The following is a 72,089-nucleotide window of genomic DNA, read 5'->3' as shown; positions in this document are numbered from 1 at the left end:
ACCTAGGCACGATGCGTCTGCAGGAGTGTAGGGGTTTTGCATGGTTATACTAGCTAAGTTTTGCAGTCTACTGTTGGCAATAAGAAGCTAGTTGTAGCATGAAACATAGCTAGGTTAAATAACTGTTCATGCTAAATGAGAATGTAACTTAAGTTCTACTGCTTCTACCTAGTGGCTATCTATTGCAAAAAGACTTCTAGCAGTAAGGTTGGAGGCCTCCCAGTAGACTCTAACCTGGACGTATGAAAGACGGATCACTAGGTAAACTACTTGGTGGTTAACAGTGGGCGTACTTTGTAGGAATAAGGCCTCTATTGCGAGGCTTGGTGGTCTCAAAGCCTATGGTTAGGCTGGGAGAGGCGGTGCTTGACCCCCTCAACCTTTAGCCATTGCCCAGCCCCAGAGGTAATCTGTCCGGAGCCTGGCAACGACATGTTGGAGGCGTAGTCAAAGGCTGGTCGGGAGAGGCGGTCCTCGACTGCCTTGGCGATGGCGTGTTCCCGACTCAGTTCCTGTTACTGGATGTGGTACCATTGGTAGTAGGGTTGGTAGTGACAGTTCAGGGTTGAGGGGCTGGGGATTTGCCCGGGAGTTAGCCCTAGGCCTCGAAACCCTGCGTCGTCCTTCGCCCACTCCTTCTGTGGCCAGTTATTCTGCTTGCCTTTCGAGGTATTCCTCCTCGAAGGTCATGAGCCACGCCTTGGTCCATGCAGGATGCACCCGTGTGCCTCCGGGGGCACAGGAGCTTGGAGTTGTCGTTGGGGTCGCTGCCGAAGGCCTGCGGTTTCCCCAGGGTCTCCTTCCCCTTTGGGAGACCATCGAGGCTGCCCGGTGAACCAGCTTTTGGAGCCGAAGTGGTTCTGACTAAGCCTCCCTGGATGAGGTGGGCTTGGGGTTCCCTGTGCGCGGTTGGCGTTGCAAGGGTGGCGTCGGAGGTGCTGGAGGGGTCCGTGCACCCCGGAGCCCTCCATCTCCTAGGAACCCTATTTTGCCTGAGGGGCCCAAGGAGGGCGCTGGGTGGACAGACTTTCCAAAAATGTTGGCTCGCTCGGGGTATCCCAGGTGTTGTCGAAGGGGGTTGGGGACCAAACCCAGGTGGGAGCACTCCTGGGTTGGACCTGCTCAGAACCATTGGAAGGCGGCCTGCTTGGCTGTGGCTTCGACCGCGTCTCTCCTGAGGCGGTGAGGTCTTCATCGTGCAGAGGCTGGAAGGCCTCCTCGCTGTCTGGAGTTCCTGTACCAACCCAGGGTTCTGTGTTGGCCAAGGTCGGAGGAACACTGTCCCACACGGCAGCGGGGCTGGAGCATGCATACGGTGCTAGGGCTGGGACAGCCATGCATATGGTTGAATGTTTGCAACGGTGGGTATGGCGGTTTTAGCTAGCCCTTTGGTGGTTTTCCTGGTGGATTCCTACTTCTCTTAGCACTTCTATGTTCAAGTCCCCACGGACAGTGCGCTGTTGGAGCAAGAGTTCATCTTGCCCCAGCAAGTACGGTGAGAGTTTCTTCTAAGGAGGTGACTCAAGCTTGGAGACGAAGTTTAAGAGGAAGGAACACCACGAATGTATTGATGATAGGAAAAAGAGATCGCTCTGGGAGGAGTATCACAGCATGACTTGGTGTATTTTCACTTCTGTGTCATTTTCGCTATCTTGCCCGTCACCCCTGCCCAGATGACCATGGCCCCCTATTTATAGGGCCGTACGTAGCTTGGCGTACAAGTTATCATAATTTACAAATATCTGGGTTCTAACCGATTTACTTGGCCTTATCCCGGATAGCTACTTTCTACCCTATCTGGGGGATGAATATCCACCGTGGTAACTATCGTGGTGCCTGCCCGCTGGAGTGTGGTGAGCCGGTTGCCAATTGTGACCTGGCACTGCACTGTCAGGGGTGTCAACATAGCCTCCATTACACCGGGGTGTGAGAGCGGCGTCCATCAGCCTAGGCTTTTAATGTTGGTCACTTTCTTGCAGGCAAAGCAGGACTGGTACTCCGATTCTGGCAGATCTTTTCAAAGGCCTATTGACTCACCTTGTAGCCTTCAGGAAGGCGGGGCCCGAGTAGCCCGAGGTGGGGGCCTCGGGAGGCATGGAACCTTGAGGTGAAAGCTTCAAAAAGCAGGACTTCGGAAGGCCAGGGCTCTAGGAGGCCAAAGCTTCGGGGGACCGAGGCTTCGGGCGGTCGGGTTTTGGGGAGGCTAAGCCTACGGGAGGCCGAGCCGGTTAAGCCAAGTGAAGGCTTCGCAGATACAAAGAGGTACCATGAAGGGATCTGATGACTTCAGAGACCGAGCCTTTAACTGAGGGTCCGGAGATCAAGGCTCCGGAGGGACCTGGATGGTGATCTGCAATCATTATCCTCAGGCTGGTTTATTTTCACCCCAACAAATTAGCTTCTTTAATTTTGTTGAGAAGGGTGGATATTGTAACACCCTGATTTTCAAATTTTACAACTTTTTAAAAATTTTCTAAGATTATTGCATACCTTCACCAGTAGAATAGGTTTAAAACTCATAAACAATCAATCAATATAGGTTATTATTTCTTGTGCATTAGATGTTGAGTTTGCCTAGGAGCCATGTCAATGCATTAGAGTTCTTTTTATTTTTCTTTCTATTTGGTGTTTTGAGTGACAAAGATTTTGAAAAGGTTTTTACAAAACTTTATAGTAAACTAGTTAAGGATCTTAATGGTTGGAATTCAAAATCTTTGAATTCATCATCTATTCAATCCTTGATCATAGCTGATCTTTCTCTAGTTCAATTCAAATCTTATCCAAATCCTTATTTAAAGCCAATCCCTCCTCTTTCTCAAACTCTACCCAAATCCAAATTCAAATTCGTTATCTACTCCTATTCTTGTTCAATCATTTTTCATTTCTCTTAAATTGACTCTAAGCTCAATTCAAATTCAAACTCTATTCAAATTTCTCTGAAAAAGTTTTTTTCTAAAACTCTAGATATTCCTAAGGTGCCATTGGACTCAATCCTACCCAAGCCCAAGCCCTTGCCGGCACAAAAGTCATCTAGAAGGCCCAACACAAAGGATCCATGAAATCTACAAATTTTCGCGGAGTCCTGGATAGCCGCATCTTCCCATGAAGTTTCGGAGTTCAAAACATCCTCAAATGCAAATCTTGATAATACCAAAGTTGTAAGTCTCGTCGAGAGCTTTGATTTTAACCTATGGAAGCCCCTTTTTGGATAATGGAGCTAGGAGTTATGGTCCCTAAAATCAGTGCTGCGCAGATAAGTCTGAGTTGAAATAGTTTATGTTGGAGTGCATTTTTGAAAATTAAGATGACATTTTCAGAAGTTCGAATGAATACAAAAGTTGTAGGTATTTTCAAGTACTATAATTTAGAGTCTAGAAACTTCCAATTTGGAGTATCGATGGTGAAGATATCATCGTCGGCATAGAGAGCTACGAAAAAGGAAATCTTAACCGACTCGAACTCGAACTCAAGTCGTGTTCAGCTTGAACTCCACCTCAACCAGCCGCCCCTAGCCCTATAAATAGGAGTTGCACGCCCTCTCCTATCCCTATTCCACGCCCACAAACCCTAGACGCTGTTGCTGTCCTGTCCTTGCGCCGCCGTTCGCCGGAGCCGCCGCCGCCCGTGATGCGCTACCTCGTCGTCTCTGTGAATCCTCCTTCCTCGATTATCGAAGCAAGGTGAGGACCCCTTGCTTCAATACTAAGTCCCTAGCCAAGACCTAGCCCCAGCCAAAGCCTGATCTACGCCACCACAATCATCATCGTCGCGAACAGCCGCACCATCACCTATTGGCATCAACATTCTCGGCTGACCAAAGGTCAAATCACCAAGCTCTTTCACTAGTGGATGACCTATAATGTTCCCCATGCCCTCACCAATTAGATCAGCTAATAGAGTAGCCAAACCACCGGAATCAAAGTTGACATGCCTAGTGTTTGGTTTCTGGACATGTTCTATGTGCACTGGATTTCATTCGCGTTCCCCGTCAATCCAAAAACCGTATGGATGCACCAACCATGTCACGGCATGTCCCATTGAGTCTACTATGTGACCCTAGGAGCCCATCCCCGTTTGTGCAGCGACATGACCGAAACATAATTGCCAAACACAATATGTCGCAACTGTCACCCATCTCATCTCCGTTGGTCGTTCTTCCTCTCAGGGGATGATAAACCAAAACCCATGCTGTAGCATTGTGTTCCCAGAAAGTATGAACGTTTCTATTCAAATGGTTTCTCAAATTTCAAAGCCAATCTCCTGGAACGCGAACATCTTCGTTGCTGCGTCTGTTCACGGTCACCACCAAACCTAGCAGCAGTCATCGCTATTTTGTCGCTACCTTGGATGACCCCTTCCAAAACCAACCATACCGCTGAGTTAGTATTTTCGCGTTCTAAGCTATGCTTCCCTCATTTCACGGAAACGCCATCAAAGCCCAACATCGATGTTAGTGGCCTCGTGTCTGATCGCCATCTTTGACGAAACCCGAACTACCATCACTACACAAACTTACCAGTAGTATCCTTAACCTAGAAGCGTAACCCCGGCCATTTGATCATGGGTGGTTGAGACTAGAACTCAACGTACCTCTTCTTTAACAAGTTGATGCTTGCATAACGTGCCAAGCCAGCACCACATTGTTCTCCTTAGTCTAGTCAGCCCTATACTTCTTGAACCTTGGATACTGACGTTGTCAAGCCAGGCACAATGATTTCACAATAAACTCTTTTTCCATAGGAAGATAAATTCATTGAACTAGTCTTTCCTTTTAAGCCTAATCCATCTTCCGAAAGCCCATTCTCTTTCACCTTAACTCCGATTTAGATGATTCTTGTATTTAAATATTTCTAAAATCATACCTATCCAACCATAGTGTTTTTAAATTATTTTGATGATATTTGGTATGTTATTCTTAGTGTTTGCTTTGTGTTGTTTGTTGGTAGTTCCTGCGATTAGTCGATAGCGTTCTGGAATAGTTCAAGGGCCTTCAAGACCAAGATTTCGATAACACTGAGCAGCATTGGGTAAAATGTAAGTGTCCTTGATCATCTTGAACCTATGTTTTAAATATTTTATTTTACAAAATTGCATACAATATCTATCAACTTGATGGGTAATCACTTATGTTAGGGTTTACCTAGTTCTTCCTTTAGATTCCTTGAAGCCTAAGTGGTAGTTGATATGAGTTTTTTGGATAGATTTGCTTAGCAATGCTTTTGGAATGTTGGAAAGTGTCATATACATATTTAGTGGATATATGCAATGGTGATGATGAACTTGTTAGTAACATGAAACCCTAGGACTTGGGCAAAGAGGTTGTTTCATTATGGTGATTTATGTGATGGGCTTGTGGATACGTTCCAAAAAATTTGTTGGTTATGTTCCCTGTTGGTTTGATAATGGTGGTGAGCTTGTGGATCTGTTCCGAGCAGAGATGTTAGGTTTCGTTGATTATTTCCTTGTTGGATAGTCTTTACCCAAGTGTCACATATAAGGATTGGTTCGTGGAGCGACAACCCAAGAAATACCGTTCAAACACGAGGCCGATATGGGTAAGGCTTAGCATATCGATGAGACACCTGGTTGACATTTGTTGGAGTACCAGGACCTAATTGATGGACCATGCTTCATAGTGATTCTCCTGGCGGCACACCACTGGCATGTGTTAAGTGTTTCGCAAACACGCAACATAGAAATCACGAATCGTGGCTAAAAGTTAGACAACCTCTGCAGAGTGTAAAACTGTTATAATAGCCGTTCCTACAGTTATGAGAGACTTGAATCCTAACATGATTAGTGGGTTGTGGTTATGCGTTTGGTTGTGGTTTTGGTTATAGTACAGGGAGTACTAGACGGTTATGGTATGCAAGGTGGGGAGCCTTGTATGCTGGGTATTGCACTGTATGGGTTACATTCACTTAATAATTGTTAATACTTTTTGAGTCCAAATATCTTTTCATTACGCATTTATCGAAATATACCATGTGTTAGCCTATTCTTATTGTAAGCCTACATATCATTATCTTTTCTACACTTGCTGAGCATGTCATGTGCTCATACTTGCTATTTTTCCTATGCCATGCAACATGTGTGGTGCTGCTCAATGAGTGAAGATGTTGAAGATTATCAAGGCGAGGTCGTGATATCCTAGGCGCGTGTCTCCCGTTCAGTTGCCTGCGGTGTTGTTGGGCATCAGTGCTTCTGTTCCGCTACAGATATCGACATAGAAGACAATATATGTCAATTGCTGTAAGAGTTTAACGTTTATTTTATAAAAGTATTGTTTTTGTTACTTCACCTATGATATACTTATGTGTGTTGAACCTCCTGGCCACACATAAGCCGCATCTAGTTTTGTCCGTTAAAACCGGGTGTGACAGATTTGAGCTCAATGTTAGCAAGATAACTTTATTCGACCATTTGGGGTCCAAAGTCTTTGAGTTTGACGCTTTCGGGAGCAACTGTAAGATAAGGGCATCATCCCTTTTGACTCAAGGCATCGGTAACTACATTTTCCTTACTGGGATGGTAGTGAACATCTAACCTGTAGTCTTTGAACAGTTCAAGCCATCTTCTTTGTCATGCTGAGGTCATCTTGAGTGAAGATGTACCTGAAGCTTTTATGATCGGTATAGATTTTGCAATTATTTCCTAGGAGATAGTGGCACTAGATCTTTAAAGGATGCACACCACTCGACCTTCTTGCATAAGAACACACCCGAGACCAATACGGAAGGCTTCACAATAGATGTCGAAGCTCTTATGGATATCGGGCGGAGCTAGAACATGATCGGTCGCAAGATGGGATTTCATGGTTTCGAAGGCCTCTTCCATTCCCTGGATCACTCAAATTTGGTTTCTTTCTTCAATAGCTCGGTCATTGGCTTGGAAATCATGGATAAATCTTCGATGAATCAATGATAATATCCCACAAGTCCAAGAAAACTCCAAACACCAGAGACGCTTCGCGGCTGCGCCCACCTAAGAACATCCTGCACTTTACTTGGATCAACAGCAACACCACTCTCGGAAAGTACATGACCAAGAAAAGAAACTTCCTAGAACCAAAACGCACATTTACTCAACTTGGCATAAAGGTGCCGATCTCGAAGTCATTGAAGAACAATTTGAAGATGTTCAGCATGTTCTTCTTCAGTCTTGGAATAGATGAGAATATCATCAACGAAGATCACAACAAACACATTGAGCTCTTCCATGAATACCGAGTTCATCAAATACATGAAATAGGACAGAGCATTAGTAAGGCCAAAGGACATGATGGTACACTCATAAAGTCCATAACGAGTAGAGAAAGCCATTTTAGGAATATCTTCGGCTCGAATTTTGATTTGGTAACCCAACCTTAGGTCAATCTTGGAGAAGAATTGGGCACCAGTCAATTGGTTAAACAAGATATCAATTATGGGGAGAGGGTACTTGTTCTTGATCATGATTGCATTCAGCGGTCGATGTTGCACACACATTCGGAGACTCTGATCCTTTTCTTAACGAAAAGGGCCAGACATCACTAGGGTGAGGAGCTCGGTCTAATGAAGCCTTTCTCTAATAACTCCTTAATTTGCTTCTTCAATTCTGCCAGCTCATTTGGAGGCATTCGGTACTGCTGTTTGGAGATGGGTGCTGTCCCAGGTTGGAGTTCAATGACAAACTCGATGTCTTGGTACGGTGGCATTCTGAGCAATTCTTCCGAGAACACATTGGGGCACTTGCTCACAACCAGAATGGAAGTGATGTCGGATGGGGAAACAACTTCTAGGGAATAAAGGGAAGAATCATTCTCCTGAAGACGGAGAGTGCCTCGGGCATTTGAAGGACTTGTGAAATAAATTGACCTCGATGCACAATGGATAGTTGCATCATTCCTAGTTAACCAATTCATACCCAAGATGACATCTAATCCTTTTGTGTCAATCACAAGGAGATTTGCACTGAAATTGACCCATTGATAAGGAGATTGGCATTTCAAACTACTTGATTGGTGTATATAGCTCACCACTACGTGCTCTTATGATATATGGTATAGCCATGAGTTTCATTGGAAACTGGTGAGATTGTGCATAGCTCCTCTTAAACAATGAATGAGGAGCACCATAATCTAATAAAAATGTGGTGGGGTGAGAATCGATGGAAATGGTACCCAACAGGGTTGTGGTGTCCTCATTAGCTTCTTTCTGCAGTGGTGTAGTTGACACGACCTCACTTTGGGTCTTGGACTATTTGCATTCCAGGACGATGCTTTCTAGGGGTTTTGGGGCGTTCACCACATCACCCTTCTTGGGGAAACGACAGTTATGGGTGATATGACCTTCACGTCTGCAGTTGTAGTAGGGGCCACGAATACCGATACTTAGATTGCTTCCTTGAATTATGGTAGATAGTTGATGCTGCCCTTGAGGAGGAGGATATGGTCTACGAATCATCCACATCCGCTGTGGGGGAGCCAAAGTTGCAGTTCATGGAGGAGGGAGTCCAGAGCGGGGGCATTGAGAGTGCCCACTCGCTAATGTTAGTATGACCCCCTTGTGCTTCTTTTCCTCTCGGTGATGCTTCACTACATGCTCCACTGTGATTTCCTTGATCACTAACTTGTTAAAGTCAGCAAACTCAAGAACTTCAACCTTCTCTGTCATCTTGGTGGTAAGTCCACTGAAGAACCTCTCCTGCTTCTTCTCGTCGGTGTTCACTTCCTCAGTTGCATAGTGGGCTAGATAGTTAAATTCCTGCCCATACTCCATCACAATTTTATTTCCTTGTTTGAGGTCAATAAAGGCACACTTCTTGAAATCCAACACACCTCTTAGGATATTATAGGCATGGAAAGTTTCATGGAACTCCACCCATGTGAAACGATAGTTATCTGTGTGCATAGCAATTTGGTTGGTCCACCAAGCACCTACAGCTCCTTGAAGTTGATGTGCAGTGTAAAGAGCCTTCTCAAGGTCCCCATATCTAAGGAGAGCATGTATATTCTCAAATGTGTGAACCCAATGTTCGAAGAAAGTCGAAGTAGTCGTCCTACAGAGCAGCCCGATGGTCACCATGGGGAGCGGTGTTCTGAACATGATCTTGAAGGAGAAGGGTTTGGTCTTGATAGTTATGCTGGATCCACATCAACACATTGGTCAAAGTCAGAGGAGGAGGTGGTGTAGGTGGTACTTGCCCTCCAGAACCCTCCAGGTTGTAATTCCCAGCTCCAATGCTGGTTCCATCCTGTCGTTAGGCAAAGTAGCAACGACAAGGGCGAAATAAAAGATGGATGATAGACTTCAATTTAGAATATCAGAATAGGTTGGATCAAGGTATGAGATGCTCATGAGAACATCCTACAACAGAGGAGAATGCATGTTCAAAAGACAAGGTGCGGCATGGATGTGCACGTAACCTAGCTTACTACTCACAACACGGTCTGCACAAGCATCAAGGGTTAGGCTACGAGATTGGCAGTCTGACATCAGGCATTAGCCTTTCCATCACATTCCACATGCATTACATGATTCAGCAGCAAAATAAACATGATCCAACATCCATGGTCATTCTCTTAATATGTTTACAAATACATTAAACTTAGGGGCATAATATAGCTAATTAATTGTCCTATTATCCGTGAATAAAAGCTACACCCTATTACATTGTTCTTAGCTCCACTTTCCTAGAACCACTTGCCATACGGAGCTCTAGCAAAGTCCTCAAGAAATTCATCCAAAAGATGAGCTTGAGGAGATCCCGTGTCATTGGATGCACTTAGGTGCGTAAGATGGTGTAGATCAACTAACAACATTTCCCGCATGACACTTGAACTACAAAACTGGGGCACTTGCAATCCATTTGACGCTCTCGCACCATGACCATGGGGACCAGGTACCCATGCATCTAGCACCATAGGAAAGCGATGAGACTAAGGTGCCCTCTCATACGGCGTTATATGGCCTTCTCCATTCAACACCTCATAGTTCACCAATCCGGAGCACACCTGCAATTCCATTTCATGTTGAAGTTGATTGTAGCTCCTTCATGTCTCCTACAATTCAGCCATGACACAACGGTATGATTGTTTCAAGGAACAAACCAACTCTACCATGTGGTGCTCACTTAGTCGGGCTGTGTCCGGAACATCCTCAAAGATGTTGACGTTGTTGTCTCCATGAAAAGGAAATGGATGAATAGCCACCCATTCAGTATGGGTAACTCACCGCGAAGGGCGGCCATCGCCTTATACGCTACAACTTGAATTGCCATCTCTTTTGAAGTTTTAGTTCCTTTAAAATAGGGAGGGTTAGCCCTTCCTTCAATAGTACACTCTCAGATGTCCAAGGTCGCCAAGTAGTTCACCAAGTCGGGTCCAATTCCTCGAGCATACACTGTATACTCCGGCGCAAAGGTGAAATTCACGCGCCAAAGCATCTCGCGGCGGAGTGCTGGGAAACCTTCCATACCCTCAGCACGACTAGCCATCATCATGGTAAAAGTGTCCATCCTTAAGTAATGAAAGAACAAGGACATTTAGAAATCCATTTAATTATTTATGGCATGAAGCAATAAGGGAAGACGTAGCTCTAGGATAAGGGAAGCAATAAATTAACCAATCAATAAAACTTTTCCTTCAAGTAACGGTTTGTAGTAGGCTTGCCTAATTTTATCTACCCTCCCATTAGGAAACCTAGGGTCACTCAGTTGAACCTGGCTCTGATGCCACGCTTGTGAGAGCCATCCAAATCGCATTCGGCTTAATCAAATGTGCTGACTGGCTATGAAGATGAGAGCTAGCACATGCCTGACAATGAATGTGCACTGCTAAGACACATCTAAACTACCCATCGCACCACCATTCGATTAAGATGAGTGCAATTCTGGTATTCATGGTACATGCCTGCCAGGATCACACATGTACCTTTACAATAAATTCATCATAATAATGTACAAGAAGTGTAAAATTATATTACAACATGGTTTGACATAAGTTATCAGAGTAAAAGCAGCCGTGTCATGTTGTCCATAAGCTTGACATAAAGCAAAGACTAGAAACTATATTATAGAAGGTTCGTCTCTAGTACAATGTTCATGTAAATACGCACCAGAAAATATGTACAACAAAACAACAAAAGTAGCCGATGATGCTTTTTCCCTTAAGCATCACCAGGGTTAGTCTTGTGTTGCTGGCTTTACTCTTGACCATCACCGGCATTGGTGTGGTAAAAGTAACCAAACACCGGCTCATTCTCACCTACAACAAAAACTCAACAATAATGCCATGAGTACGAACATACTTGCAAGACTTACACATATGGTTATATATTCTTGACTAGAAGGATAATGCATTTGGATGGTGGCAAGGAAACTAAGCCATAAGCTGTCATGTTTGCTCAAATGCAATTTTCATCATCTTAATGTGTATGCACCTAAGTATGAAGACTTAGGTAACTCAACTGACATGACCCTATTCTTTCCCAAATCTTACCCATATCTTAATGAGTAACCTTAACCTAGTGATCAACCGAGGGGATCACATCAACCTTTGCATATCACACTCACGCCCGATGAGCATGACCAACATCTCAAGAACAACACGTGACTCTATGACGAAATGTTAGGACACCAAGCATGCTAATGACCGAGAACGCGGTAATTCGAATTGATCTTGCAACCCTGTAGGGGGGTACAACTTTACCCACACGACATGTGTCCATCCTCTTGGCCCTTGTGAGGATACCCAGTTTTTGCCAGAGCTACATCAAACCAGCTCGTGCCTACACTACTGAGGATACCCAGTTTTTGCCAGAGCTCTTTCCCCATTCAACACCCCTAGGGTCCTCACCATCCCAATATAAACTTCTCCATCTCATCATTTTTCTCTACACACTGCAAGGCCACTGCTAGTCAATGCATACAACATACGATTTTTAGCTCATTCATCCCATACACGAATATGTGGTAAGTACGGTATGTGTTGGGCATAGGCAAACATTGGTACAGTCCTTAATCAACTCAAGTGGGGCTACAACATCCGAGACTCCTTTTTCATCTTTCTCTACCACCTGTTCAAGTCTCATAACCAACAAACTTACCACATTAACTTAACCTAAATCTCAGAGTTTGTATCACAATACTACAACTCGTGAACGATGGTGACATCTACCGCTCGACTTCTACCGATATGCTAAGCATAGCTAAGCATTTATAGATCCCTAGACTTGATTCTAATTGTTACCCATGGTTACAAGGAACTAATAATATCAATCACAAGGAAGGTAATGCCACAAGATAGGATATATCCATTTGCTTCTTCAATTTCATTGGCTCATTTGGAGGCATTCGGTATGGCTGTTTAGAGATGGTGCTATCCTAGGTTGGAGTTCAATGACAAAATCGATGTCCCGGTCCGGCGGCATTTCGTGCAATTTTTCTGGGAACACTTCAGGGTACTTGCTCACAACTGGAATGGAAGTGAGGTCAGATGGGGAAACAACTTCTAAGGAATAACAGGAAGAATCATTCTATCTCGAGACGGAGAGTGACTTAGACATTTGAAGGACTTGTGAAAGAAATTGACCTCGATGCACAGTGGATAGTTGCATCTTTCCTAGTTAACCAATTCACACCCATGATGACATCTAATCCTTTTGTGCCAATCACAAGGAGATTTGCATTGAAATTGAACCCATTGATAAGGAGATTGGCATTTCGAACTACTGGGTTGGTGTATAGCTCACCACTAGGTGCTCTTACGATATACGGTATAGCCATGAGTTCCATTGGAAACCGGTGAGATTGTGCATAGCTCCTCTTAATAAATGAATGAGAAGCACCAGAATCAAATAAAATTATGGTGGGGTGAGAATCGATGGAAATCATACCCAACAAGATTGTGGTGTCCTCACCAGCTTCTTTGTGGTGGTGTAGTTGACACAACCATGCTTTGGGTCTTGGACAATATGCTTTCTGGGACGATGCTGTCTAGGAGGTGGGGGGGGGGGGGTTTGGGGAGTTCACCACACTGCCCATCTTGGGGAAATGACAGTTGCGGGCAACATGACCTTTAGATTCGTAGTTGTAGCAGGGGGCACGAATATCGATACTCGGATTACTTCCTTGACTTCCAATAGACCGCTAAGGTTGCCCTTGAGGAGGATACGGTCGATGAATCATTCACATTGGCTACGGAGGAGCTGAAATTGCAGCTCGTGGAGGAGGGGGCCCAGAGCGGGGGCATTGAAAGCTACCACTTGTTGATGCTAGTATGACTCTCTTCTGCTTCTTCTCCTCTTAGTGGCATTTCACTATATGCTCCACTGTGATTGGCTTGCTCACTAACTTGTTAAAGTTAGCAAACTCGAGAACTACAACCTTCTCTTTCATCTTGGTGGTATGTCCACTGAAGAACCTCTCCTGCTTCTTGTCGTTGGTGTTCATTTCGTCAGTTGCATATTGGGCTAGATAATTAAATTACTGCCCCTACTCCATCACAATTTTGTTTCCTTGCTTGAGGTCGAGAAAGGCATGCTTCTTGATATCCAACACACCTCTTGGTATGTGATAGGCATGGAAAACTTCACAGAACTCTACCCATCTGAAATGATAGTTATCTAGGTGCATAGCAATTTGTTTGGTCCACTCAAGCACCTATCACTTGTTGGAGTTGGTGTGTGGTGTAAAGATCCTTCTCTTGGTCCCCGCTCCTAGTAAGAGCGAGTTTCTGCTCAATTGTGTGAAGCCAATGATCCACATCCAGTGGACCAACCTAGTCACTGAGCACGCACATGCATCATGACATCATGTTTAATGCTTTTAGTTTTTGTTTTAAGTGTTCAAAAATATTTTGGAAATGTTACTTCGTTAATCAATGTGATTTCCCACAATATACGTATGAGTGAGAATTGTTTAGAAATAGTTTAAGAAGCCTAAAAACCATTTATGAAGGAAAATGAAAAGAATTGGTAGAAATAGGGAAAAGAAAGAGAACCTTTTACATATGGGTCCAGCATGTGGTCCGACTAGGATTACCTGTGGTCTGACCACCAAGACTCAGATGCGCCCACGTAAAGCTTCCATCGACTACCTTTCTTTCTCTCTCCCTCATTTCCTTCTTCCACCCAAAACAAAGAGAGAGAGAGAGAGAGAGAGAGAGAGAGAGAGAGAGAGAGAGGAGTACTCCACCTTGACCACCACGACGGCCAGAGATCGATGGAGGTAAACTTCCCCAGTGTTGGGGGTCGTTATTAAGGACCCCCGACGGCCCCTTAGCTTAATTAGCTCAGCCTTCCAAAGCCCCGGCCTTCCGGAGCTCGGCCTCCCGAAGCCTCCCCCTTCCGAAGCCCCGGCCCTCCAAGGCCCTGCCTCTCGAAGGCCCGGTCCCCGATGCTTCAGCGTCCCGCTGCCCGGACAGCTTCCCGGAGGTTACTGGGTGAGTCATTAGTCCTCAGGAAAGATCTGCCACAAAGCAAAAACCAGTCGTACTTTGCCTGTGAGGAAGTGACCGATATTAAATACCTAGGCTAGTGGACACCGCTCTGACACCCCAGCACGATGGCACCTATCCTGACACCCTTGGCAGTGCGACGCCGGGCCGCAATTGGCGACTGGCTCGCCCCCTTCAGGGGGCAGGCATCATGATAATTACCACGGTGGATATTTACCTCCCAACAGGATAGATGGTAGTCTTCCGAGATAAGGCTCAGTAATTTGACCGGATCCCGGATATTTATACATTATGATAACTTGTACGTCAAGCTATGCATGACCCTATAAAATAGGAGGCCATGGTCCTCTGGGCAAGGGACGGACACAGAACACGCATCACAGCAAATCTGTGATTCTCCCCCCAGATCATTCCATTTTTCCTACCATCAATATACTCGTGGTGTTCCTTCCTCTCAAACTTCTTCTCCAAGCTTGAGTCTCCTCCTTAGAAGAAACTCTCACCGTACTTACTGGGGCAAGACGAAATCTTGGTCCAACAACGCGCCGTCCGTAGGGATTCAAACACAGAAGTGCTAAGGTAGGATGCCACCCAAGAAAAAGACCACCAAGGCCGCATCGACAGCGGTCGACCCCCCTGTCACGCCTTCACAGCAGTCCAGCCGGCTATACGCTGCTGGCACCAACAACGACCCCCTAGCCAGGGGGAACGGGAACCTTACGCCACCACTGACCCAACCACAACTACAACTGCAGGCGACACAGAAGGACTACCCCAGGGACTCAGCAACAACAAGGCGAGGCCCCCGCTACACCCCTAGGGGTTGCGACCAGCACTACCGCCGGAAACAACGCTCTGCCCGAGCAGCATTCACGCTTGGCGGTACTCCTGGCACAGATGGAGGAGGAACTACGAACAACCCTACGGGCCGAGCAGGAAGCTGCCCACACCTTCGCCGCCACTCCCGGGACGACCGGCGCATTTTCGACCCAAGCTCTACGAACAGGCAAGCCCCTCGGCGCGAGGACATGACCCGTTCGATCCCTGGAGACACGGGGCCGGTGTCGTGAGGACCCCCTGCAGGACCACGACTCTCCCCTACGGGCCAACCTGCAAGCCATACCCTTTCCCGAGGGTTTTCGGACCTTGAAGTTGCCCAAGTTTAAAGGCAATTCAGACCCCGACGAGTTTGCCCAATTCTACGCCCTAGCCATAGAGGCCAGTGGAGGCAGACCGGCCATCATGGATAAATGCTTCCCCCTCGTCCTAGAAGGGGTGGCCATACGCTTGTTCTGGGCGCTGGACCCCGGCACCATTCACACTTGGTACCAACTATGAGACCTCTTCCGCAGCAACTTCCAGGGCACCTTCATCGAACCAGTAACCTCCGGCAGCCTGTTCACTATCAGGCAGGGGACAAATGAAACCCTCTAGGACTACTTCCGAACGTTCTCCCATACCAAATCTAGATTAGGGGCATATCGGACTCTTCGATCATCGATGCCTAGGGCTGGGCCGAAGGCCCCCTGTATGATCGACTAAACCGACGCCCAATACACATGGTAGAAATCCTCATGAGCAAGTTTGAGGAATATGCGCAAGCAGAGGAGGAAAAGCTCCGCCAGAGGTACTCACAAGCTGGATCGTCACACGCCCCAACTCCCCTGATAAAAAGGAGCTTCGAGTAGGCCCTTACCGCTGGGATCCCAAAGGGGGTGGCAGCGGTAACGCCGAAACGTCAGCAATATCAGCCCAAGCTGCGGGGCTCTGAACCAAAGCCACCCAAGGGGACGCGGCCGAGGACGCTCCGGAGGCCTCCTGGAGTGAAGTCATGCCCCAAACCCGTGTTCCGAGGAAGAATCCTGGTGCACTCTATACGGCGCGGGACGAGGGCACAATACCGATAACTGTCAAACCCTCACCACCTTCCGAGAGGAGTACCTCAGGAGGTAGGCAGCCCTCAATGGTGGGGCCCCCAAGGGGCAGTCCGAAGATCGCAGGCCATCAGCCAACCGACGGGTAGACCACCTGGCCCTACAAAATCCTTCACATTTGGCCCTACCTTCACCACCCCAGTCATCCCTAGAACCGCACAGTGACGAAGGAGCACGAGGCAAGCGGATCGTCCTAGCCATTACCAACGGAGGGAGCTCCGGAGGCACTTCGAAACGACAGCGGCGAGACTACAACCACGGGGTGCACCACATCAGAGCAACTAGCATCCATCGACAGGCCCCTGATTGAGCCAACACCCCCGTAACATTCACCGTCGATGACTCCGAAGGGGTAAAATTTCCCCACTCCAATGCCTTGGTCCTCTCAGCCAATATCACCGAAGTCGAGGTCTGAAGAATACTGGTAGACGGAGGCAGCTCAGAGGATCTCCTGTTCATGCATGGCCTCGACCAGCTCCGAATTCCGCGAAGCCGGCTCTCACCAAGCAGCAGACCCCTCCAGGGATTCAATGGAACCCTCCTCAGTGCCGTAAGACAGATAGAACTCCCGATCATCTTCGGCAAGGGCTCTGCATCATGATCCGAGGTTATCACCTTCAACATCATGGACGTACCATACGCCTACAATGCCATCCTAGGATGGGGGAACCTGAACAGATTTGTAGCTGTACCCCATCACAATTACCTCTACCTGAAAATACCTAGACCCCGGGGGCTAATAACCATCCACGGCAACCAAGACCTGGCTAGATGCATTGAGTATGGGCACCCCGCTCTGCTCCCCAGTCACCATATCCACACTATGACATGGGAGGACTCGAAAGATCCTCCGTCGGTGCACCGCAGGCACTGCTGCCCTCCAAGGCCACAGCCAGAAGGGGACATAAAGCTAGTCGCCAAACACCAAGACCAACCCGACCAGACCTTCCAAATAGGGGCAGACCTCGCCTCCGGGCAAGAAACCAACATTGCCAACCTACAAGAAACATTCAACAGCCTCCGAGCCACTAGCGTGTGGCTAAACCTGGAAAAATGCGTAGTTGGTGCTAGAGGTGGAAAAATGCTAGGGTATCTTGTCTCCCGAAGAGGCATCGAGGCCAACCCTGGCAAGATTCGTGCTATCGTAGAAATACCATCTCCCACCAATCCTAAAGAAGTATAGCGCCTGGCTGGCCGCCTCGTAGCCCTCAGTCGCTTCCTCACGAAATCCGCTGAGCACAACCTCCCTTTCTTTAAAACGCTAAAGGGCTCCAAGCCGTTTAGCTGGATACCGGACTGCCAGTTAGCATTCGAGGCCCTAAAAGCTCACCTTTCCCACCTCTAAACACTCACGATGCCCCTCCCCGCCGAAGGACTACTCCTGTACCTATCCGTCTCCGCATCTACCGTCAGCGCCGCCCTGGTACGAGAGGAAAAAAGTTACAATCGCCCTACTCAAAGGGTTGTATACTACATCTCAGAGGCCTTAGCCGGGGCCAAGACACATTACACTAAGCTCAAAAAATAGCCTACGCCCTGCTGATGGCCTAGCGCAAGCTCCGGCACTACTTCGTTGCCTACGACATCACTGTCCCAACCTCGTACCTGTTGGGCGACATGTTTCGCAACCGAGAGGTGACGGGACACATCGGCAAGTGGGCGGTAGAGTTAGTCCCCTTCGTCGTAAGGTTTGTAGCCCGCACCACCATAAAATCCAAAATCTTGGCAGACTTCATGCCAAATGGACATCGGCAACAACCGAACCCAACACCACGCCCACCCAAGACATCTGGACCATCTACACTGATGGAGCATACTGCTCCACAAGCGCCGGAGCTGGTGCGGTCCTCATCTCCCCCACAGGCCAGCAGGTCCAATACATCACTCGCCTAGATTTCAAGATGACCAACAACATAGCCGAATACGAGGTCGTCCTCCTAGGCCTTCGAAAGGCCCGAGCCTTAGGAGCAGCCAGAGTCATCATCTGAACCGACTCTCAGATCATCGCCGGTCACGTCAACAAGGACTTCCAAGTCTGCCATCCAGACATGGTAACACACCTCGAGGCCATTCGCAAAGCCGAGGACCGAGGAACACTTCCGCGGCGTATCCATACGAAGCATACCGCGGGTGGACAACAATCAGGCAGACACCTTAGCAAAAGCTGCAGCCACGGGCAAAAACCAACCAATAGGCACCTTCCTCGAGACACTGCACTAGCCAGCCGCCAGAACCCTTGATGAGACAGCCGTCGCCATCCTCCCCATCCAAACTGCGGATTGGAGATGATGAGGACATCACCTCTTTAGTTCCAGCCACATCACCTGCTGTTTCCACAACTCCAGAAATGATACAAGGACCGATGACTCGAGCTCGTGCACGTGAACTGAACTACGTGATTCTCCTAAGGAATGAAGGTCCAGAACATGGCAACAAATAAAGGGGTGCTGCGCCACCAATCCTTTGGGCTGGGCCCAAGTAATAAAGTCATGTTTTAGGCAGTTTAGGAAATTTTAGAAGGAGATTTCTCCCTGCCTTTGCTGCTGGCCGAAATCTCCTCCCCCTCCTCCTATTTAGTCCAGGTCAAGCCTCCCTTATGAGGTGGGTTTTCTTTTGTGTAAGTTTAGCCATTGTGCAAACATTGATCTTCAGTTGTGTCCAGCGACCACCTGTAAGACAGCAATTGCGAACCCCATATTCGAGTGATTTCAGTTTGCCTACATCTTGTTCTTGTTTGTTCTTCGATTGCTTGCAGGAATTGAACCTCGTGTTCAGGTTGATCTCGCTATTCTAGCAAGGTCAATAACCATTTGGAGTTAATTCTGCGATTGCTAAGGCGCCCACGACCTGTTCGTTCGTAGTCGGATCGCGAGAGTCACCACCACTCAATCGATATTTATCCTCTCACCGAAAGATCGGGCATTCCAGGCGTATCAAGTGGTATCAGATTTCAGGTTGCTCGGTGAGATCGTTCCCCTACCTTTGTCATGCAATTTACGTTCCTATCATCCACATAAAAGCCAAAAAAAGGATAGGTTAGTCTTGCTGTCCAAAACCGTTGTGCCATTGCATCTTTCTTTCAGTATTTTTGCTTTGTTGAATTTGTGTTCTATCATCGTTCTGTGTTGCTGGTCGCACAACACCTCTGTATTTCTCGCTTTGCACCACGATACAACCCTTGTTTTCCCACGCAACAACCTACACATCCCAGCCATACCCGCTTGGAAAGCTCTCTCCGAAATGGATAGTTTCTACTCATATTTCTATGCCCAGGTGTCTTTCCTTTTTAAACGGCTTTAGCAAGGAAAGTTCCAGCGCCTGTTTTTCTTCCAAGAACCAGCGTTACCAAGGCAAAAGGCAAGGTGCACAACTCAAAAAGGAAAGAAAAAGCTGCACCTAGTTGTCAAAAAAAAAGGGGGTCATGCAATAGGAAAGTTTTCTGCCATATCAGAACGCTGTTGGGTCGTGCTGTAATTTCCTCTTGTTGTCTCAACCATAGAAGGCAAGAGCCATTTCCAGGGTTTGCTGATCCATTGAAATAGGAAGGAAAGTACCCGGTTGATCCATGCGCGCAGGCTTCTTTTAATTACCTTTTTACCCCTGTGCGCCACAACCACAAAAAAAAATTGTGCCCAGTACACTCCCAGGACCTAGCATAGGCTACACTCGTGCTTCCTGATAGCCTTCGTTGCACCAAAAAAAACCATTTCGTCGTTCGAGCCTAGCTGTTGCATACTAGGGGCTGTTTGCATTGAACGTCGTTTTCATATGCATGTGCCTCACATCGTGTGAACTTTTCTGCCCCCCCCCCCTAACAGCAGCTTTGAGTAGTCAGCTAGGGTCTCTCCTAGTACTTGGTGTGAGATTTATTCGTTGCTTGCATCAAGTCACATTATTCGTTGCGCAACCAAGCTAATACGTTTCTCACCTTGTTTATACCAGCAGCATTGCAGCATATTTTGAACACTTATTCAACTTGCATGTGCTGAATTGATTGTGCTCATCCTTGCTACAAAGTGAAACCTTCCTATAGCTACACAAATTTCTACAACGAACGGCTTTGTGTCACCTGGCAATCGCTCCATCCAATCTTCACTGGTTGACGCCGCTGGTTGCAGGTCACCCCTGTCAGCTTGGTAAGAATTGGTAAGAATTTGATAATGGCTTTAGCGTGTGTAACCTAAACAGCACCACACCCTGAAGTTGTAGGACATACACTTGTGTTCCTTGCTCTCTTGTTTTGTTGTGCTAACAATGACAGGTCCTTCGGATACTTCAGACAACAGGATGGCGCATTCTCCTCGAACAAAGGGCATCATACAACACTTTGAGTGGCAAATGAGGCTGCAGGTAGAAGGACTTGACGAGGACATCCGAACAACAAATGAGCGTCTGGGCCAGCTTGAGAGCTCCCAGCTTGCAACAGGTGCAACGCTCAATGAGATGAAGACCGCCCAGGCCACCACCAACACTAATCTGGCCAACATCATGACACGCCTTCAGGACCTGTCACAACAGCTTGCTAATGTTGTACAGGGCCAAGCTGCCCATAGTGAGATTGACGAACAGGACGATGCTGATTACGCTGGTGACACCGAGCATGAAGAGCTTCCCAACAACCACAATGCTCGGGATCATCGGCGGCGGCGTGCAAATCAGCAAGGTATGCGTCAAAACCAGCACCGACGTGAGGTACGTAATCAGGATGATTCTTTTGCTAAAGTTAAATTCACTATACCTGCGTTCAATGGCAAATATGATCCTGATGCTTATCTTAACTGGGAGCTCGCTGTTGATCAAAAGTTTGCATGCCATGCTTTTCCTGCAAATAACCAAGTTAGGGCTGCTACTAGTGAGTTTATAGATTTTGCATCTATTTGGTGGAGAGAACATTGTGGTAAGCATTTCAATAACATCCCCACAACTTGGGAAGCTTTAAAATTGCTTATGCGACATAGATTTGTTCCCTCCTACTATGCTCATGACATGCTTAATAAACTACAACGCTTACGTCAAGGTACCAATTCTGTTGAAGAGTACTATCAGGAGCTGCAAAATTGGTATGTTGCATTGTGGCTTAGTTGAGAATGACGATGCAGCTATGGCGCGGTTTTTGGGGGGGCTGAATTGTGAAATTCAGGATGTTCTTGATTGCAAGGAGTACAATAATATTACTCGTTTGTTCCATCTTGCTTGTAAAGCTGAACGTGAAGTGCAGGGACGTCAAACGAGGACACGAGCTAACTATTCTGCAGGTCGCACCAACTCTTGGAAACCAGCCACTACGGCTGCGTCGTCCTCCCCTTCGGCTGCACCATCTCCATCCAGCAGCAAACAACAAACCGTGGCTTTAGCACCTCATGTACAAACCAAAGCTGCACACAGCAGTTCAACACCAAGTGCTTCGGTTGCTTCTATCGGACGCACTAAGGAGATACAATGCCACCGCTGCAAGGGCTATGGACACGTCATCCGTGACTGTCCAAACAAGCGTGTGCTGATCATACATGAGGATGGTGAGTATTCTTCAGCTAGTGATTTGGATGATGCCACATATGCCATGCTTGCCACTGACGTTGCAGGACACGAAGATACATTTGCTCATGAAGAACATGTTGCTGCTGATGATGCCGACAAGTATTTGAGCCTGGTAGTGCAGCGTGTACTTAGTACTCAGCTTGCACCACAAGAACAAAACCAGCGCCATACTTTGTTTCACACCAAAGACAATGTTCAAGAGCGATCAGTTCGAATCATCATCGATGGCGGAAGCTGCAACAACTTGGCAAGCACAGATCTGGTGGAAAAGCTTGCTCTCTCAACTCGACCACATCCAATGGCTCAACCAAGGTGGTAAGATGAAGGTAACACGTTCAGTAAGGATCCACTTTGCTATGGGTTCGTATCATGATTATGTTGATTGTGATGTTGTTCCTATGCAAGCATGCTCCTTGTTGCTAGGTAGACCTTGGCAATATGATACAGATTGTGTGCATAATGGTCGCACTAACCAGTACTCACTCCTCTTTAAGGGAAAGAAAATTGTTTTGCATCCAATGACCCCTGAACAAATTGTGCGAGATGAACTTGCTAGGGCGAGTAGAGAGCGTAAACAAAGTGAGAATCAGATTGTAGCACAAGAAATAAAACTGAATGGTCCTGTTTTGCTTGCTACTCAAGCTCATTTCGATGAGTGGGACGCTAGTGCCTCTACTTGCTATGCTCTCATATGCACACAGGTGCTGTTTTCGATTGACGAGGCACCATCTTTTGTGCCTCCTGCTGTCACTAATCTTTTGCAGGAATACTCCGACGTTTTTCCGAAGGATTTACCTGCAGGTCTCCCACCTCTCCGTGGCATTGAACATCAGATTGACCTTATTCCGGGAGCTTCATTGCCCAACCGTGCGCCATATCGCACCAACCCCGACAAGACGAAAGAAATTCAACGCCAAGTACAAGAATTACTTGATAAGGGGTACATCCGTGAATCTCTTAGCCCATGTGCTGTTCCTGTCCTGTTAGTGCCCAAGAAAGATGGCTCATGGCGTATGTGTGTTGATTGTCGCGCCATTAACAATATCACAGTACGATATCGTCACCCTATCCCTAGGTTAGATGATATGCTTGATGAACTAAGTGGCGCTGTTGTGTTCTCTAAGATTGATTTGCGTAGTGGGTACCATCAGATTCGCATGAAATTGGGGGATGAATGGAAAACAGCTTTCAAAACTAAGTTCGGTTTATATGAGTGGTTAGTCATGCCTTTTGGATTAACTAACGCACCCAGCACTTTCATTAGACTAATGAATGAAGTTTTGCGTGCTTTCATAGGCAAATTTGTGGTTGTCTATTTTGATGATATACTGATTTACAGCAACTCTTTGGAGGAACATATTGATCATTTACGTGCTGTTTTTGATGCTTTGCGAAGTGCATGTCTTTTTGGGAACTTGGATAAGTGTAGCTTTTGCACAGCCCGTGTATCTTTTCTTGGCTATGTTGTTACAGCACATGGTATTGAAGTGGACAGCGCCAAGATCGAAGCAATCCAGAGCTGGCCAACTCCTTCCAAGGTGACGCAGATTCGGAGTTTCCTCGGGCTTGCTGGATTCTATCGCAGATTCGTTCGTGATTTCAGCACCATCGCCGCCCTGTTGAACGAACTCACGAAGAAAGGTGTTTCATTCTCTTGGGGTCCAGCACAAGACGAGGCCTTCCTGACTTTGAAAGATAAGTTAACCCATGCACCTTTGCTTCAGCTTCCTGATTTCACCAAGATGTTTGAGCTAGAATGTGATGCTAGTGGAATTGGGCTAGGAGGTGTGTTGCTGCAAGAGGGCAAACCAGTTGCTTATTTCAGTGAGAAATTAAGTGGCCCTAGTTTGAACTATTCCACTTATGATAAAGAGCTACTTGCGTTAGTTCGAACGCTTGCGACTTGGCAGCATTATTTGTGGCCTAGAGAATTCATTATTCATTCTGATCATGAATCTTTGAAGCATATTCGAAACCAATCAAATCTGAATCGTCAGCATGCTAAATGGGTAGAATTTATTGAGTCTTTTCCCTATGTCATCAAACACAAGAAAGGGAAAGAAAATGTGATTGCTGATGCGCTGTCTCGCCGATACACCATGCTCTCTCAGCTTGATTTTAAGATTTTTGGGCTAGAAACTCTGAAGGAGCAGTATGCACTCGATCCTGATTTCAGTGACGTGTTACTGAATTGCAAGAATGGGAGACCGTGTGGCAAGTTCTTCATGGACGATGGATTTTTATTTCGTGCTAACAAGCTGTGCATTCCAACAAGTTCTGTTCGTCTTTTGTTGTTACAGGAAGCGCATGGAGATGGACTCATGGGACATTTTGGCATCAAGAAGACCCTCACATTCTTGCTGATCATTTCTTTTGGCCAAAGATGCGACGTGATGTGGAGAGGTTTGTTGCTTGCTGCTCGACATGTCAACGAGCTAAGTCGCGACTCAATCCCCATGGTTTGTACATGCCTCTCCCTGTTCCTTCTATTCCTTGGGAGGATATTTTGATGGACTTTGTCTTAGGATTACCTCGAACCAAGAAGGGAAGAGACAACATCTTTGTCGTTGTTGACAGATTTTCTAAAATGGCTCACTTCATACCATGTCACAAGAGCGATGATGCTACTCACATTGCTGATTTATTCTTCCGTGAAATTGTTCGCTTGCATGGTATGCCCAATACAATAGTTTCAGATCATGATACAAAATTTCTTAGTCATTTTTGGAGAACTTTGTGGAACAAATTGGGGACTAAATTGCTGTTCAGTACTACATGTCATCCCCAAACCGATGGTCAAACTGAGGTTGTTAATCAAACTTTGTCTACCATGCTTAGGGCTACTCTAAAGAAGAATCTAAAAATGTGGGAGGAATGTTTGCCTCATATTGAGTTTGCTTACAATCGTTCTGTCCATTCCTCCACAAAGATGTGCCCTTTCCAAATTGTCTATGGTTTTATTCCTCGTGCACCAATTGATTTGATCTCTGTTTCGTCCTCCGAGGATATGAATTTTGATGCTAACCAACGTGCAGATCTGATATTGAAAATACATGAGCAAACCAAGGAGAATATTGAGTGTATGAATGCAAAGAACAAAATTGCAGGTAGTAAAGGACGACAACAACCTTTCAACCTGGTGACTTGGTTTGGTTACACTTGAGGAAGGATCGTTTCCCTGCTTTGCGCAAGTCCAAATTGATGCCGCGTGCTGATGGGCCATTCAAGATACTTGAAAAAATAAATGACAATGCATATAAACTTGACCTTCCTGTAGACTATGGTGATTCTTCTAGTTTCAATGTTGCAGATTTGAAGCCATATGAAGGTGAGGAAGAGCAGCTTCCGTGGAGGACGACTTCGATTCAAGAAGGGGAGGATGATGAGGACATCACCTCTTTAGTTCCAGCCACATCACCTGCTGTTTCCACAACTCCAGAAATGATACAAGGACCGATGACTTGAGCTCGTGCACGTGAACTGAACTACGTGATTCTCCTAAGGAATGAAGGTCCAGAACATGGCAACAAATAAAGGGGTGCTGCGCCACCAATCCTTTGGGCTGGGCCCAAGTAATAAAGTCATGTTTTAGGCAGTTTAGGAAATTTTAGAAGGAGATTTCTCCCTGCCTTTGCTGCTGGCCGAAATCTCCTCCCCCTCCTCCTATTTAGTCCAGGTCAAGCCTCCCTTATGAGGTGGGTTTTCTTTTGTGTAAGTTTAGCCATTGTGCAAACATTGATCTTCAGTTGTGTCCAGCGACCACCTGTAAGACAGCAATTGAGAACCCCATATTCGAGTGATTTCAGTTTGCCTACATCTTGTTCTTGTTTGTTCTTTGATTGCTTGCAGGAATTGAACCTCGTGTTCAGGTTGATCTCGCTATTCCAGCAAGGTCAATAACCATTTGGAGTTGGTTCTGCGATTGCTAAGGCACCCACGACCTGTTCGTTCGTAGTCGGATCGCGAGAGTCACCACCACTCAATCGATATTTATCCTCTCACCGAAAGATCGGGCATTCCAGGCGTATCAAGAGAGCCCGCCTCCTATCGTTCCTGAGAGGAACAGTAGAACGTACGACCCAATTGCACTCCGCCGCATCCAACATCGCACCAGGGGCTACCACCTCATAAATAACACCCTTTACAAGACAGGTATCTGCGCCCCCTCCTTCGATGCATCACTAAACAAGAAGGAGCCACCCTCCTCGGAGAAATATATGAAGGCCTGTGCAGCAGTCATCTGGCGCCTCGTGCTCTAGCCGGTAAGGCACTCCGCCTGGGGCTCCATTGGCCTACGATCATGTCCAACACAGAAGAACTCGTTCGCACCTGCCAAGGATGCCAATGGATGGGACGACGAAGCCACTGACCTCCAACTCCTTTGCAACCAAACGCCCCTGTCTGGCCCCTGGCTCATTGGGGTATGGACCTCATCGGTCCATTTCCCCACGCCAAAGGAAACCTCAAGTACGCAGCGGTTGCATTGGAATATTTTTCCAAATGGGTCGAGGCCGAACCGCTCACTGCGATCACATCAAAAAATGTCCAGAAGTTCTTCTAGAAGAACATAATCTGCCACTTCGGCGTCCCACGACAGCTCACAATGGACAACGGCACACAATTTGACTCCGGGCCTTTTAGACAGTTCACCAACGATCTCAGCATCGAATTATGCTTCGCAGCAGTTCGACACCCTCCATCCAATGGAGCCGTCGAAAGGGCCAATAGCAACATCCTCTCTGGTCTAAATCGACACCTCGTCAGCTTAGCTTGAGGCTTGTGGGTCGATGAATTACCCAAGGTTTTATGGTCCCTCCGCACCACTGTCACGCAGACCACCGGGTTCACACCCTTCCGCCTCCTTTACGGAGACAAAGCCATGACCCCCACCGAGGTCAAGGCCTGCTCACTCAGGGTAGAATTCCCACAAACTGATGGAGAAAGGGAGCTTTCCCTTGACCTTACCGAAGGCACGTGGCTCCACGCCCTTCAGAACCTAGATCACTACATTAAAAAAACTAAGGCTTGGTATGATCCAAGGATTGGGACACGAAACTTCAAACCCGGCGAACTCGTGCTTCGACACGCCCTAGCCCCAAGAAAGCTACGCAACAAATGGGAAGGCCCATACCTGGTCCTTGAGTCTAACAGACTCAGCTCCTACCAACTGGCCGATGCAGAGGGGACCCCCCTCGAACACAGTTGGAATGCAGAGACCCTCCACAAGTATTATGTATAAAGAACCCCAACCTCAACACCCAAAAAAACCCAGCATCTTGGAGGCATAAGCCTCCGTGCTGGACAGGCATTCCATCCGCCATCTTTAAGGTCTTGCCAACCTACGTGGCGCATAGGCAAATACCGCTCCAGCATCTTGAAGCCAAAAGCCTCCGTGATGGACAGACATTCCATCCGCCATCTTTAAGGTCTCGCTAACCTACGTGGCGGATATGCAAAGACTGCTCCAGCATCTTGAAGGCATAAGCCTCCGTGCTGGACAAGAATTCCGTGTGCCATCTTTAAGGTCTAGCTAACCTACATGGCGGATAGGCAAAGACCGCTCCAGCATCTTGAAGACAAAGTCTCCATGCTGGACAGGCATTCTGTCCTTCATCATTTGGGCCTAGCAAACCTAAAATGCTGGATAGGCAAATACCGCTCCAGCATCTTGAAGGTAGTGCCTTCATACCGAACAGGCATAACACCCACCGTCATTTCTAAGGCCAGGTCGCCCTAGGCATGGCGAGAGGATAAAAACCCCAACAAAACAGAGTCTATCACCTGACCCTTCCGACGCCCCTCGAAGTCTCGCACCCCGTGGCCACCACACAACCACAGGATGCAAAGGGGCGGGGACATGGGGCACAGGCGAAACGTCGATGCAATCAATCATCAAAAAGGGAGAGGAAAAAGAACATACATAACTCTTTTTATACAGTTAATCGCTGTACATCGAATCTATGCCCAGCAAACTGGCTAGCCTACTACGCCCCCTATACCACTATGGGAAGACGAGGGTGCCCGACCACCACGCCTCCCTGACACACCACGGGACCTGGAGAGTCGTCCACGACAACTACGCACGGGAGGTCGACGCGAGCTACTCCACCAAAGGGGATGCTGCCCAAAACAGAGACTCGACTCCGGGAAGATGAAAAATCCACCGGGAAGGGATACGAGTCGAAGGCTGAGAAGTCCAGCTCTTCCCCTGCCTCGCCGGCGAGGCCTCCGCGGCTTGTGCCTCTTCCACCTTCATCTCACCCAAGGTAGACTCGAGAATTTCCGAAGGCACCCTTCCGTCAGAACCCCGGGGAAGGACGAAGCGCCATAAGAAGTGTGAGCTGGCAACCTCCCGGGCTATTCGGGCCGCACACTAGTCATCTCTCGTGGTAAAGCATACATCCAGAGTGGACACCGGGGGATCCTCCGGCTCGACCTTACAGGGCATAACAAAGTGACTCCACTGATGAACGAACGGAGTAGCCCCCGACGCACTAGACGCACTCGATCCCTCCTCGAAGGCACTATCCAAGGTACGGACGAGGCCTTCTCCGGCCTCGGGCCGCTGTACCTATACACGCAGAGTAGACTCCAGTTAAAACTCAGAGGCTCAAACATCTCAAAAACAACACAGGTAAAACACAGGAAGACAGGCGCGGTTACTATCAAATAAAGGAAAGATTATATACATAAGCAGAAGGAGGCGGTCAACATACTAGAACTCAGCCCCCCTCCCTGGGAAAGAAAAGAAAACAAAGACAGCCACGATAGAGCTACACCTCCGGGGCATCCACGCTTGGCTCCGGAGGGAAAACAACGCCAGACGAAGCTCCCCCAGAGGGCCACGAAGCACCCTTAGACTCCGAGTGAAGCACCAGGCCTCCCAACGAAGAACTCGGGCGAAGGGCCCCCGAGGCACTCGGAGCCCTCTGACCGGCCATGAAGGGTAACATCACGCTCTGGCCATGTTATCCATACGCTGCGACGGAAGCTCTCCAAGGCTGCACCAATTTCCACTGGAGGTGCCTATGGCTGGAAGGCCTAGACCATGGAGTCTGGCACCTGCCGCTCCATTGCTTCGAATGGGCCAACCCCCGCCTAGTGCAGCATGGTCAGCTGAAGTGCAGCAGCCACACGAGCGTTGGACCTCGCATAGGCCTCCGTTGCCCTAACCATGACCTTCGCAGCAGACCGAAGCCAAAAGAGCGGCATGACCGACGCCTCCGAGTCGGAGGATAGTGGCGGACATCAGGCTCCTAGGTCGCTCAAGGCATCAGAGGTAATCTGGGCCACCTTCGACGCTAGCGCCGTTAACTGCTGGCACCTCCAATGCCCGAACCTCCTCCAGCTCTCACCACATATTTACCAACGCCGCCCAAAGGGTGTTAGCGTCACTCTCGACGGACACACGGGCCGTGTTGGCCGCATCGGCAACCTTCCGCTCCTCAGCCTCTGCAAGCTCACAAAGCACCATTTCCTCATGAAGACGGCCCTCCGCGTACACTGCCCATTTTTGGGCCTCTTCCAAAGCCTGGCGTCCGCCACCTCCCAGTGCCCTCGTCAAAACTACTTGCTGCAAAGCACCACAAAAAGATGGAAAAGGACAAGATAAGCTACCCAGGACCCAACACCGGAACCGGCGATCATAACTAACACTACCGACCTGAAGGGCTGCCACCGACAATCGCGCCTCCAGCTCCTCCAGGGGATGCTGGACCAACGCACTCTCGACCTCCCCACTCTGAAGTAGAGAGGAGGCTGCAGTGAAAGCCCTTGACACCTCCGGGCGCAGTGCGAATTCGTTCGGGGTTAGGATCTCGAGGCCAGGGCCCCCCTCAACCGCTCTGAAGGGACTCCTAGCAGAGGGCACGGTGCCTCGGGCACCAGCCGCCGCGGGTGGGCCACCAGCTGACTCCGGGGCCACACGGGAAAGAAGCCACGTACCCCAAGACGGCCCTCGGAGACCCCTCCGGAGGAGTCCGCGATCTCTGCTAGGCCTCAGAGGCCCCAAGGGGTGGAGTCAAGGTTGCATCCACCTCGAAGGTTGCTACAACAAAAAAGAAATATGAATTAAGATCCCAGCGCACGACCAAAAGGGTATGACTAACAAAGCAAACCACACTTGGTTCCCCTGAACCTCGTACAAGAGGACCCATAGCATCCTCAGCATCCGAGTTGATGAGACTGAAGTCAAAGTCCATGGAGGCCACGCCTCGCTGTTGGCTCTGGCCGTGACCTACAATATCCAAGGAGGCCTGGTCCTTTCCCTGGTCATCACCGCCACCCTAGCCCTCGCCTTCGGACTGATCGCTCACACTCCCAACCCGCCTCAGGAGCTTTTTGCGAACTAGGGGCGCCTCAGACGACTCGGACATCGAACCAGTATGCAAGCCTCCGGATGTTGAGGGCCACTGGGCCTGGAGCGTCCTTGTACGAACGGGGCCCGCACGTGCTTGTTTTCAAGCAGCCCTAGGATCTGGAGGATCCCACCATGCCAGAGCCCCCACGCCAAGGTAAAAACAAACACGATTGTACCGCTCCCAACTCCGTGCCCAAGCCACCCGTCTCTCCCGCTCTGCGATAGTAGGGGAGGCCAGGATCACCTCCGTGATCTCCGCCGCACGCTCCTGCAGGAGGCAGCTCCCTGAAAGAAAAAAAGACGGCTCACATCAGCAGATCGACAACCCAACTACAAAAGGAACTCACTAGCGCTGACGGGCGAACTGGAATACACCTTCGGTCACTCTTACGCACCTCGCTCAAAAACGCAGTTCCAGCCCGTTTGGAGGGGCCGAACACGCAACATGGTGAACTCCTCCACGAGGTCACGCATGCTCATCTTCTCGGCCACCCTCCGGAGAAGGGCCAGCTGTGAGGCAAACTGGTTGTCCGTAATCCCCGTCTTCAGCTCCGGAACATACGTGATATCCCAGTTCATGGAGCGAAGGGGTGATGCAAGGCCAAAGCTGTAGTAAAACCACCGCTGCAACCAGCCGGTATACCACTGGCCTTCGCCGGGAAGGCATCGTGTTACTGTTGTTGTATCTGGAAGTTGATACTCCCAAAACTGAGGGGCCTCTTTGTCCCCTCGACCTTGATCAACTTTGGCTGGCATCTGGCAAAGTAGAGGGCCGTGAAGAAATCCGCCCTCCCTTCACACCCCTCCGCCTGCATGGCCCACTCAAAGGTGGCCAGGCGGGCAATGGCATTGGCGTGGAGCTGCGGGAGCTCCACGTAGAAGTGGCAGAACACCTCTTCAAGCAATGGCACTGAAGGAAAACCCAGGCCTGCCTCGAAGAAGGCTTCAAACACCACGACCTCATGGGCCAGAGGCTTCGGGACCTCCTCGCCCAACAAAGTCCAAGCAACGGCTCGGGAGGGGATCTTCCCCTCCCTAACCATTTGGTCGAGCTCCTCGTCACCGGCGATAGACAATCCCAGTGTGGTGGTTTGCCGGGAGTGGCTTTTGCTAGCGCGCCGGAGCTCCACTCCCGGAGGCGGCCCCATTAGCAACGGGGAAGCCGATGACACCTTAGGGTCCCCCACCACGGCTACTCCGGCAATCTCCCCCCCCCCCCCCCCCGCCCGAGTTTCGGCTTCACTCGGGGTACTCAGGTCGGCCATATGAACCGCAAGAGGATGGCGAAAGGCACTAAACTATGAGAGAGAGGGGAGTAGAGATCAAGGAACAACTCACGCAAGGCAAGAGGCACCGAAGAAAGAGGCAGATGAGAACGAGGATTCGGCAAAAGGGTTGCTCTGGGCAATCCCCCTCCTGCTACAAATAGGGGGCAACTTGCCCCCTCCAGGCAGTGGGCGCACGCACCGTCCTTTTGCCTGCCAGGCCGAAATAATGGGGGAGCAAAATCGACTCCCCTGCCCCCCAATGACAAGACCACACGCGTCCCACACTCTGCCATATAGGGTAGGACTACACCTCTCCCCAGGGCGCATTCAATGCCCCCTGTCACCAATGTCATCCAACACGCTGTTCCGTCACCCGGGTTAAAGCGTCCCGGGCAAACAAAGTGATTCTCGAACCACGAGCCATCAACCACAATCCAGGGACCACCGGGGGCCCTGCTCCAAAAGAACCGCGGGCCTGACCGCTCCGCTGGCCGCCCTCACAAGGGGCTACTGTTGGGGGTCGTTATTAAGGACCCCCGATGGCCCCTTGGCTTAATTAGCTCAGCCTCCCAAAGGTTGAGCCTATTCCCACCTTTCGAAGCCCTGGACTTCCGGAGCTCAACCTCACGAAGGTCCGGTCTCCGAGGCTTCGGCCTCCCGAAGCCCCAGTCCTCCGGGGCCCAGCCTCCTGAAGGCCCGGTCCAGCTTCCCGGAGGTTACTGGGTGAGTCATCAGTCCTCAGGGAAGATCTGCCAAAAAGCAAGAACCAGTCATACTTTGCCTGCGTGGAAGTGACCGACATTAAATGGCTAGGCTAGCAACACCGCTCTAACACCCCAACTCGATGGCACCTATCCTGACACGCCTAGCGGTGCGGCAACCAGCTCGCCCCGTTCAGGGGGTAGGCACCATGATAATTACTACGGTGGATATGTACCTCCCGACAGGATAGAAGGTAATCTTCTGGGATAAGGCTCAGTAATTTGGTCGGATCTCAGATATTTGTACATTATGATAACTTGTATGTTAAGCTATGCATGGCCCTATAAATAGGAGGCCATAGTCCTCTGGGCAAGGGATGGATACAGAACACGCATCACAATAAACCTGTGATTCTCCTCATAGATTGATCCATTTTTTCTACTATCAATATACTCATGGTGTTCCTTCCTCTCAAACTTCGTCTCCAAGCTTGAGTCTTCTCCTTAGAAGAAACTCTCGCCGTATTTGCTGGGGCAAGATGAACTCTTGCTCCAACACCAAGCTTCCCTGAGCTTCTCCCCACCATTTTCCTCACTGGAGAAGCTTTCCACATGGTCTTCTTTCACCTCAGGTCCAAACACCACCCTAGAGCTCGATCTTCGAATCGAAGCTTCTCTGGAGACGGCCAACCCCATCATCCCCAAGCTCAAATTGATCACCATTAGTTTAGACCTCAGCTCCACCTTAGGCATGGATGTCATCCATGGGATCCTCAAGTTTGGCCCTGTGCATGTCGCCCAAATAACCAAAAATAAACTCCCCTAGCCTTGTACAGTGTTTTGGTACCACTCTTAGTCAAAGGCATCACCGTAGCCTTCACTGACGACCGCACTGAGATGTTGCTGGCCAAGCCTAGTGGTCTGACCTCGACCTAGGCCAGTCTAACCATCGGGATGTGACTTGGCCAGCTAGAATCAAGTTTAGAATCCATAGTCAGGGGTTAGACCAGCACTGTGGTCGGTCTAACTGCCATGAGTCTAGTCTGAGTACCAAGTTTACTCAGTACCATTTTCTTCTCTGTTCAACCACCATGGTTTGACTACCACCCATCCCGGTCTGATCGCCAGCAACTTAGAACCCCTAGAGTTTAGGTTGTCTCATACGGTGTTTAAACCTTTTTCTATCCCAATCGGTTAAGCGTTCTTTTGCAAATGTTTTCATAGCATGTCACATTGCATCATAATGCATATCTCTTAGCTCATTCTATTATTCATTTGATGTGTTATTCCATTGATTAGAGAGTGATGTGTCAACGGTTCAAAAAGTCAAGACCGACATCAAATCAGAGGTGTATGTGAATGAAGCACCGGAAAACCAAGGCAAGCATCTATCATATTGTACCCTTATTTTTCAATGGTCATGTGTATAAACTTACTACTATTGTATGGGTGAGTTGCATTAAGTTTCGAGTTATGAAGGTCAAGTTGGGTTGATCCTATATTGTTGTACTACCTCCTTGTGATTGATGTTTCGTATCCTTGTAACCACGGGTAACGAATAGAATCAAGTCTAGTCATCAATAAATGCTTAGCTATGCTTAGTGTATCGATAGAAGTCGAGCAATGGATGTCGTCATCATTCACGAGATATAGAACATGTAATACAAACTCTACAATGATGGTTCAGTCAAAGTGGTAAGTGTGTTTGTTACGAGACTTGAGCAGGTGGTAGGGACAGATGAGAAAGGAGTCTCATATATGTAGTCCCACTTGAGTTGATTAAGGACCGTACTGATGTTTGCTTGTGCCCAACACTTACCATACTTACCGCAAATTTGTGTATGGGACAGATAAGTTGAATATCCTATGTGTGTGCATCGATTAACTACAGCCCTATGGTGTGTTGAGAAAAATGATGATATGGAGAAGTTTATTTTTTGGATGGCGAGGACCCTAGGAGTGTCCAATGGAGAATAGTCTCAGCGGAAACTAGGTATCCTGGGCAGCATAGGCATGAGCCGGTCTAATGTAGCACATAAGAGAAATGTTTTCATGAGGGCTGAGAGGATGAACTTGTGTCATGTGGATAAATATGTACCCCCTGCAAGGTTGTAAGAACAATTTGAATTGTCATTCTCTCGATCATGAGGAACCTTGGAGTCCTGACATTCTGTTGTAAAGTCACATGATGTCCTTGATATGTTGGTCATGCTCATTTGGGATGAACATGAGAGGGAAAGTTTGATGTGATCCTTTTGGGTGATTACTTGGTTAAGGTTATTCATTAAGATATAGGTAGAATTTGGGAAAAAGAGGGCCATGTCAGTTGAGTCACCTAAGTCTTCATACTTAGTGGTGGAGCAAGAGTTCGTCTTGCCCTAACAAGTACGACGAGAGTTTCTTCTAAGGAGGAGACTCAAGCTTGGGGATGAAGTTTGAGAGGAAGGAACACTACAAATATATTGATGATAGAAAAATGTATCACTCTGGGAGGAGTATCACAGCGTTCACTGCCTTACGTGTTTTTTCCCTTGTGCCCCCCCGGTGCCCAGAGAACCATGGCCTCTTATTTATAGGGCCATGCATAGCTTGGCGTACAAATTATCATAATATACAAATGTCTAGGATCTGACCAAATTACTAGGTCTTATCCCGGATAACTATCTTCTATCCTATCGGGGAGATAAATATCCACCGTGGTAATTATCGTGGTGCCTACCCCCTGAGAGCCGGTCGCCAATTGCGGTCCAGCGCTGCACTGTCAAGGGTGTTAGGATAGCCCTCATCACGCCGTGGTGTCAGAGTGGCGTCCATTAGCCTAGGCCTTTAATGTCAGTCACTTCCTTGTAGGCAAAGCACGACCAGTGCTCCCTTTTCGGCAGATCTTTCACAAGGCCTACTTACTCACCCCGCTGCCTTCAGGAAGGCGACCCAATCAACCCAAGGTGGGGGCCTCAGGAGGCATAGAACAGGGAGGTGAAGGCTTTGGGAAGCGGGACCCTAGAGGGACAGGGCTTCGGGAGGCCAAAGCTTCGGAGGACTAAGGCTTCGGGAGGTCGTGTTTTGGAAGGCCTCAGGAGGTTGAGCCGGTGGAGCCAAGGGATTGCTTCGTAGGTGCGAAGGGGTAGTGTGAAAGGATCTGATGATATCGGAGATCGAGCTTTTACCGGAGGGTTCAAAGATCAAGGCTCCGGAGGGACCTTGATGGTTATCTTCAACAGTTATCCTCAGGCTGGTTTATTTCCCCCCAACAGTACCCCCTCATTCTCGGGCCCCGATGTTTCAGAGGGGGGAGAGGATGTAGAGGAAAAATCAACATCAGCCTGGTATAGTATCAAGGACGCGTGATGACGATTCTCTGTCTTTTGATGTCGCTAGAGTAGAGGTTTTGTGTGGGTTTCGAGAATCCCACACGTTCGCCTGGCGGGACAAGACATGCCACTGCCGCATTCTAACTGGATAATGCGAGGGGTCGTTAGGGCCTTGTGCCCGCGATCCTGCCATGTGCCGAAAGGGGTTTGGGTTATTAATGTGACGGGACGTCCATGCGAGAAAACGATGCATTCGTTGTGGAGTGCTGCCACGTGTTGGAGGGAAACCAGATATGGCCATGGCCCCCTCCCCAGGTGTTTAATAGGAGGACACGGCGACATTCGTCCCGCTTCATCTTCTGGACCTACGTAGCTGCGTGGCACAGGTATAAAGCCTGGGTTACCTAGTTGGAGTCTCCACAGCCCCATGAGCAAGCAGTTAACCTTGACTTGAGTATGGCATCGTCTTCCTCCGCATCCTCCTAGGAGACATCGATGATCTCGACGGCTCCTTCGGGAGCTGTTTCGGTTGTCGATAGAGGCGCCGGAGGCGAAACTGCTTCCACCTCTGCAGGGGAGGCGGTTGTCCGCCACTCTGGCCCAACCTTTTGCCGGGGGGGCATACCTATCGAGATCATTGATATCTCCGATGACAACCAGAAGATCGACTGGGATCTCCTACGAATGGAGAGTGAGCCGGCGTCTATGCGCCCGATGGCAAAGCAGGAGGAGGCGGGGAAGGCGAGGGAGAAGGCCTCGCTGGTGACGTCCTCGGACTCCTCAGCGTCCTCAGACAGCTCGGGAGCCAGCTGTATCGGCTTTCGCAACAGCAGGCCTCAGATGAGGCACATAAGCCGTATCATGCCTGGCCCCTGCCGGGACCTGTAGGAGGTGAAGGCGGTCAGTGGGATGACGTCCTTGGTGATGCCGTGATAAATCCATGTCACGGCTGAACTTAGTCACCTTGTACTCTTTCTCGCCTTGTTTTGCTCCGTAGGGATCTATCTTCTTCGTGGCAATTTCTGTATGGTTGTTTTAGTTTGTATCCCCTGGATGTACTGGTTGTTTAATAATAACATGGATCTTTAGGAACGGTGATGTCTCCTTCCATATCGGAATGCGAGAGGACCTTTCGAATGGGTGGCCTCATGCGTGCGTGATTTCATGCCTCCAAACCGTACTTCGTCATCCCTATCGAAGGCGATGGCTAGTTTTCTGACAATCGATGGATACGTAGGGTAACTAAGGAGAACCGGGTAGAGTTGTGGCGACCTCGTCATCCCTGGTTACTGCATACTCCTTGGGCCTAGGGCTGGTAGGGCCTCCTTCCTAATTTGTTCCAGATTTCCGACTCAGCGAAGTCCCTCTGGAACCTTTGGAGATGAACTCCGGAGGTGGTACTTGACCCTTCGAGTTCTTTAGCAATTGTCTGGGTTGATGGCGATGATGTTTCGGAGGTGGTCCGTTACCCTCCCCGGTAATTAGCTGCTGCCCGGCTCCCGAGGTATTCCGTCCGAAGCCTAGCGACGGCGCATCGGAGGCGAAGCCGAAGGTTAGGCGGAAGAGGCGGTCTGCGACCCCCTGGCCCTTAGCCACTGCCCAGCTCCGGAGGTATTCCGTCCGAAGCCTGGCGACGGCTCTTCGGAGGTGACACCGAAGGCCAGATGGAAGAGGAGGTCCGCGACCCCCTTGGCCCTTAGCGGCTGCCCGGCTTCGGAGGTCTTCCGTCCGGAGCCTAGCGATGGCGTATCGGAGGTGACACTGAAGGCCAAGCGGAAGAGGTGGTCCACGACCCCTTCATCCTTTAGCCGCTGCCTGGCTCCAGAGATATTCTGTCTGGAGCTTGGCGATGGCACGTCGTAGGCGAAGCCAAAGGCTAGGCAAAAGAGGCGGTCCATGACCCTCTCGGCCCTTAGCCATTGCCTGGCTCTGGAGGTATTCTGTCCAAAGCCTGGCACGACACGTCGGAGGCAAGGCCGAAGGCTAGGCAGAAGAGGTGGTCTGCGACCCCCTCGGCCCCTAGCTGCTACCCGGCTCCTAGCCGCTGCCCGGATCTGGAGGTATTCCATCCGAAACCTGGAGACGGCGCGTCAGAGGCGAGGCCGAAGGCCAGGTGGAAGAGGCGGTCCGTGACCCCCTTAGGCTTTAGTCGTTGCCTGGCTCCAGAGGTATTCCGTCCGGAGCCTGGCGATGGCGTGTCAGAGGCAAAGCCAAAGGCCAGGCGAAAGAGGTGATCTGCGACCCCCTCGGCCCTTAGCCACTGCCCGGCTCCAGAGGTATTCTTTGCAGAGCCTAGCGACGGCAGGTCGGAGGCGAGGCCGAAGGCCAGGAGGAAGAGGCAATCCGCGACGCCCTGGGCCCCTAGCCGCTGCTCGGCTTTGCGGTCTCTACAATGGATAGTCGGGGGTTCCACTATGTTTCCCGTGCCATGAGGCGTGAGCTTTTATTAAATGTTAGTATAACCATCATAAAATAACATGTAAAAGGTGTTTCCAAAGGAGATGATAGGGTAGTGTTGTTACCTTTTACCATACATGTTTGAGTCACGTGATCATACCTTCCCCTGTAGGGAGGGGGATCTTTATGCCTCATTGATCTGTGTATGGTGCTCTTTGGAGACCAGCGGGTTTCGTACCCCTTCGGCACAGAGGCATTAGCCTTCAAGATGCCGGGTACCTTTCCCGTTAGGTCTTTTTAGAATCTTTTTGCCCGGTGGAGTTTTTGTAGAAACATCTCCATCGTGGGGGTTTTTCGAAGTCTATCCATGGTGCGGAGGTTTTGTAAGGCGCTCTGTTGTGAGGAGGTTTGAAAAAGCTCTCCGTTTTTATCAGAGGTTTGGTAAAGTTCTCCATTTTTACTGGAGGTTTTTGGTAGAGTTCACCGTTTTTACCGGAGGTTTGATAAAGCTCTCCTTTTTTACCGGAGGTTTTGGTAAAGTTCTCTATTTTTACCAGAGGTTTGTTAAAGCTCTTCATTTTTACCGGAGGTTTTGGTGAAGATCTCCATTTTTACTAGTGGTTTTGGTAAAGCTCTCCGTTCTTACCGAACGGTTTTGTAAGGTTTTCCGTTTTTGTTGGAGGTTTGGTAAAGCTCTCCGTTTTTACCGGAGATTTTGGTAAAGTTCTTCTTTTTACCGGAGGTTTTGGTAAAGCTCTCCGTTTTTACCAAAGGGTTTTGTAAAGCTCTCTGTTTTTACCGGAGGGTTTTGTAAGGTTTTCTGTTTTTATCAGAGGTTTTGTAAGACTCTCCGTTTTTTGCCGGAGGTTTTTGTAAGACTCTTCGTTTTTACCGGAGGTTTAGTAAAGCTCCTTGGCATGTATTAATGCCGAAGGTCTTACACACTATCAGAGCTACACAATACATTCCAGGAAACCTAGGCAGTCTTGCCTTCCAGGTGAACTAGGCATGCTACGCCCATGGTGTGTAGGCTTATCGTGCTCCCAAGGAAACGCCTGGGGTGCACCACAACACTGTCCACCAAGAATGTGCCCTAGCGCGTGGCATTTATAAGACCAAAGGTATGCAATGCCTTCCAGGGCACCCTAGGCATAATCTACCTTGCAGGTGACCTAGGCATAAGCGACGCCCGCGGTATATAAGCATGTCGTGCAGAGAGGATTCCTTGCAATAGCATTTCTTATAGCACCGCATCCTCACATCAGGGCAGTCCCCTGATATGCGGTGTCCACGCACTATTGAGGCTACACAATACCTTCCAAAAAACCTAGGCACTCTTACCCCCAGGTGATGTACGCATTCTATGCCCGTGGTGTGTGGGCTCCACTTCCTACCAGGGCAAAGCCTACCCTTCGGGAAACCATTTTAGGTGACCTTGGGTTTAGGCAAGAGATGCTTACTGGTGTGTGGGCTTATCACACCTCCGGAGAAATCCCCCCAGGGCGTCGCAACTACATTACCAAGGAAGTCCCTTGATAACCGACATCTACACACTATCGAGGCAACACAATACCTTCCAGTAAACCTAGGCAATCTTGCCTTCCAGGTGACCTAGGCATGCTACGCCCACAGTGTGTAGGCATGTCGTGCGACGAGGATTCCTTGCGACAGCATTCCTCATAGCACCACAACTCCGTCACCGGGGACATCCCTTGGGGCGTGGCTTCGACACCCGAGGCTATGCAAATGTCTTGTAGGGTACCCTGGGCATAATCTGCCTTGTAGGTGACCTAGGCATAAGCGGCGCCCGCGGTGTGTGGGTCTCACTATCTACCGTGACTATGCAATGCGTTTCAGGAAACCTAGGCAGTCTTGCCTTCTAGTTGACCGAGGCATGCTACGTCCGCGGTACGTGGGCTTGTCATACCACCCGAAGATGTCTTATAGGTGGTGCTGCAACACGGTCTATCAAGGACAGCCCTTGATACATGGTAACTACGCTTCCAAGGCCGCACAGTGCCTTCCAGGAAACCTGGGTAGACCCACCCCCAAGCGACCTAGGCACGATGCATCTGTGGGAGTGTAGGGATTTTGCATGGTTATACTAGCTAAATTTTGCAGTCTACTGTTAGCAATAAGAAGCTATTTGTAGCATAAAACATAGCTAAGTGATATAACTGTTCATGCTAAGTGAGAATGTAAATTAATTTCTACTGCTTCTACCCAGTGGCTATCTATTGAAAAAAGACTCCTAGCAGTAAGGTTGGAGGCCTCCAACAGACTCTAACCTTGCCGTATGAAAGATGGATCACTAGGTAAACTACTTGGTAGTTAACAGTGGGCGTACCTTTGTAGGAATAAGGCCTCTATTGTGAGGCTTGGTGACCTCGAAGCCTGTGGCTAGGCTAGGAGAGGCGGTGCTTTACCCCCTCAGCCTTTAGCCATTGCCCGGCCCCAGAGGTAATCCATCCGGAGCCTGGCGACGGCATGTTGGAGGCGTAGTCGAAGGCTAGTCGGGAGAGCCGGTCCTCGACCGCCTCGATCCTTGGCTGCTGCCCTTCTCGGGAGATATTCCTTCTGGAGCCTAGCGACGACGTGTCCCCGACTCAGTTCTCATTGCTGGATGTGGTACCGTTGGTAGCAGGGTCGGTAGTGATGATGCAGGGTTGAGGGGCTGGGGATTTGTTTGGGAGACTCTGAAACCTGTGTCATCCTTTGCACGCTCCTTCTATGGCCAAGTATTCTGCTTGACTTCCATGGTATTCCTCCCGGAAGGTAATGAGGGTGCGGCAGTCATTGGTGTTGTGGCCGTGCCCTGGTCCATGAATGATGCACCCATGTGCCTGCAGGGGCGCCGGAGCTTGGAGATTCCATTGGGGTCACTGCCGAGGGCGGTGTGTCCAGGAGCCTGTGGTTTCCCCAGGGCCTCCTTCCCCTTTGGGAGACCATCGAGGATACCCGGTGAACCGGCTTTTGTAGCCGAAGTGGTTCTAACTATGCCTCACTGGACGAGGTGGTCTTGGGGTTCCCTGCGCGCAGTTGGCATTGCGAGGGCAGCATTGGAGGCGCTGGCGAGGTCCGCACACTCCGAAGCCCTCCGTCTCCTTGGAATCCTCTTTCTCCTAAGGGACCCAAGGAGGGCATTGGGTGGATAGACTTCCCGAAGATGTTGGCTCGCTTAGGCTATCCTAGGTGTTGTCGAAGGGGACACCTGGGGACCAAGCCTAGGTAGGAGTACTCCTGGGTTGACTGCCTAGATACATTGGAAGGCGGCCTGCTTGGCTGTGGCTTCGGTTGTGTCCTCTCCTGAGGCGGTGAGGTCTTTGTCGTGCCGAGGCTAGAAGGCCTCCGCGCCGTCTGGAGTTCCTGTAGCAACCCAGGGTTTTGAGTTGGCTAAGGTCGGAGGAACTCCATCCCTACGGCAGCGGAGCTGGAGCATGCATGCAGTGCGTATGGCTGAGGCAGCCATGTATATGGTTTCATGCATGCAACGGTGGGTATGGCGGTTTTAGCTAATCCTTTGGTGGTTTTCCTGGTGGATTCCTACCTCTCTTAGCACTTCTGTGTTCGAGTCCCCACGGATGGCACGCTGTTGGAGCAAGAGTTCGTCTTGCTCTAGCAAGTACGGCGAGAGTTTCTTCGAAGGAAGAGACTCAAGCTTGGAGATGAAGTTTGAGAGGAAGGAACACCACGAATATATTGATGATAGAAAAATGTATCACTCTAGAAAGAGAATCACAGCGTTCACTGCCTTGTGTGTTCTTTCCCTTGTGCCCCCCCCCCCCCATGCCTAGAGGACAATGGCCTCCTATGTATAGGGCTATACGTAGCTTGGCGTATAAGTTAGGGTTAATTAGATTGGTGCCATTATAATTTTCATGGTTTAGAAATATGCCATCAAACTTTACTAAATCGGTCTGATGCCATTATTGTTTTGCATACGTCCGCATCTTGCCATGTTGTACGTCTCCGGGCTCCTTGGGCCCACCTGCAGGCGGGCGTACTTCGGTATGTCCCAAAATGCCCTGCCGCCGGGCCCTAAAACGACCGCCTGGTCCACTTGAGCTGCTCCCGCACCACTCCCTCATCGTCACCAGCGACGTCGGCGACCAACACGGAGACGGCGACGGCGACCAACACGGAGACGGCGACGACGACCAACCGTGAGTAACCCTAGACTTTCCAGATCCCCCTGATTGGGACAGCCCCAAGCAAGGTTTGGAAGAGCCCGATGAAGGCGGCGTCGGGGTCAAGCGCAACCGGCAGCGATGTGGAGGAGCTCCCCCTTGTTGATTGCCCAGATTGTGGGAAACATGTGATTAAGCTACGAAGCAAGCAAGCGGCGACATATGGCAGAGTGTTCTACAAGTGTGAGGAGAATGTGAAGGTGAGCTGGATCAAATCGATGTTAGGTTTTCGGTGTTCTTGGCTACGGCTTTGTTTGATTTCGTTGATATTGGTAGGATGATCCATTGACTTGTGGATTCTACAAATGGGAGAACGAGTACAAGTCGTGGTTGTGGCGTAAACGTTTGCCGGAAGATGTTGCCGTGCCCTGCTCTTCTGACGACAAGTTCCACAGTGGTCGCAATGGAGAAGTGAAGCAACAAATTTTGGAATTGAAGCATGAGATTGCCCATCTGACAAATGAAATCAGGGAGTTGAAGCAGCAAATTGTGTCGTTGAGGACAATGTTGTGCATAGGGAAGAAAGGAGTTGTTGTTGACAGTGTGTGTGTTGCTTTAGTTGGTTGTTTGCTAGGTATTGTGGTTGCAGTTCTGTGCAAGTAGTGAAAGACTGTGTAATTACTTTGTTAAGTGAAAGAAATGTTGTTATTGTGGTTGCAGTTCTGTGCAAGTAGTGAAAGACTGTGTAATTACTTTGTTAAGTGAATGAAATGTTGTTTGATTGCTCCATGTACAATATTACTACATTGGGTTAAGTATAATCTAACACATCATTTTGTATGAAATGGGAGAGAACAGAACAAGCTTCACACATCATGCCCAGAACACTAAATTGCACAGTATCAGGTCCATAACAATGTTAACATAAGCATCAAGTCCAGAACTAGCATAACAACAACTACATATTACATGCATCATGTCCAGAACTAGCTTAACACATCATGTCCAGAAGTAGCTTAACACCTCATGTCCAGAACTAGCAACTACATATTACATGTCCAGAACTACATGCATCAGGTCTTCAACCACTCCGAGAGCTTTTTGACAACACTAGCAGTTGGTGCACTTGGTTTAGCCTTCTTCTTTTTTGGTGTTTTCCTCTTCTTCTTGGGTGTCCTCTTCTGCTTATTGGTCATCTGGTTCTCACCCTCCCCAGTGGAAGCCTTTTTTTTCCTGCTTACATAATCTCATTGTCAGGCATACTTCACAAGTATGAAATAAAAAATAAAAACTGTACAGTTTGAGGTTACCTCTTCCTTGGTGTTGATTGACTTGGGCCTACATGCTCCCCATTGCTCTCCACACCAGATGCCTCAGGTAGCTTGCATGTCTTCTCAAAGTGTCCAAAGTCTCCACATCTCTTACACTTAACAGTTCTTCTTCCTGGTTCAAGAACACCTCTTATTCTCTGAACTCTAGGCTTCCCTGCACCTCTCTTCTGCTTTGGTGGAAACACTTTGTAACCAAGGTCCACAATAGGCCACTGGGACCTATCTGTCATTGGGGGTACCATGGCAACATATGTTGCCTTGAACCTCTGCACAGAGTAGTAATCATGGACATAATCTTCTATTTTACCTCTATTGGCACAGATCCAAGCTAAGGCATGGTTGCAAGGTTTGCCTGTGATTTGCCACTGCCTGCATGAGCATCTATGGTTTTGCAGGTCCACTGTATGCCTCCTGGTGATATTGTCAGCATGAACAAGTGTGACTTCTGCAAAGTCATCATCACCTCTAGCAATCTTGACAACTCTTAGGCTATTGCTTGCTTTATTCAAATCCTTGATCACATTTGGCAAGATCCCATCCTCCATTAGTCTTCCTATATTCCTCCTGAGGGCCATCTTCTCCATTATCAACTCCCTCAGTCCATCTACTAGCTCATGAAGAAGCAGAGCCTTCATTGGCTTGATCTGCTTATTGAAACTCTCAGAAACATTGTTTGTCAGGTAGTCACATTTGCTTTCTTCTGAGAACCCACATCTGTACCATATTCTTCCATGATGTTTCTCAAGCCAGCCTATAGCATCTGGGCTTGTCTCAACTATTTGCTGCATGTGCCACCTAAATCCATCTTCAGTGTAAAACCTTGCAGCTGGATATAAGTGTTGAGTAAAAATAGGTCCTCGATATTTCTTCATGAAATTGCCATAGAGGTGCCTCATGCACTCTCTATGCTCAGCTTCAGGGAAGGCAGCATCAACAGCACTTTCCAATCCTTTACAAGCATCAGTTGAAATGACTAAACCTGGACGATTGCCTATAGCTCTATGCAATAGTTGCATGAACCAAGTCCAGTTGTCTTCTGTTTCAGAATCAAATATAGCAAAAGCTACATAGAATAACCAGTTGTGACCATCTACAGAGGTGGCAGAGGCCAATTGTCCAGTGTATTTACCAGTGAGCATAGTTGAATCTACTCCTATGTAGGGTCTACACCCTTCTAAAAATCCATGAACACAGGGTTGCAAAGCAACAAAAATTCTCTTGAAGCACATTTTTTTACTTACTTTCTGCACTTCAATTTCAATAAGAGAACCTGGGGAGACCCTCTCCATCTCTGCTGCCCAGTTAAATAATAATTGGAAGCTCTCCTCATAAGTACCATGAATATTTTCAAGTGCCAGCTTCATTCCAGCCCAAACTTTTGAATACTTCAACTTGATCTCATACTGTTCTTCAAGCTTCTCTTTTGCATCCTTTGCACCCTTCTGTGGATTCTTCTTTAACCAGTCCCCCAGCCTATCTGCAACCCACCCTTGAGTAGCCATCCTCCCTTCCTTCAGCTTAGTTGTGGGACAATTGTGCTCAAATGGAAGAACCTTTATCTGCCATTGGAAAAAATAGATGTGACAAACACATTTATAGACGAACATTGACATGAAAATGAACACTAACATGTAAATGAACATTGACTCACCTATATTGTTGTGTTATCTTGCAGCCTTGAAGCATGTATACGCCAAGGGCAGCCCTTATGTGAACAACTGGCAATAAACCTAGTTTTATCTGTCTTCAAACCACTAAACTCAAAACCTCTCTTAATAGCATAATGCCTAATTGCTTTTCTGAAGCTAACGATGTCAGGAAACAATGCATGCAATCTAATAATTGGGTTCTCAAGATCATGTAGCACATGGAGTTCCTGAGGGTCAGCATCATTTATTTCTACCTCAGGAGGCTCTTGTTGTGCAGTGTCAGCAACAGCAGCAGGTAGATCAGGCTGCCCTGGTTGTGCAGTGTCAGCACCAGCAGCAGGTACATCAGGCTGCCCTGGTTGTGCAGTGTCAGCACCAGTAGTAGGTGCTGATGGATGACCATACATACCTTCATCATCTACACCAACATACTCCTCACCACTGTCAAAGACATCAGGCTCCGCTTCATCTGCTTCTTCACCAGCAGGTTCTTCACAACCTGCTACTTTAGATTCAAATGTTGCCTGGCCTTCTTGAGCAGGAGGTGGGAAACATTCACTGGGAATGGTACTTGGTTCTGGTGGCACAACACACAAAGGTTCTAGGACTAAAGCATCGTACTGATCACATGTGTCTTTGTCAAACACTGCTACCAGGAGCTTTAAGTGTTTCTCTCGTTTGTACATGTCAAGCACGTCTAATATTTGACTCTCATCAACTAATTGAATATCCTCACCCATCCTCTTGTCAAAGACCCACACCACTGGCTTTTGGTTCGTGGCCCATTTGACCTCGACACTTAAGCTTCTCATAAGGAAATCCAATGAAAAGCTGTCTGAATCCACTACCCAATCCCGCGTTAAACCTTTTGTATACGATTTCCTACCATTTGAGTCAACCGTGACAAAACCTTCAATCTTAACCTCTACTGTGTACCAAATCCTAGCAAGAAAAGGGAGGAAACCTAATCAAATCGTGAGGTATTTCCTCCCGAGAACTGAATTAAACCACGAATCCGATCTATTTCGTACCAATAACCAATGCATTGTGCAGGAATTAGGGGCATCTGGGAAGTCTAGGGTTACTCACGGTTTCTGCGATCCGGGCGTAGTGGGAAGTGCGTCGTCCATCCTAGGTGTGGGCGTAGTCGTCCTCAGCTGAGCTCCGCCCCCATCGCTGGTGACAATGTCGCCTTTCCCAGTCGCCTCCTCCGTCTTCGTGTTGGTCGCCGTCGTTGCTGGTGACGATGAGTGAGTGAGGGAGTGGTGCGGGAGCAGCTCGAGTGGACCAGGCCCGGCGGCAGGGCATTTTGGGACATACCGAAGTACGCCCGCCTGCAGGTGGGCCCAAGGAGCCCGGAGGCGTACAACATGACAAGATGCGGACGTATGCAAAACAATAATGGTATCAGACCGATTTAGTAAAGTTTGATGGCATATTTCTAAACCATGAAAATTATAATGGCACCAATCTAATTAATCCTATAAGTTATCATAATATACAAATATCCGGGATCTGACCAAATTACTAGGCCTTATCCTGGATAACTCCCTACTATCCTATCAGGGAGATAAATATCCACCGTGGTAATTATCGTGGTGCCTACCCCCTGAAGGGAGCCAGTCGGTCGCCTATTGCGGTCCGGTGCCGCACTGTCAGGGGTGTTAGGGTAGCCCTCATCACGCCGGGGTGTTAGAGTGGTGTCCATTAGCCTAGGCCGTTAATGCTGGTCACTTCCTTGGAGGCAAAGCTCGACCGACTCTCCCCTTTCGGTAGATCTTTCCTAAGGCCTGTTGACTCACCCCATTGCCTTCGGGAAGGCGGCACAATCAAACCGAGGCGGGGGCCTCGGGAGGCATAGAACAGGGAGGTGAAGGCTTTGGGAAGCGGGACCCCAGAGGGCCGGGGCTTCAGGTGGCCGAAGCTTCGAAGGACCGAGGCTTCGGGAGGTCAAGTTTTGGAAGGCCTCGGGAGGTCAAGCTGGTGGAGCCAAGGGAAGGTTTCATAGGTGCGAAAGGGTATCATGAAAGGATCTGATGATATCGAAGATCGAGCTTTTAACAGAGGGTTCGGAGATCAAGGCTCCGGAGGGACCTGGATGGTGATCTTCAACCGTTATCCTCAGGTCGATTTATTTTTCCCCCAACACTTAGGTACGTACACATTAAGATGATGAAAATTGCATTTAAGCAAATGTGTCAGCTCATGGATTAGTTTCATTGCCACAACCAAATGCATTATCCTTCGAGTCGGGAATATATATACCTATATATGTAATTCTAGCGAGTACCTTCTTAGTCACAGTGCTTTTGTTGAGTTTTTGTTGTAGGTGAGGATGAGCTAATGTTTTGTTACTTTTACCTTGCCGATGCCAGCGACGGGAAAGAGTAAACCCAAGCGACACGAGATGAACCCTGGTGATGCTTAAGGGCAAAATCATCATCGACTTCTTTTTCTATTTTGTAGTAGAACGAAACTGATGTAATATAGATTCTAGTCTTTGTTATGGGTCAAGTTCATGGATAACTTGACACTAGTTACTTCTACTCTAATAACCTATGTTGAACCTTGTTGTAATATAATTTTACACTTGTCCTTTATTGTGATGAACGTATGTAAAGGTACATATGTGATCCTGGCAAGCATGTACTAGGAATATCGGAATTGCACTCATTTCAATCGAATGGTTGTGCGATGGGCAGTTTAGATGTGTGGTTAGCACGTTGCATGTTGGTAGACAGGTGTGTTATAGCTCTCATCTTTATAGCCAGTCGGCATGTTCAATTATGCCGAATGCGATTTGGACGGCTCTCACATGCGTGGCATCAAAGCATGGTTCATTTAAGTGGCCCTAGGTTCCATAACAGGCAAGTAGATAAAATGTGGTAATCCCACTAAGAACTGTTAATTGAAGTAAAAGTTTGAAATTAAAAGTAGTTGCTTAATTTATTCCTTCCCTTATCTGAGAGCTATGTCTTTCCTTATTGCTTCATGTTGTAAGTAATTAAATGGATTTCTAACTCTCCTTGTTCTTTCATTACTTAACGATGATCGCTTTCACTATGGTTTTGACTACTCGTGCTGAGGGTGTGGAGGGTTTCCCAACACTCCACGAGATGCTTTGGCACACAAACTTCACCTTTACGCGGGAGTATATGGTGTATGCTCGAGGAGTTGGACTCAACTAGGTGGACTACTTAGCGACCATGGACATTCGAGCGCATATCATTGAAGGCGGAGCCAACCTGAGAAACCAAGTTGAGGTGTTCCTTGGTTTATGCTTTGTGATGAGTGATTGACAATGTGTGGCTTTGGTTGAGTGATTGTATGTACTGCAATGATAATCTTGTCTAACCGAAGTTGCAAGGAATAGGAGTTAGTTCAGTGCAGAAGGTTTTCACTCATTGGACAATCCGGTGTGTGAGTTTTTGATCTCACCGGATAGTCCGGTGTATAATAGATATGAGCACCAAACTAAATTCTACAAAGAAGGTCTTCTGCACAAAATTTGAATCAAGCGTTGGATGGTCCGGTGTGTGCACGGGTAAGCATCGAACTAATATTTCCAGAGAGGCTGAAATGTGTGCCTAGAGCGAAAGAATTCACCGGATGCTCCGGTGAGTGGAATGTGATCACCAGAGGACAACACCGGACTAATTCTTGTAGAGAAGATTTTTGATGCCAAATTTGAAGTGAGCACCGGATTGTCCGGTGTAGGCAAAAGGTGATTACCGAACAAATTTTTCCAGAGAGGGGTGCAAATGCAAAGTATGGAAGAGTTGAACTCATCGGATTGTCTGGTGATGAGCAAGAAGGCACACTGGACAGATTTTTCGAGAGAGGGATTTTTCTCAGTGCAAAATGGAGATGTACTCACCGGATGCTCCGGTGTTCAGAGAAGAACACACCAGAACATCCGGTGTTCACATTTTGGGTCACGTCTGCTCTTCTCAATTGGGATTTGATTTGGACTAACATGTGATGATATTACTTGGCTCTGGAGATACAAGTTTGCTTGTATATTTATGTGGAGGTGTTGGATGCAACTTGACGGTCGACGACGGGTGATTGAGGACAAGTGGGGTGCTTGATGCCGAACAATTAAGGAGGCCGGGTGGAGTCAAGGGTGATCCTAGCTGCACACATGAAGATGAAGCAAAGCATGGGATGAAGGTTGATGAATATGGTGTGTTGACAAAGTCAAGCAAAAGGGATGCCGGTGCAAGTGAAAAAGTGGTCCGAGGGATCAGGAGCGGGAGAGACTTGACAGTAGTCATGATCACAAGACAGAAGACATGCATCAACATCAGGATGCTTGCTTGAGGGCATGTCAAGCAGCGCCAAGTCACACTTTGAGAAGCGTGAAAGGCGGTTTTGTAGTTTGGCCTCAAAACCGTGGAAGGATGGAGTGCACGTGGTATCATCACAAAGCTAACATTGAGGCGAAGCTAAGTTGTGAAGGTGTCATAGCCGATTGATGGATGGAGCAAAATTCGGACCAAAATGCCCCTGTAGTAGGTGGGAGACCATTGTTAGCAAGGGGTAATTTGGGGACAATGATGCTTAAGGGTTAAGCAACCCCTACAGGCCTATAAATAGAAGGGATTGGTTGGTGGTAACCCTCGAGCTAGCCATTTGAGATCCAAGAGATAGTCTTTAGGGGATAGGAGAGGATAGGTTTAGCCTTGTAATTGGTTAGAGTTTTTGGAGAGGAAAAACTTCTTATAATCCGTCTAAAATAGGGCTGATCTCTGAGACTAATGAAGTGCAAGTTTCTCCATTCGCTCGTGCTCACCTCCTTCTAGTCTCTTTCTTTTGGCTCCGCGTTTCCTTGCGAGTTTGTCTTTTGGCTTGTGAGTTTTGTTTCTCCTTTTGAGCAGAAATTTTCAGCACCATGCGAGGTTGATCTTCTTGTTGCTAGGGGAATAAAATGCGCGTACAATAGTACAAATTTGAGTATTGCATTCCCTTCCTCTAAGTCATGAACTTTGAGATCTTTCTTGCCCGGTGCCCATCTTTTAGTCTTCTTTGTAAAGTTTTAAGCTTTTTGTGACAAGGATCATGGATTGACTTTATATCGAACCTCATGTTCATACTTTATCCATAGAGTCACAAGGTTACGGGTTTTTCTTGTTTTTCTCTCATTTTTCTTCCACTTTCTTTTTCGTTGAGGAGCGTTGGGTGATCAAGTAGTAGAAGGCCATCAAGTTTCGCAAGAAATTTTGTGAGGCGCCTATTCACCCCCTCCTCTAGTCGCCATGTTCGGTCCTACACAACTCTCACTACTTTGAAGCACCTAGAACTTCAGAAGAGATGGAGATTCAAGCAGGGGCGTACAAGGCGGTGGCCGCCCTTCGCGGTGAGTTACCCATATTGAATGGGTGGCCATTCATCCATTTTCTCTTTCGAGGCGGTAACAACATCAACATCTTTGAAGACATTCTGGATATAGCCCCACTAAGTGAGCATTGCATGGTAGAGTTGGTTCGCTCCTTGGACCAATCATACCATTGCGTAGTGGTCGAACTGTGGGAGACGAGAAGGCGGTACAATAGACTGCAAAATGAGATGGATTTGCACGTGTGTCGTGGATTGGTTAACCACGAGGTGTTGTATGGAGAGGACCATATAACGCCGTATGGGAGGGTACCTCAATTTCATCCCTTTCCGGTGTAGCTAGGCACACAGGTACCTCGTCCCCATGGACAAGGTTTCTAGTATCATGCGGGAAACGTTGCTAGGTGATCCACAGCATCTTACACACCCAAGTCCTCCCGATGACAAAGGATCTCCTCAAGCTCATCTTTTGGATGAATTTCCTGAGGACTTTGCTAAAGCTCCGAATGGCGAGTGGTTCTAGGATAGTTGGAATTGAGAACCATGTAATAGGGCATAGCTTCTATTCGCTAAAAATAGGATAATTAATTATCTATATTATGCCCTTAAGTGTAATGTATTTGTAAACTTATTGAGACGGCGATCATGGATGTTGGATAGCATTTATTTTCGCTGTTGAAATGTGTGATGTGTGTGGAATGTGGTAGAAAGGCTACTTACTACCACCAGACCTCCCAATGGTCTGACTACCTTGACAGCAATCTAACCACCAATGCAAGTGGTCTGACCATCAGTCTCACAATATGACTCCCGACACTTGTGCAGAACATGTTGTGAGCAGTGAGTTAGGCGACGTCTATGCCCATGTTGCACCTTATCCTTGAACATGCATTCTCCTCTATTGTAAGATGTTCTCATGAGCATCACATACCTTGATCCCACCTATTTCGATTTTCTAAATTGAGGTCTATCGTCCTTCTTTTCTTTCGCCATTGTCGATGCTAATTTTGCCTAATGATAGGATGAGAACCCGCACTGGAGCCGAGAATGACAACCTGGAAGGTTCTGGAGGGCAATTACCACCTACACCACCTCCTTCTCCTACCTTGGTCGATGTGTTTATGCGGATTGAGCAAAACTGCCAAGACCAAACCCTTCTCCACCAAGCGCTTGTTTAGAACACCGCTACCCACAGCGACTGTGGAGCTGATCATCGAGACAACTACTCTGACTTTCTCCAAACCCAAGCCCATACTTTCACCAAGGCTAACAATCCCTTGGATGCAGATCATTGGCTTCACACTATTGAGTAGAAACTTACTCTCATTCGGTGCAAGGACAATGAGAAGGTTCTCTATGACACACACCAACTCCAAGGAGTGGTAGGTTCTTGGTGGACCAACCAAACCGTGATGCACTCGGCTGACTATCGTTTCACATGGGTAGAGTTCTGTGAAGCTTTCCGTTCCTATCATATCCCAGAAGGCATGTTGGATATGAAGAAGCATGCCTTTCTTGATCTCAATCAAGGAAACAAGACGGTGATGGAGTATGGGCAGGAATCCAATTATCTGGCTCAATAAGTGAGGAAGTGAACACCAACAAGAAGAAGTAGGAGAGGTTCTTCAGTGGACTTACAACATAGATGCAAGAGAAGCATGCTTTTCTCGAGTTTGAGGACTTTAACAAGCTAGTGAGCAAGGTGATCACAGTGGAATACATAGTGAAACACCACAAAGAAGAAAAGAAGCACAAGACAGTCATACTTGCATTAGCAAGTGGCAACTCTCAACTTCCTCGCTCTACACCCCCTCCTCCATGTGCTGCAACTTCGGCTCTTCTGCAGCCGATGTGGATGCTTCATCGACCGTATACTCCTCCTCAAGGGCAACCTCAGCAATCTACCAGAAGTCAGGGAAGCAGTCCAAGTATCGATATTCATGGTCCCGTCTACAATTGCAGACGTGAAGGTCATATCACCCGTGACTATCATTTCCCCAAGAAAGCAGTGTGGTGAACTCCCTAAACCCCCCCACTTGGGTAGCAACATCCTAGAAGGCAAATTGCCCAAGACCCGAAGCATGGTCGTGTCAACTACACTACTACAGAAGAAGCTGGAGCGGACTCAACCGTCTTGTTGGGTACATATCATAAGAACACCTAGTGGTGAGCTATGCACCTACCACATAGTTTGAAATGCCAATCTACTTATCAATGGGGTTAGTTTCAGTGCAAATCTCCTCGTGGTCAATACAAAGGGATTAGATGTCATCTTGCGTATGAATTGGTTAACTAAGAATGATGTGACTATCCAGTGTGCATCGTGGTCAATTTCCTTCAAATGTCCTTCAAATCCCCAAGTCATTCTCTGTCTTAGGGAGAATGATTCTTTCCTCTATTCCATAGAATTTGTTTCCCCATCTGACCTCACTTCCATTTGGGTTGTGCGTGAATACCCCGACATGTTTCTAGAAGAATTGCCTAGAATGCTGCCAGACCAGGACATAGAGTTTGTCTTTGAACTCCAATTTGGGACATCACCCATCTCTAAAAACCCCTAACGAATGCCTTCAAATGAGCTGGCGGAATTGAAGAAGCAAAATAAGGAGTTGTTAGAGAAAGGTTTTTTCTGACCGAGCTCTTCACCCTGGGAATGCCCAACTTTTCGTTAAGAAAAAGGATTAGAGTCTCCAGACGTGTGTGGACTATTGACCGCTATATGCAGTCACGATCAAGGGCAAGTACCCTCTTCCCAGAATTGATATCTTGTTTGACCATTTGATCGGGGCCTGATTCTTCTCCAAGATTAATCTATGGTTGAGTTACTATCAAATCAAGATTCGAGCCGAAGATATTCCTAAGATAGCATTCTCTACTCGTTATGGACCTTACAAGTATACCATCATGTCCTTTAGCCTTACCAATGCTGACATTCTCATCTATTCAAAGAAAGAAGTAGAACATGCTAAATATCTCTGAATTGTTCTTGGATGACTTCAAGATAACCTTCTCTATGCCAAGTTCAATAAATGTGAGTTCTGGCTTAAGGAAGTTTCTTTTCTTGGTCATGTACTCTCCAAGAATGGTGTTGTTGTGGTCCAAGTAAAGTGCAGCACTTTCTCAGGTGAGCGTAGCCTCGAAGCGTCACCAACGTCTGGAGTTTCGTTGGACTTACCACCATTTGATCGAGGATTTTTCCAAGATTTCAAAGCCAATGACCAAGCTATTGAAGAAAGAGACCAAATCTGAGTGGTCTAGGAAGTGTGAAGAAGCTTTCCAAACTTTGAACCTCCTGTGTTACAACCGCTCATGTTTGAGCTCAACCAAATATCCATAAGAGCTTCGACATCTATTATGATGCATCGCGTATTGGTCTTGGGTGTGTTCTTATGCAAGGAGGCCGAGATTGCTTACGCCTCTCGTCAATTGAAGTTCCATGAGGAAAATTACCCTACTCATGATCTAGAGCTTGCTGCTATCATGCATGCTTTAAAGATCTGGTGCAACTATCTCTTAGGGAATCCTTGCAAAATCTATACCGATCATAAAAGCCTCAAGTATATCTTCACCCAAGCTGATCTCAACCAGAGACAAAGAAGATGGTTGGAATTGATCAAAGACTATAAGTTGGAAGTTTACTATCATCCCAGGAAGGCAAATGTAGTGGCCGATACTTTGATTCGAAAGGGTCGATGCACTTGTCTAATGGTTTTGCCCGGAAGCGTCACACTTTGTGGTGAATTCAAAAGACTTGGACTTCAAATGGTTGAGGAAAGTTATCTCACTAACATTGAGACCAAATCCACCCACCTCGATGAAATTAAGGAAGCTTAGCGGAACAACAAAGGAATGGCCCAAATTCAAGAGAAAATGAAAGAGGGCAAAGTTGAGTGTTTCTCAGTGTTGGGTGAAAGGCCCAAGCTTGCAAAGAAGCCCGCGTAGAAAGGCAGCCCATGTAAAGGCCCAAGGGCCTCCTTGTAATATTAGTACCCCACCAAGGGTTAGAGAGGAAGTTTCACCTCTCCTCCCCCACCTATATAAAGGACCTAAGGGGCAAGGGTAAGGGCTGATTCCTCCCACTTCCACTCCTCTCTCTTTGCCCGGATTGAACCCCTTCGATACTGTAGCTGGAAATTATTCCAACACTCGGTAGACGATCAAGGTATGCTATGGTTTGGAAAGAGGATAGTAGTTCCTTAGGTCGATGAGTTGAGAAAGAAGATATTGGATGAAGCTCTTGACTCATTGCTATCTATCCATTCTGGAAGCACAAAAATGTATCAAGATCTTAGGAAAAATTTCGGTGGACATGTACAAACTGCGAAATTGCTTTCTATATGGCCGAGTGTGATACCTGTCAAAGAGTGAAGGTCGAATATCTCAAACCAGCTGATACAGTTCAAACCTTACCTATTCCCTCATGGATATGGGAAAAAATTGACATGGATTTTATCACTAGACATCCCAAGGCTTCCTGAGGTTATGACTCCATCTGGGTAATTGTGGACGATTGACAAAGTTGGCGCATTTTCTTCCTGTCCGGTACACAAGTGATATGCAGAGCCATATCTCTTTTGAATTGTTTGCCTCCATGGTGTTCCCAAAGAGATCATTTTGGATTGAGGCTCTCAATTTACCTCTCATTGTGGAAGAGTCTCAATGAAGCTATGCGAACCAAGCTCCTTGATAGTACTACTCAACATCCTCAGACCGGAGGATAGACTGAGCGAGTGAATCAAATCTTAGAGGATATGCTGAGGGCATGTGTTCTTCCTTACGGGAAGAAGTGGGAGATATGTTTATGATTTCAGAATTCTCCTACAACAATAGTTTTTAGTCAAGCATCTGAATGTCTCCATTTGAGGCATTGTATGGAAAAAGATGCCAACACCTCTAAATTGGTCAAAATCTGCTGAACTACTTTTATTTGGCCCGGACTTAGTCATGGAAGCCCAAGAACATGTGAGAACAATTCGCAAGAATTTAAATGGAGCTCAATCAGGGCAAAAGAGCTATGCTGGTTGTAGAAGGCAAGAACTCAAGTTTGAGGTTGGAAATTTTGTCTATCTCGAGGTAGCACCCCTCAAAGGCACTCAACAATTTCAAATGAAAGGTAGGCTAGCACCCCGCTATGTTGGCCCTTTTAAAATCCATGCAAGATGTGGGAACTTGGCTTATCGACTGGATTTGCCACCATCTCTTTCAGCCATTCAAAATGTCTTCCATATCTTGTAATTGAAGAAATGACTTCGAGTTCCAACTGAAGTGATCTAGTTGGCAAACCAAGACCTATAGCTTCATCTATCCTATTGCGAACATCCAATTTGAATCTTGAATGAAGCTGAGTACAAGACCTGAAGCCACTCCATCAAATTTTTAAAGGTGAGTAGATCCACTCGGAATATCCTGACCTAGTTGCAAACTGTGGGTACTGTTGCATTTTTTCATATTTTGGACATCTCACATGATCATAGTTCATCATCTTGCTAATCAAGAATCTTCCCTAAGGAAAGCACTTAGAAAAATATTAGCCAGAGGAAAAAGATCCCTCCTAGCAGTCTTTATCCTAGCCAGAAGCGTGTAGCACTATTTTGGTCTTTATCCAACCGGGTGGTATGACCACCAAGCTCATGGTCTGACCATGAGAGGCCACTAGAGCCAAAATTCTCTCTGTCCAAATAGCGGTCTAACCTCCATGACCATGGTCCAATCATCGCTAATCCACGGTCTGACCAGGCTTAGCTACAGTCTGATCGCCAGAGCACAGAGGGGTTCGATGACTTTTCTCTCATGATATTCAAGAAGCCTGACAAACCCTATCTTTCCACCTACGGAAAACATCCTTTCCATATCAAATCAATCCCATGGGGCATCATCCTACCAAGTTGTGATCATCTCTCAATTGTGGCAATATGTAACCCATCGCCAAATCCCTTGAGTTTGCCAAATCTTAGGTCAAGTAAGGGGGGTGTTGGGGGAAAGACCCAGGCCTGCATAGCAGCCCGTGTAATACAGCAGCCCATATAAGGCCCAAAGGCCTCCTTGTAATATTTGTACCCCACCAAGGGTGGGAGAGGAAGTCTCACCTCTCCCCCCTCACCTATATAAAGGACTCAAGAGGTCAAGGGTAGGGGATCCCTCCCACGTGCACTCCTCTCTCTCTTCATTCTCTCTCTATCGGATAGGACCCCTTCGGCACTGTTCACAAGTACAGTACGAAACAGTTGGCACCGTCGGTGGGGACCAGTTCTAAGGAGCGAGGGGCCTTCGGATCAGACATGTTTCGTACAAGAGGCACTCTTCGCACAGAGGAGGTCTTCGTATGAGAGGCACCCTTCGTACAGAGGAGGTTTTCGTACAAGAGGTACCCTTTGTACAGATAGGCCCTTCGTATGAAGCAGGACTTTCATCGAACAACCCTTCGTCGGGGAACACCCTTCGTCAGGCCTTCATCGAGAACCACCTTTCATCTTGCCTTCGTCGAGAACCACCCTTCGTGGAGAACCACCCTTTGTCAAGCCTTCATCGGGGACCACTCACCGTCAAGCCATCCTCGGGGGACACCCTTCGTCGAGGACACCCTTTGTCAGGGACCCTGCGTACAAAGAAGGGCCTTCGAGGCTAGAGCCTTCACTCATGGTCCGACGAACTTCGAGAGACAATCCCTTCGCACGCGGGCCATAGCTTCCGTCCGTAGGCTGGTGACCTTGGGTATGGCCCTTCGCTTGTGGCCTCGTCAGTCAGCCTCGCACCATATGCAGGTGGGTGTAGTCAACGAAGGTCGCTCTCGTCTGGGGGTTTGATGCTGCGTGGAGCCTCCAAATCTCAGGTGAGAAGTCGCACAATCATTCAGCCGCGGCCGCACACGAAGGAAACCAAAGGTAACTCGGAGGTAATCCTCGAATCACAGGAAATAGTTAGGTCTTCGGAGGCATCCAATAAAAAAAGAAGGGAAAAAGGACATGTACACTGCTCATTCCTACAAGAAACATCAACCTGTCTTGTCTGCTAAGGCCGCATGGTCACGATAGCATGTTGTCTAAAAATATTAGTAGCATGTCCTTGTACTAATCATGTATGCAGCAACTACGTGTGGAGGCTGCTCTGGCCAAAAGCCATGCATGGCCAATCCGTGTTGCGGAGCCATGCATGTTTATCTTCGTGCCTGGGCCTTCGGACGTGCCTCCATCTCCACGTGCCAGGTTTCGCGCGTGCGACGCGCCTCTGTCTTCCTGTGTGTGGACTTACCATGCACTGGACGGCTCTATCAACCGCAAATCTTCCCGCCTCCTCGTGTGAGCCTTTGCTACGGGCCATAACGTGGCCTTCCTCCCGGCAATCACAACATGCTAGAAGCGCCTTCGCGTGAGCTTTGCCCCTCGCGCCTAGGACTTCGGCCAGACGGGCCTCTTCCTACGCGTGGGCCTTCGCGAAGCTTCGCCTTCACGTGGGCCTTCTCTTTCGATCGCTGGCCTTCGGGCTTCGTCCCCTGCCTAGGACTTCGGACACGCGGGCTGCATCCCCTGCCTGGGACTTTAGACAAGAGGGCCTTCATACACTTGGGCTTTACCTTCGTGTCTCGGCCTTTGCACGGCTTCGCGTGGCGCGATTCACGGCCTGGTGCGAATGATGGTCGATGATCACGGGCCAGTCTTCACAGGCCGGCGTGTTCTACGGCCCAGATACTTCCAGAACGTCATCCAGGTAACATCAACCCCCTTTTTGCCTCTAAATTGTTGCAAAAATATAGCGGGATGAGCTTCAAACTCGTGACTTCTTGGATATATGAGCGGTAGCTTACAGCGGGCAACCAGTAGGGAAGGTGTAGTTTTCTGTACCAGACATTTAGTTTTCGAACATTTGCCTGGCATAAATGCAACGAGTTATTAACCCTTCGCGCGCTGGCCATATATGTGTGCCAAGGTGTAGGTTTCTTTGCAAAAATATTTAAACAACACATTGATGATTAGAATGGGTGGTCTGGTGGTCAGACCGTGGGAGATCTACAACATGTGAAGCAGCATCAACAACAGCCAAATCTCGCAACACCTACCACGACATCGACTGCCACTGACGTCACAGTGGCAACGATGGAGACACCGGTGACGTCTCTGTTAGGGGGCCGCCAACTGTCTCACATCCAGGGCCAAATGGCCACCACTTGACTGAAGATCATCGGGGCATGGAATATGGGTCGATCATGACCTTGCTGCCAACCCCGATCACAGGTACATCGTTGCCATCCAAACTCAACCAATCACCGTTTGGGCACTTGCCACTGAAATCCCCCATATTATCCTACTCTTGTTTCTCATAAGCTTTTGGAGAATTTTCTTTTAAACTTGAGTTTCCTTGTTTTCACTGCAAGGCACCTCAATTCTGGAAGAGAAAAAATGTGAATACTATTTTATCGTATACGCCGTGCCACCAGAATTCTGGGTGAAGTTGTCCATCTATCACTTCTCGCGACTGGCAGCCTTGTGGTTGCAAGCACAAGGAGAATTCTCATCATGGACCGAGTTGTGCACTAAGCTGATTATGCAGTTTGGAAGAGACTAGCACCAGGACTTGACCCGACAACTATTCGACCTAAAGCAGCTGGGTTCAGTCGCGGAATACATGACAAGGTTCAACCATTGACAACTGTTCTATCACTTCTTGCTCCTATTCTTATAATCCTATCTTCTTCAGTACCCAGTTTGTGGATGGCATGGGAGAGGATATCAGAACCATGACCGTTTTACATCATCCGAAAGTTTTGGTCACTGCCTATGCACTGGCTTCGATACAAGAGGGAATCCATGGTGCTCCGCGTCCATGGCCTAAGCGCCCAGACACCAATTCTAGTGTGTGCGCAGGAGGGCGTCTCTCCAGATTAATCACCCTTTCACCCCCTCCTGTGCATCCTGCAAAAAACAGTTCAGCGGCATTCATCACAGCGTGGAGAGCACAGGGTTCGAAAATTCAACGGTTACCGAGCAAAAATCGCGATAACCGGCCATCTTGGTCCAGCTCGGTTTCAGAAACCGAACGGTAACCGAATTTGAATTCAAAAAAATCAAAAAAAAACTTAAAAAACTAGACATTCTAAGACCTTCTGTGAAAAAAAAAATCAAAAATAATGTCGTTTACATTATATTCTATAGGGAGGAAGTTTGAAAAAAATAAAAAAAGTTCAAACGTGCAGCTCAGTTATTAACTCAGGTTAAGGAAAAGTTTAACATGCAAACACATATTTTTCTTGTGTAGAAAGTATCTTAAGAGGATCTTTAAAATTGATTTCACTTTATTTAGATTTTTATTAATTTCTCTATGATTTTTACAAAGTTCACAAGCATCAAGTGAATATGTTAAGAAACAGCACTGTAATTAACTCTTTCATGTCTACTATTATTTTTCCTATGTAAATGATAGTATAAATAAACTAATAAAAGTGGTTTCATTAATTTTTGAGGTGTGATGGGTCAGTTATGAATTAATCTAGTCACAACACATTTACACAATATTGCATGTTACAGTAACTAATTCATGAGTTCATGTATTTTAAAAAGACATAGGATCATGTAAGAAGACTAACAAAATTAGTTTCATGATTTTTGGATTAGCAAAGAGTAAACTATGCATTTAACTTGGTTTAAAAAATACATTTTCTCATAGAAAATTTTGAACTTTTTTTATGAGTATAAATATTTTTATCATGTAGATCATGTTACAAGGAAACCATCAAAATTTGTTTCACTTGGTTTGAAGCTCAGATGAATTAGTTATTGATTTTACAATATTGAGATAAATCGAGAAAACCGAGCGGTTACCGACAAAACCGAGTAGTTACGACAATGCGGAAAATTCGAGAAAACCACTCGATAAATCGTGAATTTTCCCCCAAATTTCAAATTTATTCAAATGAATTTTGTCCTATCTTTTTTAAAAATTTGAGTGATTACCGCGGTAATCGCAGATTTTTTACCATCGGAGCTCGGTAACGTAAACCCTGGGAGAGCACTAGAGCTACCGAGCGACGACCTCCAGACGACAGATTGGTGGCACTTCATGCTAACACGAGAGCACGAGGGCTCTGCTTCCAGTGTGGAGAGTGCTGGGGTAACGGTCACTCTTGTTCTCCTACTGTGCAATTCCATGTGGTGGAAGAGTTGTTAGAGATGTTGCAAGATCACTATGGAGTAGTATCTGAAGTTCAGGCAGATGACTCTGAAGATGATACTCTCATGTCCATATCCAGGGGCCTCGCACAATTTGCCTGTGGGGCATGATTGATGACCAGAAAATCCTAATGTTAGGGTGTGTCTGGTTGGAGGGTGAGGTTGGATGGGATAGGATTATTCATATTTTTTTAAGATAGGATGATTTAATCTTCTGTTTGGTTAGGATGGATAGGATGAGCTAGTTTTTTATTTGGTTGGTGGGATTAGAGTGAATAGATGAGCTAGTTTTCTGTTTGGTTGGTGGGATTAGAGTGTATGATGGTCCATTCATATTTGTGCATATTTGAATTTGTTTGAATTCAAATTGAATTGAAAAAAGAATATGACATGAAATGATAAAAAATGCATAAATGAAGCATTACAAAGGAACTCACTTTTTATCAAATAACTAGGGTTAGAAATATTTTTATAAATTAGTATATCACTTGAGAAAATATTAGTGTTTTTTCCTAGATTTTGTGAATATATTTGAGACATTAAAAATTTCTAGAAGTGACAAAAGTAGGTTTTTTTGAGAATTTTAATTAAATATTGACTCAGGATTTTTGGATCAAACCAATTAAAATGGGTTGCTACTGAATTCTACTTTACTAAAAAAATGTTTAGATTTTTTGGACCACTAAAATGCTCTCAAATAAAATTGAGATTTAAATGAAGAAATACAATACACACTGAGCATGAACACACGGACGAGCACGAACTTGGATAGCTTTGTCTGCTCGTACTACGTGAAAAATGGACAAGGATGATAGGGTAATAACTATTATGAGTGAAAGGTTCTGTGTCTGTCACTTCGAACGCGTTATTGATGACATATAATAGTGACGGGTAAGGACCCATCACTAATAAGGTCATTGGTGTGTGACCCGTCATTTATGACTTATATACGGTTTTCACATTTTTTGGATGTGAAAAAAGTTAAGAAAAATATTTTTCACCCAAGACAATCCAACTCATGTCTATCACCACTCGCTTTGTGTCTCTACCTATTTTTCAGGCTATTTTTAGAATGTGCGTAACGTGGGAATCGAACTCGCGACGGACCCTCATGCGCGTAGCTGCCTAACCACCTCAACCTCGCGTGCGTCCTGTAGGGATGCGGATAAAAGATCCTTTTAACTATTTTGCTGAGGGTCATAAGTAACTGTGACCCGTCACTTATTACAAGTCATAAGTGACGGGTCACAGTTATAACCCCTCACCAATGTTAATTTTACAATAGACATAAAAACCAGTTGACTTAGAGTGTCTTCGGTTAAATGGCCATAACTTTTGCATATGGACTCCGGTTTCGATATTTTTTTTGATTCTATGGACATCTACAGAAAAAGTTACATCCGTTTCTCTCCAACTTTGATGGGTTTGGTAAATTTTTTGAGGCCTAAAACGGCTTGGAAGATTGAGGTCTCGCCTCCGGAAGTTTCTGCACCGTTTTCGAAACGAGCGTTTGTATCCATAGCCATTACCCCTTACATCAAACTTGAGCAAAAATGTACAATAGTTTATATTCTAGTGCTTCTGAAGTGAGAAAAAAATAAGAGAAAAATAAAATAAAAATAAAAAATTACAATGTTTGGATCATTTTCTGTATTTCTGAATAACGTCATTAGTGACGGGTCATAACTTACCCGTTATTTATGACAGGTCTATGAGACCCATCACCGATGAGTTAGTTATTGGTGACGGATCAAAACTTGATCCGTCACCGATGAGTAGCCTACGATGACCTGTGAGTGATGAGTCGTTATTGGTGACAGGTTAAGTTTTCACCCCTCACCAATGACTGGTATTAGTGACGGGTCATATTACGACCTGTCACTTTTGTAGTGTCTTATTTGTCTGTTTTTTACGTAGTGTCGTTTTCACCCCGACACCTCTATCCAGCATCTGAGAGAATATACTCTTATTATGGCCACCCTATCCACCCCATCCCTCAAATCAAACATCAAAAAATTAAATGACCATCTCCAGGATAGACTCATGTATATAACCAAACGCAATCTTAGTGGACTCTAGAAGCTCCCACAGCTTTATCAGTGCATCAACTGTAGACACTTTATCAAGAGCTCGCACTGCTATCGAATCTGCTGTTGCCAGAATTGCTTATGGAGGTCTGCTACACTGTGATCAGCAGTTTCAAATTGTGATTGGTGGGTTCAGGGCCATCGCTTGGTCACACCCCAAATTAATGCATATTCATGTTTGCATGCATTTCATAAGCATTCGTGAGCATTAGAATGAATGCTGTGTAAATTTGAATTGATTTGAATTCAAATTGAATTAAAAAGAGAAATCACATAAAATGATAAAAATGCAATTAAATGGAGCTTTGCATAGGAATTCATTTTTTCACCATATACAACCTAGGCTTGGAATTAATTATAGAATTAGTACAGAAGAATATTAAAAAAAATAGATTTTTTGGACTTTAATTGAGGCCTTAAAAATTGCTAGAATATTAGAGAATTTTTCTAGATTTTTTGGACTTTAATTGAGGTCTTTGGATAATTTTAATTTGAATTCTATATGGGCAATTGAGGTGAATACTTTTAAAATTGATTCTTTATGAATTCTAGGAGCTGCAAAAAAAGTTTGCAGGATTTTGGAGTTATCTAGGGTCATTGGATGAGCAGAGAGAGAGCTCATGGGTACACATGTCATGCTCCCTCTCTCTTCTCTTCTTGTTGGCCTGCACAGAGATAAGGCACCACATGGCCTCCGTCGATTGTCAGTTTTGGGCGGTGCCCTCGTGACCACCACAACCTTATCCCCTTGCACCATCTCGATTCAAGCATGCATGAATGCATGCTCGATGTAGCTTGGCTCATCACCGGCTAGCTTCCTGTGCAGGTTAAGCACCGCCGTGGCTCGATTCCCACAGCCGGCCGGGCTAACCCATCATCAACCACACAACCGCAGATCTTACGAATACGTGAAGGATGTAGATGATAATCCCTATAGCCAAATCACATGACAAACACAGAGATTTATACAGGTTGAGGCCTCCCAAAATATAATAGCCCTACATCCTATGATCTTGTATTGATCTTCGAGACAATATTACAAGGGGATTTTGGATAGCCTAGATGAATCTAAAGCTAGTCGAGGGCTCCTTACGTTTAATATTGACAAGATGTCGATGTAGATTGCATGCGCAAAAGGCTCGGGGCTTGAGGCTCCTATAGGCTTAGGGCTTATTTGTTGAACTTCAATGGACTTGTCCTCTGTAGGTTCCTCTGGATCCATATATATATGTATGTATGTATATATATATGTATGTATGTATGTATGTATGTATGTATGTATGTATGTATGTATATATGTATATATGTATATATGTATATATATATATATGTATATATATATATATATATGTATATATATATATATATATATATGTATGGCTCCTGGTCTCCCTTAAGAGTAGGATTCTGTTATATATCCTTAGATATAAAATTCAATATCTGTGAGATACCCTGGTACTTATGGGCAGTTTTCATACATCTAGGGATTCATTTCCCATGCACATACGTATGCTCCAAGAATACAGGAAACCCTAGGGAATCTAGATATGGATAAGATATTGATATACGGTAGCTATATACTATCCATCATTTAGCTCACATCAGTACGTGATATGAGGTTTTGACAGATCAAAAACTTAGTCCAACAAAGAGAGAAGCTTCAATGGACTGCATTTTCGAGGAGTAACTTAGGTCCTCAGGTAGGATGGTGCATCTAGCCAAGATCTAGGACTCTTCGGGTCATGTAGTCAGGTTTTCGAATACCTAAGAGCACTAAGGCGAGCACCCAAGTAAGTCTTCCATCCAAGTAGGAATTCCGAGTCGTTCAAGAAATAAGATCCTAACCTTTTGAAAGGGTGGAGAGAAAAGACTCATCGTTGACCGGGTGTGAAACCTGAACTGTCACAGTGGAGATTTTTCGTAGTGGTGAAAAGAATCTTTCCCCCAAAAAAAGATCATGTTGATATATGGAAATTGTGCGCATCCAGCGGGGTAGTGCACTAATTTCCCTACGATATTGTTCCAACTACTCCCGCATACATCGAAAGAGATTCTAAGCATTACATGCAATGGGACGTTAGAACAGGAGATCATGACCCGAATTGTACTTGGGACCATTACCACACTAGTCGGAGAACGGTCTAGTGCCCCCTCTTCCTTGTATAAAGGGAAACTAGGGTTGTTCCTACAAAATTTACTCCCTCCGTCATGGTCTTGCTCAAGCCATTTTCTCTCTCGTCCCTCGCTCTGTGCCTGCAACCTGCGCCCAAGACCCTAGCCTCACATCTCACAACCTTCGAGAATCATGGGTCACAAGAAGGTTCACAAGTTGGAGTGTTCCTCCGTTGGCACCGCCAAGTCCACGATTCCACCTTGGGCGGCATCAGATGTTTCGGAGGAAGTCTTGGTCCGGCTGGAGAATGATGAGATCATCTCTCCATGCACCATGATTGCTTGCACACCACCGAAAGGTCAAGAGATCCCTAGCCTAGACACTGCCTGGGTTGTCATGTTCGTTGATTTCTTTTTTTTTTTGGCTCCAATTTTCCCCTCTAGGTTTTTCCTCTACGTGCTCAACTATTATAGCATTGAGCCCATCCACCTCAACCACAACTCTATCATCATGCTCAGCATCTTCACACACATGTGTGTGGCCTACCTGGGCATACACCTCTTTGTCAATCTCTTCCGTTACTTCTACGTCTTGAATAGGCTCACGAGTAGGGTGGCCGGTGGCACCAGATTTCTCCTCCAAGGTGAGAAGTCGACTGAGTACATTGTCTTCTCCACCAAGAACTCCTGATTGGGATGGCACAGGAAGTGGTTCTACTACCAGCCTCCCCCACCTAAAGTCAAGTAGAGAGGACTTGCACCGCTCACAAGGCCGCTATGGATGGAAGCGCCGAAGATCACCACTACCACTCAAACTCTCATTGTTGTGATCCAAGACCTAAAGGAATAGCTACTGATAGCACGAGACATCTCTAGGAATTTCATCAAACGCCACCTATGTCCCTTGAAATAGAAGATTTTAGGTGCTTGGGAGTTCACAGTAAGAGAGGACCCAACCTGAGGAGGTGATACAGGTACCCACCTATTATGAGTAGCTATCGAGTGTACTAAGGGCATATCTCTCATGAATTATTCTTATATGCAGATCTCTCCCCAAAGGAGGTGGAGCAGAGACCAAGTTTCTCTTGGAAACAGCCCTCGAGCCCAACCGTCAGAACATCCTGTTCCCCATTGTAGAGATGGAGGCCCGGGATAGGGCCGAGATCTTGTTAGCAAGTCTCATGAGCCTTTTTATTTTCTTCTTTCTAGTTAGTTCTGATCCAGGGTAGTGGTCAGAATGAATCATGAAGTGATTGGGACACGGGAGGCCCATACCTAGATGCCGAGAATGTAGGCGTACATGGCGAGGACTCGGATGAGGTTGAAGTCATGGGAAGTGCGGGCCCAGGCAGAAGCGGAGGTGCTGCAACTGCGTTGCCAGCTTCATTCGCCATTTGCAATGATTTTCCAAAGGAAGATGCGGGCTTGATAGGTAGTTGCCGACTAGTTAGTGATCCTATGATGCTAGTAGCCCCAACTCCAGTGTATGTTCTTCCGTCCCTGACCCTAGCTCTCGCACTTCTATCCCCTCTACCCGCACGTCAACTAAGTCTAGACTTTTCATCAAATCCCTGTAGCTGCAGTATTCAATTGATCTGATGCACGAGTACATGCCAAACTAAGATCGAGGAATGGTAGTTGTTGGTGCGGGCACTTCAACCGTCATCACCTCGTCTGCGCTGAAAGTTGTAGTCAAGGTAGATGTTCCTCAGAAGGCATCAAAGAGAGCGGGTTTCTATGTTGGCCAATTGAAGATGTCACGAGACTTGAAGAAGCCTATGTATGGTTGTTAGCCTTTATACCTTCCTTATATTTTCAGAAACGCGATCTTTAGGTTCTTTCTAATAGATTATTCGAAGCGCCAACACCAGTGCCAACCCTTGTACCCCCTCAACCTTGGATCCAGGAGGATAATTCCGCTGAGCCTTGCTCGGAGAATCTAGGAGATGGACGGAGGGACGAGACACTGAGGTGGATGAGACGGCAGGGAGGTAGAAGTCTCATCCACAGGTTGCCCGACCGGCGACCTTAGAGGGATGTCGTCAAAGGGACCCAAGTTCAAGGAGGCCGTGCCAAGAAGACTTATTGGGCATCTTCTTTATGGTGAGTAATACCCTGCAAGACTTTGTTTAGTTAATAATATCATATGTGCTAACATGAGATTTTGCAGTTGGGCATGTCGTGTATGCATAAGCTCCGCAATGAAGTTCAGCAGGTGAGGGCCTATCTCGCCAGGCTCGAGGGTGAGCTTGCTGAGAAGGACGGCTGGCTAGACGAGATAGGCCTCCAACTCTCCAAGGAGTTGTTCGAGAAGGAGGAGATGTGCTCCGAGTTGGACAACAAATTCAAGGGTAAGCTTCTGATATCTTGGACGCATCATGCCTTGTCCTTTTGTTTTGAACCCAATGTCTTTTTCATGTAGACCTAGCCAAGACCCATGATGCCCTAGCCCAGGACAAGGCCCAGATAGGCTCCGTCCAACAACAGCTCATCTCAACCATGGATACATTCCAAGATGCCCTTGTCGGTATCAAAATCCAAGTGGAGCCTGTGGAGGACACTAGTGCTGCTGGGTTGGCCACCCAGGCAACTATGCTCGTCGAGGCCTTTGGAAGTTTCCAGCCAACGATGGCCAGCCATATCTTGAGCCAGGCCCATCGAGGCACTGATGAGGCAATCGCCCAGGTGCTAGCCATTCTGACGGCACATTACTGGGAGATCAACACCGATGTTCTTTAGGTCGAGTTCCCTACGGAAATCGATGAGGAGGTGAACAAGATGGTGGAGGTGATGTCTGGGCCGACCAAGGGCTATGTGGACATGATGACCTTCGTGTCATCATCTTAAGAATTTTTTTTCTGCAGTCTGTAATATGAACTTGATAGTTTGTTGGAACCTGAGATATTTATCTTAAATATTCTGTGCTTGAGATGGGAGCATCATGGGTTTTTGGTACCAAACCTGTCGACAACTTATCATGAGCAGCGTTACATGCTTCTCCCTCCAATTAGTTCAGGAGACATCAACCGCTAGTGAGGCCCTTATTATGGTCAGCCTTAGGTCCAACTTGAGTGGAAAGCGTCATAGCCCTCAGGCACTCATGGGCATGATAAGAAACCTTTTTGCAACCCCAAAGTCATGACTTAGAACTCCATCCCTTCTCATTGGGGTTCACTTTTAGACCATACACAATATGTTGTTTTCAATTTTCAGTACCAAGTACCTGTTAAGCCCCTAACTATCTATCTAGGAAGAACTTTTGGATAGATAGTCTAATAGTTAGGAAGGAAATAATACAAAGAATTAAAAGAAACCCATAATCCTATTGCCAGACATTAGGGTGAAAGGGACGACAGATAAGATCGAAAAGGGTATAAAAGCAACTTTTCTGGCAATATGATCGTTATTACTATAAACATACTCTTAGAACTTACGTATGGGACTAACAGAGCTAATTGGCATTCTATGAATTATTGAGGTCCCTACCACTTTATATCGTTAACCTATATGACACAGATTAGATTTAGCCGATACACAAGGACCCATCTACTTCAAGGATAGCATATTGCTGATACATTGGTTTCGAACTAGTTATGGAACCAGATCCTTGGTGATAATGAATAATGGATAGTTACCATATCTGGGTACCCTAGGCTTTCGCGTAAATTCTCTAGCAAGGGGATCTCTGGAAGAAACAAAACCACCCATAGATACCCAAGGCGTCTAGTAACTAGGAAGGTTTATCTTCAAGAATAGGAAGAAGGAGTTTAGAGGACGTACGACACCCGCATAAATATACGGAACCAAGGAGAAAATCGAAAGGCTCACCAAGGCAGATTTTATTCAAGAGGTGGATCACCCCGAGTGGCTTGCAAACACTGCTATGGTCAGAAGTCAAACGGCAAATGACGAATGTGTGTCGACTTTATGGATCTCAACAAAGCCTTCCCTAAGGACGCTTTTCCTCTACCACGAATAGATCAAAGAGTTGACTCCACCTTTGGCTGCGACTATATAAGCCTTCTTGATGCCTATTCAAGTTATCACCAGATTAGCATGCATCCTGAGTGATGAGGACATCACCCCTTCGGATGCACACCATGTGAACTCATTAATCGCTATTCATATTTTCTTGGTAAAGGATGGGATACTACTAAATTCTTGTATTTTTTTATTGTTTAGGAATATTGCAGCAGCATCAAAAACTCACAATTCGAGTGAGATACAACTCCGCATAATCTTTGGCACTGAATCGAGTCTTTACCGGGAGGAAATGTGCTGACTTTGTGAGTTGGCCCACTATGACCCAAATTGAATCATACCCATGCGAAGTCTTCGGCAAGCCGATAATGAAATCCATGCCAATCTCCTCCCACTTCCAGGATGGAATGGGCAAAGGTTGAAGCGTACCGGTTGGCTTGAGGTGTTCGGCCTTCACCCTTCGGCAGACATCACATTTGGCAACATATCGAGTGATCTCTCGCTTCATGCGAGTCCACCAGAATCTCGGCTTGAGGTCTTGGTACATCTTCGTACTCCCAAGATGGATAGATAGCAATGAATCATGAGCTTCATCTAGGATTTTCTTCCTCAATACCTCCACCCTCGGAACCACTAGAAGGTTCCCAAACCATAAAATACCATAGCCATCTTCAGAGAAACACGTGGCTTTGCCTTCCTTCATCTTGTCTCGGATTCGAGCCATTCCCTTATCATTCTTCTAAGCGGCTTGGATTTCATCCTGGAGAGTGGACTTGATCTCCAGATTGGCAAGAAAACCATCCAGGACCATTTCAAGTCCTTGTCGGCGGAATTCATCACAAAGTGTGGCATTCCCAGGTTTGACCATAAGACAATGACAATGAGCCTTTCCGCTCAAGGTGTCAGCAACCACATTTGCCTTGCCTAGATGATAGTGAACTTCTAGGTCATAGTCTTTGATCAACTCGAGCCATATTTGCTGCCTCATATTCAAATCCGCCTGAGTGAAGATATATTTGAGGCTTTTGTGATCCGTATAGATACGGCATAAGTTGCCCATAATGGCGCTACATCTTTAGAGCATGTACAACTGCAGCAAGCTCTAAGTCATGTGTTGGGTAGTTCTTCTCGTGGTGCTTCAACTGGCGGGAGGCATAAGCGACAACCCTGCCCTTTTGCATAAGGACACATCCGAGGCCCATGCGGAAAGCATCGCAATAGACATCAAAACCCTTGTCCATTTCAGGCTGAGCGAGAACGAGAGCGGTCATGAGTAACTTATTCAAAGTCTGGAAAGCGGACTCACATTTATCTGACCACTCAAACACGTTGCCTTGCTTCAACAGCTCGGTCATTAGCTTGGCAATTTTGGAGAAATTCTCAATGAACCAGAGGTAATAACCTGTGAGTTCGAGAAAACTTCGGATGTCACTGACATTCTTGGGCGGAACCCAGTCGAGCACATCCCGCACCTTGCTCGGGTCAACTGTAACACTGTTCTCTGACAAGACATGACCTAGCAAAGAAACCTCCTTGAGCCAGAACTCACACTTGCTGAACATGGAATAGAGTTGATGATCTCTGAGTTGACCAAGAATAACACAGAGCTGCTCTACATGCTCTTCCTCAGTCTTGGAGTATATAAGAATATCGTCGATGAAAACCACAACAAACTTATCCAATTCCTCCATGAACACTATGTTCATTAGGTACATGAAAAACGCTGGAGCATTCGTCAATTCGAATGACATGACGGTGAACTCATAAAGCCCATAACGGGTCGAGAAAGCCGTCTTCGGTATATCCTCCAGTTGGACCTTAATTTGATGATAGCCCAGTCTCAAGTCAATTTTCAAGAAAACCCTGGCACTGATCAACTAATCAAACAGAATATCCATCCGAGGTAGCAGATATTTGTTCTTGACAGTGACCTCATTCAATGGACAATAATCAACATACATCCGCAGAATGTCATCTTTATTCTTCACAAAGAGTGCCGAGCATCCCCAAGGTGAGAAGCTTGGACGTATGAAACCCTTCGACAGCAACTCTTGAATTTGTTTCTTCAACTCAGCTAGCTGCACTGACGACATCTTATACGTCTTCCTCGGAACTGGGGTCGCTCTGGGCACAAGGTCAATAGAAAATTCCACGGCACGGTCAGGTGGCATGCCTAGCAATTCTTCTGGGAAGACAATAGGAAATTCACACACCACTAGGATATTTATGAGATTTGTGGTAGCGGCGACCCTTAGGGCATAAAGACAAGAATCAATGCCCTTAAGCTTCAATTGAATTCAAGTGCCGGAATAACCATTAAGAGTGATGGTCCGTTGAGCACAATCCATGACCACCTTATTCTTGGTGAGCCAATTCATTCCCAATATGACGTCTATCCCTTTGGAGTCCATCATCAACAGATTTGCTCTAAACATCATCTCATTGATAATAACAATGCTTCGGACACATATTAACTAACAAGAACCTTGGCTCTAGGTGCATCTATGATATAAGGCGTAGGGGTGGAACTAACTTTCAGGTTGTCCCGTCGAGTATAACTCGTAGCTATGAAGGAGTGAGAAGCCTTGAAATCAAATAGAACCACTGCAACAACGACGATGGAATTAAAACTTATAAACAATGTACCGATCAACACGTTGTCACCTTCGTGAACATCTTCAGCGGTGGTGTGGCCTTGGAGCGGTCACCATGGCTCTTGGCTTCGGATATGGGAAATCTCGAGCATAGTGGCCGACACGGCCATAGTTGTAGCATGGGCCACCGGGGCCACCTGTCACGCTCACTTGAGAGCTGGCGGGTCTTGCTGGCTGCCCTTGTGGAGCGGAGAAAGCCAGACGCTGCACCAACCACATCGGTCGTGGAGCAGTCAGTGTCGACACATGAGATGGTGGAGGCTGACTCTCAGTGCGAGCGCGTTGAGAGCTCTCGCCCATGGAAGGTGACGGACCACTCATGCGCTTCTTCTCCTCTTGGTGGTTCTTGATCTTGAACTCTACCGTGAGAGATGTCCTCACAAACTTGTTGAAGTCGATGAACTCATGTGCGGATAGCCGGTCTTGCATCTTCAAGTTGAGGCCATTGACAAAGAGGTATTGCCTCTGCTCGTCGGTGTTGACCTCATCGGAAGCATACTGTGCAGTGTGGTTGAACACCTGCATGAACTCCATCACTGATTTACCTCCTTGCTTGAGGTCCATAAATTCCCTTCTTTTGATCTCCATAAGACCCTTAGGAATATAGAAATCCCAGAATGCTTGGCGGAACTCCGCCCAAGACACCCGGTGATTGTCGAGGTGCATGGCCAAGAAGTTGGACCACCAGGCACCCGCCACGCCTTGG

At 47.1% G+C, this 72,089-nt stretch overlaps 2 protein-coding genes across 2 annotated transcripts; one reads left to right on the top strand and one right to left on the bottom strand.

Annotated features, from left to right (window-relative positions):
* Window positions 1-41,795: 41,795 nt before the first annotated feature.
* Window positions 41,796-42,882, top strand: LOC133896649 (uncharacterized). The gene is made up of 2 exons (XM_062337251.1): window positions 41,796-42,332; window positions 42,409-42,882. The coding sequence occupies exons 1-2, from the start codon at window positions 42,177-42,179 to the stop codon at window positions 42,733-42,735; spliced, it is 483 nt and encodes a 160-aa protein (XP_062193235.1). The 5' UTR covers window positions 41,796-42,176; the 3' UTR covers window positions 42,736-42,882.
* Window positions 42,883-43,016: 134 nt separating this feature from the next.
* Window positions 43,017-45,180, bottom strand: LOC133896648 (uncharacterized). Its single transcript, XM_062337250.1, has 3 exons — window positions 45,055-45,180; window positions 43,383-44,962; window positions 43,017-43,305 (listed from the first exon to the last, which is right to left on the bottom strand). Exons 2-3 carry the CDS (start codon window positions 44,903-44,905, stop codon window positions 43,146-43,148), a joined length of 1,683 nt encoding a protein of 560 aa, XP_062193234.1. The 5' UTR covers window positions 44,906-44,962; window positions 45,055-45,180; the 3' UTR covers window positions 43,017-43,145.
* Between the last annotated feature and the right edge of the window lie 26,909 nt (window positions 45,181-72,089).

Source organism: Phragmites australis, chromosome 17 (genome assembly GCF_958298935.1).
Source record: "Phragmites australis chromosome 17, lpPhrAust1.1, whole genome shotgun sequence".
NCBI lineage: Eukaryota > Viridiplantae > Streptophyta > Magnoliopsida > Poales > Poaceae > Phragmites > Phragmites australis.
Note: the sequence above shows the minus strand (reverse complement) of the source record. Positions and strands in the feature narration are given on the sequence as shown.

What these genes read in the sequence shown, in the direction of transcription:
- LOC133896649 (XM_062337251.1), top strand. Translation starts at nt 42,177, where the DNA reads ATGAAGGCGGCGTCGGGGTCAAGCGCAACCGGCAGCGATGTGGAGGAG. An exon ending in AGTGTGAGGAGAATGTGAAG is followed by an intron (nt 42,333 to 42,408) that starts GTGAGCTGGATC and finishes TGATATTGGTAG; the next exon opens with GATGATCCATTGACTTGTGG.
- LOC133896648 (XM_062337250.1), bottom strand. Translation starts at nt 44,905, where the DNA reads ATGGCTACTCAAGGGTGGGTTGCAGATAGGCTGGGGGACTGGTTAAAG. An exon ending in CAATCAACACCAAGGAAGAG is followed by an intron (nt 43,306 to 43,382) that starts GTAACCTCAAAC and finishes TTATGTAAGCAG; the next exon opens with GAAAAAAAAGGCTTCCACTG.